We start from the raw sequence: 72089 nt of genomic DNA, 5'->3' as shown, positions 1-72089 counted from the left end.
ACGCTGACAGCTCAGTCACACGAGTCACACTGATAGCTCATTCACACGAGTCACACTGACAGCTCAGTCACACGAGTCATGCTGACAGCTCAGTCACACGAGTCATGCTGATAGCTCAGTCACACGAGTCACACTGACAGCTCTGTCACACTGACAGCTTAGTCACATGAGTCACGCTGACAGCTCAGTCACACAAGTCACACTGATAGCTCAGTCACATGAGTCACACTAACAGCTCAGTCACACGAGTCACGCCGATAGCTCAGTCACACGAGTCACACTAACAGCTCAGTCACACGAGTCACGCTGACAGCTCAGTCACACGAGTCACGCTGATAGCTCAGTCACACGAGTCACGCTAACAGCTCAGTCACACGTGTCACGCTGATAGCTCAGTCACACGAGTCACACTAACAGCTCAGTCACAAGAGTCACACTAACAGCTCAGTCACACGAGTCACGCTGACAGCTCAGTCACATGAGTCACGCTGATAGCTCAGTCACACGAGTCACACTAACAGCTCAGTCACACTGACAGCTCAGTCACACGAGTCACGCTGATAGCTCAGTCACACGAGTCACACTGATAGCTCATTCACACAAGTGACACTGAGAGCTCAGTCACACGAGCCACACTAACAGCTCAGTCACACGAGTCACGCTGACAGCTCAGTAACACGAGTCACGCTGACAGCTCAGTCACACGAGTCACGCTGACAGCTGTCACACTAGTCACACTGACAGCTCAGTCACACTGACAGGTCAGTCGCATGAGTCACACTGACAGCTCAGTCACACAAGTCACACTGACAGCTCAGTCACTCGAGTCACACTAACAGCTCAGTCACAAAAGTCACACTGACAGCTCGGTCTCATGAGTCACACTAACAGCTCAGTCACACAAGTCACACTGACAGCTCAGTCTCATGAGTCACACTGACAGCTCAGTCACACAAGTCACACTGACAGCTCAGTCACACGAGTCACGCTGATAGCTCAGTCACACTTGTCACACTGACAGCTCAGTCACACGAGTCACACTGACAGCTCAGTCACACAAGTCACACTGACAGCTCAGTCACACGAGTCACGCTGACAGCTCAGTCACACGAATCTCGCTGACAGCTCAGACACAAGTCACACTGACAGCTCAGTCACACGAGTCACGCTGTGTTATGAATCCCAATGCCTACTCCATGTGAGACCACTAGAACCCAGCTACTGAGATCTTCACCAATAACAGCCACCCGTTGTTCCCTTAGAAGAGGGAAACGTTCGTCGGTACTTAGGCGGTCGTCTGGATTTATGCTCAGGGTAGTAGAGGCTCACATGGAGGTACAAGGGAATTCAATAGATAAAATGTTCACTTAGAATTGACACCGATGATAATGATAAGAAGAATATCGATGGTGGGGCTATAGTGCCGATGGTTCGTCAATAGCCGTTAGTAAACAGCGTAGGATTAAACAATGGCTTGGGAGCCGATGGTACAGCAATTGTATGGATGGTGCGGCAGTTGAGCCGATGATGTGGCAATAGCCGTTAGTATGCAGTTTGGTTCTGACAATGACTTGGGAGTCGATAGTGCGGCAATTGTGCGGCAATAGTGCCGATGGTGTGGCAATGGGCAGTAGTATACAGTTTAGTTCTGACAATGGGTTGGGATCCGATGGTGCGGCAATTGTGCCGATGGTGCAGCAGTTGAGCTGTATGGACATTTGATGAACAGATGGCAGCACGGGGGCTGCTTGGTGCGGCTGGGAAGCCGTATGGACGTTTGATGAACAGATGGCAGCACGGGGGCTGCTTGGTGCAGCTGGGAAGCCGTATGGAAGAAGTATCACAAAGATAAAACAGGAACAACCTGACTATGCAGCCAAGCCGAGGGAACTCACAGATACTCTATAGTCGGCACAGCTGCACTGGTCCAGTGAGTACAAATCGGTTGATGCCCCAATCAGGTTTGCACTGTGGATAACACATCACTTCCTGAGGCGTGCTGACCACCTAGCAACAGGAAGAACTGAAGTAACCCTGTCCTGTCTGGGCAACCTATCAGAAGGATTCAAGTCGTGTCCACGACTTGTAACATGCTGACAGCTCAGTCACACAAGTCACACTGACAGCTCAGTCACAAAAGTCACACTGACAGCTGAGTCACACAAGTCACACTGACTGCTCAGTCACAAAAGTCACACTGACAGCTCAGTCACACTAGTCACACTGACAGCTCAGTCACACAAGTCACACTGACAGCTCATTCACACAAGTCACACTGACAGCTCAGTCACAAAAGTCACACTGACAGCTCAGTCACAAAAGTCACACTGACAGCTCAGTCACACTAGTCACACTGACAGCTCAGTCACACAAGTCACACTGACAGCTCATTCACACAAGTCACACTGACAGCTCAGTCACACAAGTCACACTGACAGCTCATTCACACAAGTCACACTGACAGCTCAGTCACACAAGTCACACTGACAGCTCATTCACACAAGTCACACTGACAGCTCATTCACACAAGCCACACTCACAGCCCGGTCACACAAATCACACTAACAGCCAAGTCACATAAATCACACTAACAGCTCAGTCACACGAGTCACGCTGACAGCTCAGTCACACGAGTCACGCTGACAGCTCAGTCACACGTGTCACGCTGGTAGCTCAGTCACACGAGTCACACTAACAGCTCCGTCACAAGAGTCACACTAACAGCTCCGTCACACGAGTCACGCTGACAGCTCAGTCACACGAGTCACGCTGATAGCTCAGTCACACGAGTCACACTAACAGCTCAGTCACACGAGTCACGCCGATAGCTCAGTCACACGAGTCACGCTAACAGCTCAGTCACACGAGTCACACTAACAGCTCAGTCACACGAGTCACGCTGACAGCTCAGTCACACGAGTCACGCTGATAGCTCAGTCACATGAGTCACGCTAACAGCTCAGTCACACGTGTCACGCTGATAGCTCAGTCACACGAGTCACACTAACAGCTCAGTCACAAGAGTCACACTAACAGCTCAGTCACAAGAGTCACATTAACAGCTCAGTCACACGAGTCACGCTGACAGCTCAGTCACACTGACAGCTCAGTCACACGAGTCACACTAACAGCTCAGTCACAAGAGTCACTAACAGCTCAGTCACACAAGTCACGCTGACAGCTCAGTCATATGAGTCACGCTGCTAGCTCAGTCACACGAGTCACACTAACAGCTCAGTCACACGAGTCACACTAACAGCTCAGTCACACGAGTCACGCTGATAGCTCAGTCACACGAGTCACATTAACAGCTCAGTCACACGAGTCACGCTGACAGCTCAGTCACACTGACAGCTCAGTCACACGAGTCACACTAACAGCTCAGTCACAAGAGTCACACTAACAGCTCAGTCACACAAGTCACGCTGACAGCTCAGTCATATGAGTCACGCTGATAGCTCAGTCACACGAGTCACACTAACAGCTCAGTCACACGAGTCACACTAACAGCTCAGTCACACGAATCACACTGACAGCTCAGTCACACGAGTTACGCTGATAGATCAGTCACACGAGTCATACTAACAGCTCAGTCACACGAGTCACGCTGATAGCTCAGTCACACGAGTCACGCTGACAGCTCAGTCACACGATTCATGCTGACAGCTCAGTCACACGAGTCATGCTGATAGCTCAGTCACACGAGTCACACTAACAGCTCAGTCACACGTGTCACACTGACAGCTCTGTCACACTGACAGCTTAGTCACAAGAGTCATGCTGACAGCTCAGTCACACAAGTCACACTGATAGCTCAGTCACACGAGTCAAATTAACAGCTCAGTCACAAGAGTCACACTAACAGCTCAGTCACAAGAGTCACACTAACAGCTCAGTCACACGAGTCACGCTGACAGCTCAGTCACACGAGTCACACTAACAGCCCAGTCACACGAGTCACGCTGACAGCTCAGTCACACGAGTCACACTGATAGCTCATTCACACAAGTGACACTGACAGCTCAGTCACACGAGTCACACTGACAGCTCAGTCACAAGAGTCACGCTGACAGCTCAGTCACACGAGTGACGCTGACAGCTCAGTCACATGAGTCACGCTGACAGCTGTCACACTAGTCACACTGACAGCTCAGTCACACTGACAGCTCAGTCACATGAGTCACACTGACAGCTCAGTCACACAAGTCACGCTGACAGCTCAGTCACACAAGTCACACTAACAGCTCAGTCACACAAGTCACACTGACAGCTCAGTCTCATGAGTCACACTGACAGCTCAGTCACACAAGTCACACTGACAGCTCAGTCACACGTGTCACGCAGATAGCTCAGTCACACTAGTCACACTGACAGCTCAGTCACACGAATCACACTGACAGCTCAGTCACACGAGTCACACTGACAGCTCAGTCTCACGAGTCACACTGACAGCACAGTCACACGAGTCACACTGACAGCTCTGTCACACTGACAGCTTAGTCAGACGAGTCACGCTGACAGCTCAGTCACACAAGTCACACTGATAGCTCAGTCACACGAGTCACACTAACAGCTCAGTCACACGAGTCATGCCGATAGCTCAGTCACACGAGTCACACTAACAGCTCAGTCACACGAGTCACGCTGACAGCTCAGTCACACAAGTCACGCTGATAGCTCAGTCACACGAGTCACGCTAACAGCTCAGTCACACGTGTCACGCTGGTAGCTCAGTCACATGAGTCACACTAACAGCTCAGTCACAAGAGTCACACTAACAGCTCAGTCACACGAGTCACGCTGACAGCTCAGTCACACGAGTCACGCTGATAGCTCAGTCACACGAGTCACACTAACAGCTCAGTCACACGAGTCACGCCGATAGCTCAGTCACACGAGTCACACTAACAGCTCAGTCACACGAGTCACGCTGACAGCTCAGTCACACGAGTCACGCTGATAGCTCAGTCACACGAGTCACGCTAACAGCTCAGTCACACGTGTCACGCTTATAGCTCAGTCACACGAGTCACACTAACAGCTCAGTCACAAGAGTCACACTAACAGCTCAGTCACAAGAGTCACATTAACAGCTCAGTCACACGAGTCACACTAACAACTCAGTCACACGAGTCACACTAACAGCTCAGTCACAAGAGTCACGCTGACAGCTCAGTCATATGAGTCACGCTGCTAGCTCAGTCACACGAGTCACACTAACAGCTCACTCACACGAGTCACACTAACAGCTCAGTCACACGAATCACGCTGACAGCTCAGTCACACGAGTCACGCTGATAGCTCAGTCACACGAGTCATACTAACAGCTCAGTCACACGAGTCTCGCTGATAGCTCAGTCACACGAGTCACGCTGACAGCTCAGTCACACGAGTCACACTGATAGCTCATTCACACGAGTCACACTGACAGCTCAGTCACACGAGTCATGCTGACAGCTCAGTCACACGAGTCATGCTGATAGCTCAGTCACACGAGTCACACTGACAGCTCTGTCACACTGACAGCTTAGTCACATGAGTCACGCTGACAGCTCAGTCACACAAGTCACACTGATAGCTCAGTCACATGAGTCACACTAACAGCTCAGTCACACGAGTCACGCCGATAGCTCAGTCACACGAGTCACACTAACAGCTCAGTCACACGAGTCACGCTGACAGCTCAGTCACACGAGTCACGCTGATAGCTCAGTCACACGAGTCACGCTAAGAGCTCAGTCACACGTGTCACGCTGATAGCTCAGTCACACGAGTCACACTAACAGCTCAGTCACACGAGTCACACTAACAGCTCAGTCACACGAGTCACGCTGACAGCTCAGTCACATGAGTCACGCTGATAGCTCAGTCACACGAGTCACACTAACAGCTCAGTCACACTGACAGCTCAGTCACACGAGTCACGCTGATAGCTCAGTCACACGAGTCACACTGATAGCTCATTCACACAAGTGACACTGAGAGCTCAGTCACACGAGCCACACTAACAGCTCAGTCACACGAGTCACGCTGACAGCTCAGTCACACGAGTCACGCTGACAGCTGTCACACTAGTCACACTGACAGCTCAGTCACACTGACAGCTCAGTCACAAGAGTCACACTAACAGCTCAGTCTCATGAGTCACACTGACAGCTCAGTCACACAAGTCACACTGACAGCTCAGTCACACGAGTCACGCTGATAGCTCAGTCACACTTGTCACACTGACAGCTCAGTCACACGAGTCACACTGACAGCTCAGTCACACAAGTCACACTGACAGCTCAGTCACACGAGTCACGCTGACAGCTCAGTCACACGAATCTCGCTGACAGCTCAGTCACACAAGTCACACTGACAGCTCAGTCACACGAGTCACGCTGTGTTACGAATCCCAATGCCTACTCCATGTGAGACCACTAGAACCCAGCTACTGAGATCTTCACCAATAACAGCCACCCGTTGTTCCCTTAGAAGAGGGAAACGTTCGTCGGTACTTAGGCGGTCGTCTGGATTTATGCTCAGGGTAGTAGAGGCTCACATGGAGGTACAAGGGAATTCAATAGATAAAATGTTCACTTAGAATTGACACCGATGATAATGATAAGAAGAATATCGATGGTGGGGCTATAGTGCCGATGGTTCGTCAATAGCCGTTAGTAAACAGCGTAGGTTTAAACAATGGCTTGGGAGCCGATGGTACAGCAATTGTATGGATGGTGCGGCAGTTGAGCCGATGATGTGGCAATAGCCGTTAGTATGCAGTTTGGTTCTGACAATGACTTGGGAGTCGATAGTGCGGCAATTGTGCGGCAATAGTGCCGATGGTGTGGCAATGGGCAGTAGTATACAGTTTAGTTCTGACAATGGGTTGGGATCCGATGGTGCGGCAATTGTGCCGATGGTGCAGCAGTTGAGCTGTATGGACATTTGATGAACAGATGGCAGCACGGGGGCTGCTTGGTGCGGCTGGGAAGCCGTATGGACGTTTGATGAACAGATGGCAGCACGGGGGCTGCTTGGTGCAGCTGGGAAGCCGTATGGAAGAAGTATCACAAAGATAAAACAGGAACAACCTGACTATGCAGCCAAGCCGAGGGAACTCACAGATACTCTATAGTCGGCACAGCTGCACTGGTCCAGTGAGTACAAATCGGTTGATGCCCCAATCAGGTTTGCACTGTGGATAACACATCACTTCCTGAGGCGTGCTGACCACCTAGCAACAGGAAGAACTGAAGTAACCCTGTCCTGTCTGGGCAACCTGTCAGAAGGATTCAAGTCGTGACCACGACTTGTAACATGCTGACAGCTCAGTCACACAAGTCACACTGACAGCTCAGTCACAAAAGTCACACTGACAGCTGAGTCACACAAGTCACACTGACTGCTCAGTCACAAAAGTCACACTGACAGCTCAGTCACACTAGTCACACTGACAGCTCAGTCACACAAGTCACACTGACAGCTCATTCACACAAGTCACACTGACAGCTCAGTCACAAAAGTCACACTGACAGCTCAGTCACAAAAGTCACACTGACAGCTCAGTCACACTAGTCACACTGACAGCTCAGTCACACAAGTCACACTGACAGCTCATTCACACAAGTCACACTGACAGCTCAGTCACACAAGTCACACTGACAGCTCATTCACACAAGTCACACTGACAGCTCAGTCACACAAGTCACACTGACAGCTCATTCACACAAGTCACACTGACAGCTCATTCACACAAGCCACACTCACAGCCCGGTCACACAAATCACACTAACAGCCAAGTCACATAAATCACACTAATAGCCCAGTCACACAAATCACACTGACAGCTGAGTCACACAAGTCACACTAACAGCCCAGTCACTCAAGTCACACTGACAGCTCAGTCACACAAATCGCACTGACAACTCAGTCACACAAGTCACGCTGACAGCTCAGTCACATCAGTCACGCTGATAGCTCAGTCACACGAGTCACACTAACAGCTCAGTCACACGAGTCACGCTGATAGCTCAGTCACACGAGTCACACTGATAGCTCATTCACACGAGTCACACTGATAGCTCATTCACACAAGTCACGCTGACAGCTCAGTCACACGAGTCACGCTGACAGCTCAGTCACACGAGTCACGCTGATAGCTCAGTCACACGAGTCACGCTGACAGCTCAGTCACATGAGTCACACTGACAGCTCAGTCACACGAGTCACACTGACAGCTCAGTCACACGAGTCATACTGACAGCTCAGTCACACATGTCACACTGACAGCTCTGTCACATGAGTCACACTGACAGCTCAGTCACACTAGTCACGCTGACAGCTCAGTCACACGAGTCACGCTGACAGCTCAGTCACACAAGTCACACTGACAGCTCAGTCACACAAGTCACGCTGTGTTACGATGCCTACTCCATGTGAGACCACTAGAACCCAGCTAGTGAGATCTTCACCAATAACAGCCGCCCGTTGTTCCCTTAGAACTGGGAAATGTTCGTCGGTACTTAGGCGGCCGTCTGGATTTCTGCTCAGGGTAGTAGCGGCTCACATGGAGGTACAAGGGAATTCAATAGATAAAATGTTCACTTAGAATTGACACCGATGATGATGATAAGAAGAATATCAATGGTGGGGCTATAGTGCCGATGGTTCGTCAATAGCCATTAGTAAACAGCGTAGGTTTAAACACTGGCTTGGGAGCTGGTGGTACAGCAATTGTATCGATGGTGCGGCAGTTGAGCAGATGATGTGGCAATAGCCGTTAGTATGCAGTTTGGTTCTGACAATGACTTGGGAGTCGATAGTGCGGCAATAGTGCCAATGGTGCGGCAATAGTGCCGATGGTGCGGCAATGGGCATTAGTATACAGTTTAGTTCTGACAATGGGTTGGGATCCGATGGTGCGGCAATTGTGCCGATGGTGCGGCAGTTGAGCTGTATGGACATTTGATGAACAGATGGCAGCACGGGGGCTGCTTGGTGTGGCTGGGAAGCCATATGGACGTTTGATGAACAGATGGCAGCACGGGGGCTGCTTGGTGCAGTTGGGAAGCCGTATGGAAGAAGTATCACGAAGATAAAACAGGAACAACCTGACTATGCAGCCAAGCCGAGGGAACTCACAGATACTCTATAGTCAGCACAGCTGCACTGGTCCAGTGAGTACAAATTGGTTGATGCCCCAATCAGGTTTGCACTGTGGATAACACATCACTTCCTGAGGCGTGCTGACCACCTAGCAACAGGAAGAACTGAAGTAACCCTGTCCTGTCTGGGCAACCTGTCAGAAGGATTCAAGTCGTGACCACGACTTGTAACATGCTGACAGCTCAGTCACACAAGTCACACTGACAGCTCAGTCACAAAAGTCACACTGACAGCTCAGTCACACTAGTCACACTGACAGCTCAGTCACAAAAGTCACACTGACAGCTCAGTCACACTAGTCACACTGACAGCTCAGTCACACAAGTCACACTGACAGCTCAGTCACACAAGTCCCATTAACAGCTCAGTCACACAAGTCACACTGACAGCTCAATCACACTAGTCACACTGACAGCTCAGTCACACTAGTTACACTGACAGTTCAGTCACACAAGTCACACTGACAGCTCAGTCACACAAGTCACACTGACAGCTCAGTCACAAAAGTCACACTGACAGCTCAGTCACACTAGTCACACTGACAGCTCAGTCACAAAAGTCACACTGACAGCTCAGTCACACAAGTCACACTGACAGCTCAGTCACACTAGTTACACTGACAGTTCAGTCACACAAGTCACACTGACAGCTCAGTCACACAAGTCACACTGACAGCTCAGTCACACAAGTCACACTGACAGCTCAGTCACAAAGTCACACTGACAGCGCAGTCACACTAGTCACACTGACAGCTCAGTCACAAAAGTCACACTGACAGCTCAGTCACACTAGTCACACTGACAGCTCGGTCACAAAAGTCACACTGACAGCTCAGTCACACTAGTCACACTGACAGCTCAGTCACACAAGTCACACTGACAGCTCAGTCACACAAGTCCCATTAACAGCTCAGTCACACAAGTCACACTGACAGCTGAATCACACTAGTCACACTGACAGCTCAGTCACACAAGTTACATTGACAGCTCAGTCACACAAGTCCCATTAACAGCTCAGTCACACAAGTCACACTGACAGCTCAGTCACACAAGTCCCATTAATAGCTCAGTCACACAAGTCACACTGACAACTCAGTCACACAAGTCACACTGACAGCTCAGTCACAAAAGTCACACTGGCAGCTCAGTCACACAAGTCACACTGACAGCTCAATCACACTAGTCACACTGACAGCTCAGTCACACAAGTCACACTGACAGCTCAGTCACAAAAGTCACACTGGCAGCTCAGTCACACAAGTCACACTGACAGCTCAATCACACTAGTCACACTGACAGCTCAGTCACACAAGTCACACTGACAGCTCAGTCACACTAGTCACACTGACAGCTCAGTCACAAAAGTCACACTGACAGCTCAGTCACACAAGTCCCATTAACAGCTCAGCCACATGAGTCACACTGACAGCTCAGTCACACAAGTCACACTGACAGCTCAGCCACACGAGTCACACTGACAGCTCAGTCACACAAGTCACACTGACAGCTCAGCCACACGAGTCACACTGACAGCTCAGTCACAAAAGTCACACTGACAGCTCAGTCACACTGACAGCTCAGTCACAAAAGTCACACTGAGAGCCTGATTCAGAGGTGCACTCTAACTGGGAATCGTTATGTAATGTAGGAGGTCGGCATGCCTCCTGTCAAAATACCAACAGCGGCATCTCCGGAAAGTATACTTGACCTCCCCCCTTCTCCCCCTAACCCTCCCCGTTAGGGCCTAAACCTAACCCCTCCCAGTGGTGCCTGATCCTATCCCCCCCACCTCCAATGTTACACTGCACAATTGTATACTGCTAGCATATGCATATGTAATAATCGGGGGTGCCCAGAATGAGGGAGCGGGTACTACTTACCCAGGCCGATTGGAGGGGCCCAGGTCAGCGATCGCCCCCACCTGAAAAATGTCTTCCCTGCCCACTATCGCTGCGTCAGTGCCTATATAGCAGTGCAGCCGCAGCCGCACATTGGGCAGTGAGAGGGAAGAGACTGCTGCCACTCCCTCACTGCTCAATGTGCCACTGCGACAGCGCCGCTATACAGACGTGGCCTCAGCAGTAGTGGCCAAAAAGAAAAATGGTCAGAGGGGAGCCCCTGGACCACCCTTCTCCCCTGGAGTCACTCCGGTGTCGCTCATACTATTTTAATACAGGTTTTTGAGAAGGGTGCGTGACCACGTCTCCCAGATTTGACCATGCCCCCTTCCACCAGTACCATGGCCCGGCGGAGTTCTTGATGGCCCTAGCTGTAATAAGCATTGGGGTGGGGGAGATTATGAGTATAAAATGGGAAATTATGTACGATTGAGCATGGCCAAATGCGAGGGGGAAGGGGTGTTACAATTGCTCGGAAACACACAGGATGGGATGTAGCAATTTTCGCATGAAAATTAAAATACATCACGCCCTCGTTTGAATCCATAATGGCGTTTGTGATCGGCAGTATGCAGGAATACAGTACCTCCCCTCAGGGGCAGCTCTACTGATAAGAGCTGTCCCAGCGATGAGAAGACGTCCGGGTTTATGACCAGGGAATCCTATAGGCCCATAGGCTTCAATACAATGTTATCTATAGATATCGTGTAGAGATATCTGCTGCGAACATGCAGCACAACCAGACGGACAGAATTCTATGGGGCTGCAGTGAGCCCGTGTGCAGCAAGCTTTGGAAAACACAACTAGAATTCTATCTGACTTGCTTTGGGTATGCAGAGGGTATCTCTGATTTCTGCTGGGGACCATTTATAAAGCATATGGCGATTCCTATGTAATACATTTGTTTTTGGAGAATTTACCACATTTTTTGCACTGATCCATTCCGGCCACACATTGGCTCAAATCGTGACCACAATAGCAGTATGTGATAGGATCACTGGTAAAGTGGTCTGTGGCAGGTACATTTGTCCCAGATTCCTGTCTTTTGTGTTTTAAACCCCCAGGAGAAAGTCTGCAGTGTAGCAGGCTTGAGTTTCGGCTTTTTGAAAAGCCGGTTTGGGACCTGGGGGTTGTGGGTGAGAGGAGAGGGAGGACTCCACCCACGGCCACTCCAGGTTTTGGTTCTCGCAGCCTGGTAACAGGATTGTTAGTTTTCCACCTGAGAGTGGCCAATATAAGCCTAGTGTGTTTAGGGCTGAGTGTCTCACCTGGGAGAGCAGGCAGGGAGTTTGCTCAGAGACACTTGGAAACCTAACCGTGAGTGTTGTGCTGTGCTTTTGTTGCTGGCGAGGGCATTAGGCCCTGCCAGGTTCTGGTAGTGAGGGAACTATCTGTGAAGTTAGTGCCCCGACAGGGCTAGGATTTATATTTATGTTTTCTTTATGTTTCTGACATTGTACAATAAAGACTGGCGCCGACCAGCTTGTACTTGCATCCAGACTGGTGTGCTGCTTCCCTGCTGCTGTGTGTGTGTGTAAGGAAGGAGTCCTCTACCCAGGAGAGGGACCCCCTAACCTAACTGTGTCACAATATGGTGGAGAATGCGGGCAACCACACACACTAAAGTTGCAGCAAGAGGAAAACTTTCCATTTAAAAATTAAAGGGACAGACACCCAATTTGTGAGTGTGGAAATAACACTGTGTCCTTGGAGTCCCATAGAGGAGGCGCCAGCCAATGCTCAGAGAGGCAAGGTTCAGCTTCCAACCTACACCCCAGGAAAAAATGGAGGACATTATTAAGGCCTTGCTCCAAGCTACAGCAGCTCAGCAGGAATCTACCAGGGCTCAGCAGGAAGCTACCAGGGCTCAGCAGGAGACTAATAAACTTCAGCAGGAATCCGCCAGGCAACAACAGGTCGCCATTGCGGAAAACAGCCAGGCCATAAGAGAGGTGGTACAGCACCTGGTCGCCCGGCCCAGAGATGTTAATACTGGTCCTCCCACCACCACTCACTCCGTACGAGCCAGTCACTTCCTCCAAAAGATGACTTTGGGCGATGATGTGGAGGCCTATCGCGCCGCATTTGAAAGAACGGCCGAAAAGGGAGAGTTGGCCCAAGGAGCAGTGGGCAAGTCTGGTGGCACCTTTTTTGTCTGGGGAGCCACAAAAAGCATATTTCGACTTATGCCTGGCTGATGCCAAGGACTATAAAAAACTAAAACAGGAGATCCTAACTCGCTTTGGAGTCACCACCTTTGTTCGTGCCCAACGGGTCCACCGCTGGGAGTTCCATAAGGACAAGCCTCCACGTTCACAGATGCATGACCTCGTCCATCTGTCCTCAAAATGGATACAGCCCGAGACGCTGACGGGACCACAGATCGTGGAAAGGGTCGTGATGGACCGTTACCTGCGATCATTACCTGTGACTCTGCGCAAGTGGGTGAGCCATGCAGACCCTAAGTCCGTGGACCAGTTGGTCGAGCTGGTGGAGAGGTACGTGGCGGCTGAGGAGCTGATGAGTATGCCCCACCGAGCCCCGATGGCGCACCGGCGAACTCCCAGAGACACTGTTAAGACTGTTCCAGGGGAGAAGGGTGCTGGGCGGTGGAATGTACCTAAGACTGAGGGTGTAGAACCTGGAGACAGGCCTGCCAGGCCGGGAAGGTTCTTGCCCCGTAAACGACCAGACATTAATATGACTCAGTGTTTCCGATGTGGTGGCTTCGGCCATATTGCCGCTAATTGTGCACTTACAACTGAACCTATGCAATGTAATACTGCTCATGTCTACCGCAGGGGGTCTTTCTTTGCACAGATAGCCTGTACGGCTGACCGGCAGGCTGAGACTGATAATCACATGTGTGTACTCACTGTAGATGGCAACCGAGTAGAGGCACTGTTAGACTCTGGTAGCTTGGTGACACTTATAAAAGCTGAGCTGGTGAACCCCTTGAGGCATACAGGGAAAACTGTTGGTGTGACCTGCATACATGGGGATACTCGATATTATGTTACGGCCGAGGTGAACATCGAGACACCATGTGGCTCTGCTATAGTTTCTGTGGGTTTGGTGCATGGTCTGGTGTACGATGCAATATTGGGGAGAGACTTTGCTCACTTCTGGAAGTTGTGGGAAAGCCGTTTTGTTCCAGAGGTGAACAACCCCGATCCATTTGAGAAGGTTGTCGATGTAGTGGAGGAGGGAGTTTCTTCTGAGTCAGAGTTATTCCCTTTTTCTACTATGGTTGGCGAACTAGAGAATGCGGAACGTGACGGTGGCCCGCCAAGTGATGTGCCTCCCATTGAGGTGGGAAGTGTTGTTGGGCCAGGTGATCATCTGCCTGATTTAGAGGTCAGAAGAGAGGTCTTTGCCGTCGAGCAGTTGAATGACCCTACTTTGGTAAAAGCCAGGGAGAATGTAAAAGTAGTTGATGGTAAACCCGTAGACCCTGATAGTCCTTTGTCCTATCCCCACATGGCAATGTGTCAGGATTTGTTATATCAGGTGACTAAGAAGGGGGAAGATGTTGTGGGACAACTAATAGTTCCCAAAGCCTACAGAAGAACAGTGTTGGATCATCTGGCCCATGGTCATATAATGGCAGGCCATCTAGGGGTAGAGAAAACCACTGAGCGAATAATGCAGAGGTTTTTCTGGCCCGGGCTTCATAAAGAGGTATCTGACTTTTGCGCATCCTGCCCTGAGTGTCAGTATCATGCTCCCAGGCCACATTTTAAGGGTCCACTAGTTCCATTGCCTATCATAGAGGTGCCGTTTGAAAGAATAGCGATGGATTTGGTTGGACCCTTAATGAAGTCTGCCAGGGGACACCAGTATATTCTGGTCATAATGGATTACGCTACCAGGTACCCGGAAGCGATCCTGTTGCGCAATACGTCAACCAAGACCATTGCCAGAGAGCTAGTTCATGTCTTTAGCAGGCTGGGTATACCTAAGGAGTTACTAACTGACCAGGGTACACCGTTTATGTCCAAAGTCATGAAAGAGTTATGCCGCCTGTTCAAAATCGAACAGTTAAGAACTTCGGTTTATCACCCCCAAACCGATGGGCTGGTCGAGAGGTTTAACAAGACGTTAAAACACATGCTTAGGAAAGTGGTCGACAAGGATGGTAGGGATTGGGACTACTTATTGCTGTATTTATTGTTGGCCATAAGAGAAGTTCCCCAGTCCACCGGGTTTTCATGCTTCGACTTGTTGTATGGGAGATACCCAAGGGGGTTACTAGACATTGTCAAAGAGACATGGGAGGGGCAGTCTAGTCCTTACAAAACGGTGATTGAGTATGTTTCTCAAATGCAGGAGAGAATTGCTGCGGTAGTGCCAATAGTGAGAGAGCACCTGGAACAGGCTCAACAGGCACAGCAGAGGGTATACAACCGCAATGCTCGGTTACGCAGCTTTGCTCCTGGGGACAGAGTGTTAGTATTGGTTGCCACTGTGGAAAATAAACTTTTGGCTAAATGGCAAGGGCCCTTTGAAATCTTAGAAAGAGTGGGGCAGGTCAATTACAAAGTTTACCAGCCGGGGAAAAGAAAGCCAGAACAGATATACCATATAAATCTTTTAAAGCCCTGGAAAGATAGAACGGTACTGTCAGCCGTCCGAGACCCTCCAGTAAGTCCAGGGCCCTTAGTTCCCGAAGTGACAGTGGCAAAAACCCTGTCGGCAAATCAACAACAAGAGGTCAAGGAGTTTCTGGTTAGAAATAGGGTGCTGTTCTCTGACGTACCTGGGAAAACCTCGGTCATTAAACATGACATCATCACTGACCCAGGGGTTAAAGTTAATCTAAAGCCCTATAGGTTACCAGAAGCACAAAGAGAATCGGTGTCAAAAGAAATTAAAAATATGCTAGAGTTAGGGGTTATTGAAGAATCACATAGTGAATGGTCAAGTCCCATTGTGTTGATTCCAAAGCCCGACGGGAGTGTGCGTTTCTGCAATGACTTCCGAAAGTTGAACAGTGTTTCAAAATTCGATGCCTACCCGATGCCAAGAGTGGATGAACTGATTGAGAGACTAGGGACGGCAAGGTATTTAACCACTCTTGACCTAACCAAAGGGTATTGGCAAGTACCGTTAACCGAGAGCGCCAAACAAAAGACAGCTTTTTCAGCGCCAGAGGGCTTGTTTCAGTACAAGATGTTGCCCTTCGGGCTACATGGGGCACCTGCTACCTTCCAAAGAATGATGGACAGGATTCTAAGGCCCCATAGACGGTATGCGGCTGCTTATCTGGATGACGTGGTCGTTCATAGTCCTGATTGGCAGTCTCACTTACCCAGGGTGCAAGCAGTGTTGGACTCCATCTATAAGGCAGGTTTGACAGCCAACCCAAAAAAGTGTTGTCTAGGCATGGAGGAAGTAAAATATCTGGGATACACCATTGGCAGAGGCCTGATAAAGCCTCAGCTCAATAAAGTTGATGCCATACAAAACTGGCCACAGCCTCTGAATAAGAAGCAGGTGAGAACCTTCTTGGGAATTACGGGGTACTACAGGAGGTTTATACCCAACTTTGCCACCATGGCAGTCCCACTAACTGACCTGACCAAAGGCAAACAAAAAGTCATGGTAGAATGGAGTCCTGAGGCAGAGAAAGCTTTTCAGGAGTTGAAAGTAGCGTTGTGTTCCCAACCAGTCCTGATGACTCCTAATTTTGAAAGGGAATTCATAGTACAAACCGATGCATCAGAAGTAGGTATAGGAGCGGTCCTGTCCCAGAACAAGGAGGGTGAGGAACACCCTATTTTCTATCTTAGCAGAAAGTTGAATGTACATGAGAGAAACAATGCCACAGTGGAGAAGGAGGCGTTGGCCATAAAGTGGGCGTTAGAGGCTCTCAGGTACTACTTGGTCGGAAGAAAGTTCAAATTGATCACTGACCATGCCCCTCTGAAGTGGATGTCTGAAAATAAGGACAGTAATGCGAGAATTACAAGATGGTTCTTGGTGTTACAAACTTTTACATTTTCAGTGGAACACAGGCCAGGAAGCCAGCTGGCTAATGCTGACGCGTTGTCACGCGTTCATTTTTTGGGGCTTCACTTGTTCCGCCCCACAGGTCGAAACAAAGGGGAGGGATATGTGATAGGATCACTGGTAAAGTGGTCTGTGGCAGGTACATTTGTCCCAGATTCCTGTCTTTTGTGTTTTAAACCCCCAGGAGAAAGTCTGCAGTGTAGCAGGCTTGAGTTTCGGCTTTTTGAAAAGCCGGTTTGGGACCTGGGGGTTGTGGGTGAGAGGAGAGGGAGGACTCCACCCACGGCCACTCCAGGTTTTGTTTCTCGTAGCCTGGTAACAGGATTGTTAGTTTTCCACCTGAGAGTGGCCAATATAAGCCTAGTTTGTTTAGGGCTGATTGTCTCACCTGGGAGAGCAGGCAGGGAGTTTGCTCAGAGACACTTGGAAACCTAACCGTGAGTGTTGTGCTATGCTTTTGTTGCTGGCGAGGGCATTAGGCCCTGCCAGGTTCTGGTAGTGAGGGAACTACCTGTGAAGTTAGTGCCCCGACAGGGCTAGGATTTATATTTATGTTTTCTTTATGTTTCTGACATTGTACAATAAAGACTGGCGCCGACCAGCTTGTACTTGCATCCAGACTGGTGTGCTGCTTCCCTGCTGCTGTGTGTGTGTGTAAGGAAGGAGTCCTCTACCCAGGAGAGGGACCTCCTAATCTGACTGTGTCACAAGTAGTATAGGATAAGATTTTACTATAACCACAACATGCACTATAAGGGACAGAACGGAGCTGCTGCATATGCCCAGTGGCAGCAGCTTCTCCTACCAAGTCTGCTGTGTGTGTGGCTCTGAGCACTAAATTAGTGCCATAGAGAGCAGCTGCCAGCAAGAAGAGACAGGTGTCTTACTATGAGGTGGGAGAATGTGTCCTGAGCTTTCTAAGTTCTGTCACCTACAGCTTATATTATCTATGTATATTTATTATGGGATGTTTCACCTTTTTCTGATCACTTATGTAATTTATACTGTATGAGGTAAATATGTTTCATACAGAAAGTTTGTCTTTTTTAGACTCTCTCTCTACAGCCTATACTACAGACCATCAATATTCTATAGCATACCTCCCAATATTCACATTTTGGTGGGACAGTCTTGCTTTCTGGACCCCAGATAATTAAATATCGAACATGTCGCTGGTTGCGGTGGTGGATACCTAATTACTGGAATAATTCAATATTGCTCCAGGGCGATCCCTTAGTAAGTGTTAGTTACCGGTGACGTGTCGGCCGATTATAAATGAGTGACCTGACTTTACTCATGCACATGGCTACTGGGCACTTTGGGGGGGATTCAGACCCGGACGCTAAACTGCGCTCTCTCGCAGCCGGCAGGGGGTGGATATGCAAATGCCGCGATCGCACAGCCAGGCTAAAGGACGCCCTCTATGTCTTAGAGCGACAGCAGAGTGATCGCACGCCGATGTAATGACGCCCACTTTTCTTTCTTAGCAAACGTCATCTCCAGGAAGTGTATACTGCACGCAGCCCTTAAGGTAGACCCTACCCCACCACAAGCGCTGCAGGCTGAAATACAACCAGGTGACGTGTACAATGACGCTGACATGCTAATTATGCACGCCCAAAGAACGCCGTTTTGACGGTCAGACACACCTGCATTCACATATCCACTCCCCCGTTTTCCCGGACCTTCCCCTGTTACTACCCACAAACGGCACTATCTGTGACTCAAAGGTGCGGCCCGTCTGCGGGCTTCCAGCGAGCACTTCCCCATTGTACAGACTTGTTCGCGCACGCGCCTGGGTCTGAATCGGCCCTTTAGTGAGGAGGCGGCAGAAAGATTCTGCCCAGATCCCTCTTTGTTTTAATACACTTCCTGGAGATGACGTGCGCAAGTGGGCATCTCAACATACGCTTATGGGTGTCTGCATCCACAGAGCGATCGCTCGCACAGCCAAAGTGGGTGTGCTTATGCCTTAGCGAGCGATCGCTTCCCATGTTGTCACTTTGAAAAATTTGCATATGCTGGATGCGAGCGATCGTATCTAGCGAGCGGCTCTGAATCAGGCCCACTGTCTGTCCTCAGGGATGGGGGTAGATATATCTACAAGGAGTCAATGAATCACTACTGTATCTACACTTTTACTGATACAGAACCTCATAATATCAAGCAGAATATTTCTCAGTTCCATGGATGGCCGTGCAAAGTGACTGAGGGGAGGCAAATACGGAGGATGGAGTGGAAATGAGTCGCCTATCCTCCATATTTGTCTTAGGGCCTGATTCAGACCCACTCGCAAGCAGCTGTCCGCTCGCAAGTGGGTCAATGGTGTGCACTGCGCATGCGCACGATGGAGGGAGCTCCGTCGTGCGCATGCGCCAGACGCGACGAGCGAAGGACTTTCCTTCGCTCGTTGTGTCTGATCAAAGGGGGCGTGCTGTCGATGTTGATTGATAGCACGCCCCCTTTGGTGGGCGTGCCAGGGGCGTGCCTCCCAGACGGAGGCGTTCCCAAGGGAACGCCTACCGTCTGAAGCCGGCCCCACTGACATCACTAGTGATGTCAGTGGGAGTGATTTTGGCTCTGATAGAGCCAAAATCACTCCAGGGCTTGTGGTCGAAAACCCCGACCACAGGCTTCTGGTCGCACTGGCGATGGTCGCGATGGTCAAGACCATCGCGACCATCATCCTGCACGCTCGTATGAGCTGTGGGTGGTGACCCACAGCTATACGAGCGTCCAGGAGGACGCTCCATTTTTATGGAGGACGGCCCTCATTCAGAGCGAGCGCTCTGCTCAGAGCGTCCGGCTCTTAATGAGGGCCTTAGTTCTGTACATAGCTCCCATTGTACATTTCTTTGTTCTGCGCTTTTCAACAAAGTATTTATATAATCATTGGTTGAAAACCCATTGTAAAAGGATAGGAGATTCCCAGACAAATCTTAATATCTATAGTGATGTGGTCATGGTACTTGATAGCAGTGGGACTGTGAGCCTCATCAGTCATGTAATCCTCCCCCCCCCCCCCCCTCACTGAAACCTCCAGCTGGTTCCTGCTAAATGCTGCAATGCAGCTGGGGGTTTCTACAGTTCAAGCAGTAGACTGCGCTCATGTAAATGTTTAGAAAGAAAAGTTTAACTCATATTCTGGACAGTTCTATTTTACTGTTTACTTTATAATAAGCAGGCAAGATCATTTATTCACCAAACATATACAGTATGCCTCTACACAAACAATGTTTTCTCATTAATCTATATGAATAAAAGATAATCTAAAGGGAATGAGAGAGCATTTTTGGTATATTAATGGCGCATCTGCCTAAATAAATATTTCACATTGTTATAGTTCTCCCCACCAAATGCTCCGGCGTCTGCGATTAATAATACAAGTAACTGCGTTACACTTGTCTGAGCACAGAAAGGACTGCGCAGTGGGCTCCGGGCCGTGAATTCTGCCTCCGTCCACCATTTGCTTAATAGCCATGATACGTGTCCCCTTACCTAACTAGCAGGGCACAAATTTAAGGGGTGCAGAGAAAAAGTGTTGGACATTGCTGGAAACAAAAACAAAAATCTATATTTTTAAACTACAATACAACAACCAGAAAATTACAGCAAATGTGTAACTCTAAACTTTATTTCCTCCTCACTGGGGGCTCTATTTACTACAATCCGCATATGGAATGCAGATTGTAGTGTGATATTATCGACTGAATTCGCATTGCCAATATCACAGGGATTTACTACAAATCGCCTGCAGGGACAGAGCTTGCGATAGAGCTCTGTCCCTGCGAATCCCCTCCGCACATTAGTCACGGTATTTTTGCCAAAAAATACCGTGACTAGTGCCCGTGCATGCGCCGACCGACCGTCGCTGCTACCCCCCGGCGCTAAGCGCCTCCCCCTGGCACTAAGTCCCGCCCCCCCATGATCACGGACCCCAGCGACCTCCCCCTCTCCCTTAATTACACTTACCTGCATGATCCGGGTCTCCGGTGATGTCCTCCATGCCTCCGATCAAGTGATCTCCCATACTGCACTGGGCCCCGATCACCTGATGACCGGGCCGCAGTGCACTATGGGAGACCAGCTGACCAGAGGGGAGACATCACCGGAGGCCCGATCACCAGTCCCTGGAGTCAGGTAAGGAAAAAAAAATGTTGACAATTTTTTTTTCTTTTTTTTGCAGTAAATCAGCTTGCGGTCTGTTTAGACCACACAGCTGATTACTGGGACCAACTCCCGGCTCTGCTCTGCCCGTTAGAGCAGGGCAGGAGGCCGGTAACCGGGGGACACCCTGGATAACGCCACCTCCAGGTGGCGTTATTATCACAGGGCTTTCCCCGATATTTTTTTACAATTTATTTTTAGTAACTTTGGTCGGATAACATTTCCCATTACAATTATGGGAAATGTAATCTGCTTACTAAAGATAAGTGATACTTAGGGGTTGGAGTAGAATTTTACGAATTCTACTCCAATTGCCCTGTAATAACTATAGGTTATACTAATATAATGTGAAAAGGGTGTGACAACACAAAACAGCCTTTATTACTTTATTTTAGTAAATATAATGTTAATAAATAGAGCCCTAGAGGTTATAAAGATTGAGGGGAGAGTGACCCCTGCTGGTAATGTTGTACATTGACTTGAGGTACTCAGATGTAATGTGGCTCATCGCCTCATGATGACTCTCCCCTGCTCCAGCTAGGGCAGGGATATGACACTTGCGACCAGAAGGGCCCCCGCAGGGCCGGCGAGTGCTGAACGTGGCCTGGGTATGGGGAGCCGTGGCTGTGCCCCCTCTGAAAAATAGCTGAAAATATACAATGCGTGGCCCCTTTAAGTGGCACCGCGCGCTCCAAAAGGGGGACACTTGTCCCCATCAGCAGCTGATTCAGGCCCCTTCAACAAATCTGGGCCTGGGTAGTTTGTACCCACTACTCCTTCAGCACGCCAGGGCCCCCGAATACTCAGGTGCTTGGCACATAGTACATGATTAAGGGGACATACAGTATATTGACAACAGGTACAGTGCAGCTGAATAAATGTTGAGAGCCAGACTATCTCATGGTGAAAGAACAGTTAAACTTTATTTACACTCCACATTCTCCAGCCCAGTAACGGTAATGGTTGCAAGTACAGCTTCGCCAACTTCCTCCTGCACAATACTTTCAGCAGATGTTTTATGTGGTCACAGACTCCTTACTCCACCAGCACATACCCGGCAGTTTTGCGGCATGTCAGTACATCAAATACACCATACAGCATACAGGTGACTCCAGATCTGAAGTTCAATGCACCTCACCTCATCCTTAACATTCAGCACATCCCATAGCAAAGGAACCTTCTTTACCAATGTCCCAAAATGCAGAGACTCTTGGCCTGATTCAGCAAGGATCACAATTGCAAAGCTGCATGCAGGCTATAGATATATGATGTATGCATTGTCAGCTATAGATAATATGATTTATACACGCAGGCTATAGATTAATGATGTATGCACGCAGGCTATAGAAATATGATGTATGCACGCAGGCTATAGATATATGATTTATGCATGCAGGCTATAGATATATGATGTATACATGCAGGCTATAGATATATGATGTATACACGCAGGCTATAGATATATGATTTATGCACGCAGGCTATAGATATATAATTTATGCAAGCAGGCTATAGATAAAGGATTTATACATGCAGGCTATAGATATATGATGTATACACGCAGGCTATAGATATATGATTTATGCACGCAGGCTATAGATATATGATGTATACATGCAGGCTATAGATATGATGTATACACGCACGCTATAGATATATGATTTATGCACGCAGGGTATAGATATATGATTTATGCACGAAGGCAACTTTGCAATTGTGAATTTTGCAATAATGCAAATGCGGCAGGAGGTGTATGACACCCCCTGATTCAGCAAGGATCACAATTGCAAAGCTGCACGCAGACTATAGATATATGATGTATGCATTGTCGGCTATAGATATATGATTTATACATGCAGGCTATAGATATATGATGTATGCACGCAGGCTATAGAAATATGATGTATGCACACAGGCTATAGCTATATGATGTATACATGCAGGCTATAGATATATGATGTATACACGCAGGCTATAGATATATGATTTATGCACGCAGGCTATAGATATATGATGTATACATGCAGGCTATAGATATATGATGTATACACGCAGGCCATAGATATATGATTTATGCACGCAGGCTATAGATATAAAATTTATGCACGCAGGCTATAGATATATGATTTATACATGCAGGCTATAGATATATGATGTATACACGCAGGCCATAGATATATGATTTATGCATGCAGGCTATAGATATATGATTTATGCACGCAGGCTATAGATATATGATGTATACATGCAGGCTATAGATACGATGTATACACGCAGGCTATAGATATATGATTTATGCACGCAGGCTATAGATATATGATTTATGTATGCAGGGTATAGATATATGATTTATGCACGAAGGCAACTTTGCAATTGTGAATTTTGCAATAATGCAAATGCGACAGGAGGTGTATGACACCCCCTGCTGAATTTGCGATCCCAGCACTGCGACGGAGGTCGCAGGCTAGGATCACCATCATTGGTGGTCGATAGTTGCAATGGTGGACGGTGCCGGGCGGCTGGCCAGCTGAGTAAGCCTCAGCTTACCAGGCTGGCCGGCCTGCGAGCCCAGCAGACTGCGTACGTCCATGCAGTTCCAGGGCTGGCCATTCCTGGAACACTCCCCGTTTCCGGCAACGCCGGCCGCACCCAACCCCACTCCTTAAATGCCTCTGCTTGTCAATCAGGCCTTTGGCCTCAGTGGGGATTTAATCCTTGGTATTCAGGCTCTTTATTCCTTCAGATAGGGTCTCCGTGAAAGGTCTTCTGTTGTCCCCCTTTTCTATAACCAATGGCAAAAGTCAGGGGTGCCCTTTAAACGCCTCTGATTTTTGCTTTGGTTATTGAACCCCATGCAGTTCGAATCTGCCTTGACTCCTGTATCGGGGGGGATGTCATTCGGTAAAGCAGAATACAAAGTGTCCCTCTTCACCGATGACGTTCTCCTACCTCTAACTTCTGTCTCTTCCCAAACTCTTTCAGACCTTGTCTGACTATGGTTATATTTTGGGCTATAAGATGATTGTTTCTAAAATTGAGTCTCTCACCCTTAATATCTCACTCATGGCCTTAGGACCTCATTCAGATCCGCTCGCTAGATGCGTTCGCTCACACGATGTGTATGCAAATTTGGTAAGGCAGGCGATCGCACGGCAAGGCATTAACACTCCCACTATGTATTGGCGTGTGATCGCATTGTGTATGCAGATGCCCAACAGCCTGTCTTAAGATGCCCACTTGTGCACGTCATCTCCAGGAAGTGTATGCAACCATCGGTACATCGGGTACCATCGGATGCGATCGCAGCGCTTGTGGTTGACCATAGCCTACCGCAAGCACTGCGAGCACTCCAGTGTAAAATCCAGCCAGTTGACGTTTACTAAGACGCTGCCTCTTAATTATGCACGCCTCTGAAACGGCGTTGAGACGCTCAGCCATGCCTGCGTTCGAACCTCCACTCCCCCATATTTAATGCCCCCCCCCCCTGTCACCACCCACAAACGGCTTCTCCTGTCACTCACTCTGCTGGGCAGTCTATGCACAGCGAGCCAACGCTTCCCGAACTCTTGCAGTGGTTCGCGCACGCGCATTGCGAAGCATATGCATGCACAGAATGCAATCGGCCAGCTACGAGCGAACGCATCCTAGCGAGCGGGTCTGAATCATGTCCCTAGATCTCCTGCGTCACAATTACAATTTTTCCTGGCTCCCCTCAAACTTCAAGTATCTGGGTGTCTATATTACGAATAGGTACGATACCTTATACACGGCAAACTTTCCCCCTTACTTAAAACCATTAAACTAGACCTCCTCCGTTGGCGGGATCTCTATATTTCTTGGATGGGTGTAAGAGGGGTGCGGTGCAGTGCCTGCTGCCGTGCAGGTGTACTTCCGTTCCTTACCTTGCGTCGCACCCTCTCACCTTCAGGCCGTATGTTGAACAGACGGTCCTGGAACCCCCAAACTGAACACGGACACGATGACCTATGAGGAAGGAGACAATGTGAGTGCCATACCTCCTCACGTCGACCGACGCGCCCTACCGAACCGAGGGATAAATTCAGGTTTTAAGTGAAGATCATCATTGGCACTTTTGGCCTCAGATCCCGAATTTTCCCCTATCGGCACTCACGCACCAGGTGAAGATCTATCCTTGCACCGGGTTGCAAGGTTCACCGTCCGCCCAGAAGGAAGGAAAGATAAGTAATGACAAACAAACAGGGAGAGATACTACACACAGATATTCCTCACCGTGTCCACTCTTGCTCTTCGTCCGCTCACTCACCTACAGGTCCCTGTAAGGAGATACACAACACAGCCGTGCAGGGCCTAAACCTATGTCACGCAACTACACCTACTAAAACGACATTGCCCTCAACCTACAGTGTGTGTAGTGTGACAGATATAACAACAACTAAACTTTTGCCCTGCACGGAACACCAAACGCAGACTATAAGTATACAAGTGCAAAACACGGTGCTGTCCCTTTAAATGTCTGTTACCTACCTATCCAGAGCTGGCCAGCTCCTCTTCTCAGTGACTGGGGAAAACACTACCTCATTGGTGGGAGCTGGACAGCTCTCCACCACTGCTCACACCTCTAATCATCTATGCGGGGCTACCTTTCTATAACAGTGGCACACCTAATGGGCTCAGGGCCCTGGGCCTAATGCCCAGGGACTTACCAGCGGCTCAGGGCTTATGCCTGCCTACTGCAGGGTACACGAGGGACTTGGTCCTACTGCCCAGAGTCCCCTTTCCAAAACGTGGCTCAGGCCTATGGGCCTTCCTAATACTGGGGCTTACTATATAGGGCCTAGTTCCCTCCTGTATGGGTACAGTCCTATGCCTGGTTTATGGCCACCTACTTTATTGAATAGTGGCCTGGGCCTAGTATCCAGGCCACTTACACCTACTTAAGGGGAAATCCTTTTATGGGGCCTAATGCCCGCTATTGTGCCCCGGGCCTTGTGCTCGCCTATTTGCGCACGGGCCTAGTGCCCGACTATGCCCCATGGGCCTAGTGCCCGACATTCCTGGTGGTCTAGGGAGGGGGTAAAAGGTAGGCGTCATGGAGGGCCTACCTGCTCCGTTGGAAGAGGCTGCGGGGGGGAACTTCGTGAGGCTCTTTTACTTCCCTCCCCCGCAGTCCTCTCCGGTCCTCAGCCGCATTCTTCAGCGCTGGCCCGCCCCTGCCAGCGGCATCGCCTCTTCTTTTCTTCTTCCAGTCGGCGCCGCCTGTCTTCTCTCTTGACAACGGCGTCTTCTGGCCTCTTTCGCGGCCGCCGCCCCTGTTGATGCGCCGATCTTCTGCTCTTCGGGAGGTCTTCTCTCCTCCCTCTCCGCCGGCGAACTGCCTTTTCCCGCTTGGCGCCGTCTAGTGTAAGACGGCGCGAGTGGGCGGGGCTATGACGCAGCGAGCCGCGATTGGCTCGTCGCGTCCGCATATTGGCTGCTGGCCCGCGAGCCAGGTTTGGCTCGCGGCCAGAGCCAAATACCCGCCGCACGGAACGCCGCGCCCGACACTTGACCGGTGCTGGGAACAGGTACTCTGTCCCAGCGCCGGCTACACGCCGCTTCTTGGAGCCAAGCTTCTCCTGGCGCCACAGTACCGCCGGCACTGGTGAAATGAACCAGGCGGTCCCTTCACCAGGTGCCCGCGGCGTCTGCCCCGACGCTAGGAACATCACTGTCCCAGTGCCTGCAACGGATTTGTCCCACAGAGGACATATCCCCTCTGCCTGTGCCGATGCTGAGATCAGCCACTTGATCCCAGCATGGCTCTCCACATGGGCAGGATAGGGGCAGTTAAGATGAACCTTTCTTCAAGACCCTCCCTGTTGTTATCCCAAAACCGACTCTATCACAACTACACAGGTGGTTTGTCCAATTTGTATGGAAAGCTAAACCTCCACGTATTGGCTTTTTCACTCTTCGCCGTCCCACTACCAATGGTGCCAACGGGTTTCCGGATATTAAGCTCTATTACTATGCCACCCATTTATGTCAGGCAATATATCTTGGTTTACATCTTCCCATATACCTAGGTGGGTGGAAGCGAACTCATGCGATATCTCCTAGGTGTATCCTATTGTAGGTTTGTCTACATTTGATAGACCCAAATCTGCTCGCTTACACCTGGTTATCGCCCTCACGTGCCCTGTTTGGGACCACTATAAATCTCACTACGATATCACTTCCTACCCATTACCCCTTTCGTCTGACTTTATCTACGGTGGGTATAACCCAGATTTTTGAATACTAGTGTATTTACCATACACGGCTTTACACTTTATGCTGTGTTTTCTGTGTCCATTTCCTATATATGTCTGTTACAATTCCTTTTATTTTTTGACTTATTAAAAGTTAGGTTAGGACCAAGGTTGGCCAGCCCTGCTATACATGGTACATGCCACAGAATGTATGACTCCAATAGGTGCTGGATGGTATGTGGCATGGTGAGTACTTATTTATACATTTGGTGGTTTTGCCCTGAGATAGCCCTATTCTGGGATGAGATCACCCTTCTCCTGTCAGAAGTCCTTAAGGTACCACTGAAGAAGTCTCCCTGGTCTTTTCTCCTTAGCTGCCCACTTGAGGGCCTGAGCAAGCATGCCGATAAGCTCTCTCGACATATTCTAAATGCGGCTCGTTGCCTGATAGCAAGACAATGGAAGGGTTTTGAGCCTCCTTCTCACCAGCAACTCATAAATAAGATTTGGCATGTGGCAACCCTGGAAAAAATATTGGCTTACCTTCACAATACCTCCTACAAGTTTCTTCTGGATTGGAGCGACTGGTTTTCATATCATTGCAACACACCACATGGGATCCTGCCCACTGGCTTTTCAGACCTCCTACTGTAATGTTACCATTTATCCATTCTATCATAGCGATTCTTCTTTACATTTTATATCATTTGGGGATCTTTGCTTAAACTCCCCTAACTATAAGATTGACCCAAACAAGGCCTCCTCCTTACTCTTCCTGCCCCCCCCTCTCTCCCTTTCCTCCTTATTCCTTCATCTTCTCTTCTCCCATGCTCTTACGATTCTCATTTATTTTCATCTTAATATATTGTTATTTACAGCTCATTTCAACATGTGCCTCGATATCTAGCGGTACTCATCTCTTTATATTTTCTTGAAGATCAAACAATTGCTAATTTTATACCTACATGTTTCTATGCTAACCCTTGAATCCTAGTATTTTATTTTGTATATATATATATATATATACATATCTCCGATATATATACAACGGCGCAAATCTACTAGCAGATCATACTTGCCTACCCTCCGAAATGGTCGCGAGCCTCCTGAAAATCAGGTGTCACTCCCGACCCCCCGGAAGAGGGGGCAAGTCTCCCGGCCGACGCAGTCCGCCTGCACCCCCTGCTTGCGTCCGCTCCCCCCCCGCCGGCGTCACCACTTACCTGGTCAAAGTGGCTGGGTTGGGGGAGCTGATGATGCGATTCGCACTGAATCGCGTCATCGTGGCCCCGGCTACACAACGCCGATAAAATATGCGTTGTGAAGCTGGGCCGCAATGACAAGGCCACGCCCCCTGTTCCACCCCCAAAAGGGGTCGTCCATTAATTGTGCATGAATCCCCATGCATTACTTGTTCCCATGCATGGTTACAGGACTTTTTTCGGGCTGCACCCACCCTGTGAAATGCCCTCCCACGTACAATAAGACTTTCCACTAGTTTCCAATCATTCAAGCGTTCTCTGAAAACTCACCTCTTCAGACAAGCTTATCAGATTCCAGGACCGCCCACCTAACCTTTTATAGCTCCCTATCTCTTCCTATAGTAAACACCTATCACATCTTCAATTTAACATCCTCCTAACCCTAGGCCAACTTTCCAGTGTTAATGTTGATTCAAATTGTAAAGCGCAACGGAATTTGCTGCGCTATATAAGAAACTGTTAATAAATAATAAATGAATGAATCGGGCACTAAAATTTCAATAACGACAGATTGGCCATGTTCGGGGATGATGGGGGCTGCCTACACTGAGCGACTAATCATTCAGGGTAGGCGCTGCAGGGGATGGGGAACGACGGTACGATTGCAATGTCGTAATCGTACTGTCTTCCCTGGGTGGCGTAGTGGATGTGCCCCTTAACATGTTAACACATAAATAAATAACTGCGCTCCGACAGAAGTGGAAGGGCGAATAAAACTGTTTGAGAGATTCTATACATACAGACATGCAGAAGCTATACCCAGTTTAAAATGTCGACAGCAGAAGGTCAAAATGTTGACATCATTAATGTCGACACATGCAAAATCTTTGTCTTAGTGTTGTCATTTCCATTAGGGATAGTGGGCCTGATTCAGACCCAGTCGCAAATGCTGTGCGCTCGCAACCGGGTCGATGGTAGTGCGCATGCGCGAGACCTGGATAGCGACGGGCACTCCGTCGATCCGTATCTCGTACCAAAGGGGGTGAGCTGTCGATGTTGAGTGACAGCACGCACCCTTTGGTGGGTGGGCTGGGGGCGTGGCTGCCCAGACGGAGGCGTTCCCATGGGAACGCCTACCGTCTGGGGCCGGCCCCACTCACATTACAAGTGATGTCAGTGGGAGAGCTTTCAGCTCTAATTGAACCAAAAGCTCTCTGGGGCTTGCGGCAACAAGACCCTACCACAAGGGTCTCGTCGCAAGCCCGTCAAGACCATCGCGACCATCTTCCTGGCCGCTCGCTATAGCTGTGGGTGGTCACCCACAGCTATGCGAGCGGCCGGGAGGCCGCTCTAAAAAAACAGAAGGACGGCCCTGATTCAGAGCGAGCGCTCTGTCAGAGTGTCCGGCTCTGAATCAGGCCCAGTGTTAGAATGGGATATGGGACAGGATGCCATTGCTTACATTACCGGCGTTGGAATCCTGCCGCCGGTAAGTAGCGGGGTTGGGGAGGGTCTGACGGTATAGCTTCTGCAGGTCTATATATATAGAATCTGTCAAACAGTTTTATTCGTCCTTCCACTTCAGCAGGAGCACAGTTATTTCTTTATTTATTTATTTAATCGGTATATTAACCCTGTTGCGGTGCCGGTATCTGAATTCAGACCACATTCTGAGTGTTGGCATCGCATACCCAACCCTGTTAGAATTAAGGTTAGCTTTAGGTTTAATGTTAGGCTTATGTAGCCCCACCAATTCTAAGGATGGTAGCTATATATATATATATATTTTATCCTTATATTGTGTGCCTCCACCTAGGATATTTTATAAGGGCTATCCTAGGGTTGCCCTAATATATAATTTGTATAATGAAATGTTTTGTTTGGATTCAAATATTTACACAGTACTTATACATCAACATTTATACATTGCACTTAGATCAACACCTGTCTCCTTTCTTCCTTCACAGCTTCCCGATGGAAGACGTCCGTCAGATACCTTAAGGTAAGTAGTTCTATACACGGTTATTGGTTTTATACATATATTGTCATCATATATCAGGCCTCACAAAGTATACACATAAATATACAGGTAATATCACAATACAATTCCCATGAACATTCCCTCCCTATGCAATAAATCCGCTATACTGTAATGAAACTATACTGATGGATTTCTGTAAATAACATTCACAGTTAAAATATATAATAGTTAATTCCGTGAAGAGAATAAATGAAGATGAGCCTATATCAAGAGTCCTGTCTCTTCAACTAAAATGTCTTAGTCCTAAAGAGTAGAATCCAGGATTATCCTAGGTAAAAGAATAAGTTTATAGGATGAGCCCCAGATTTACCCAAGTTTATGCATCCTTTTAGGGCTTATATATATGTACGAAAATCCTCTGACTCTGTAACTTACATAAAGATATACATATAAGTCTCTAGAGTGTAGTAGCCAGGGCTTTATCTACTGCAATATCCCTACTCTGAATTCCAAACATGAGATGAGAATTCACACTATACTATAGACATGTAAAGTCTGCTACAATTGTATCCTTCTTCTATTTGATACTTTTCTCCTGTGTTGGCTATACAGGTGCATATACCAGTATTATATCCCTTAATTCATAGTGCCTTGCTGACAAGAAAGGGATTCTCTCTGATATATCCCCTGCTGTATACTTATAAATGATGCCAGTCTGCTTTACTAATGATGCTTGTAAGTGTGGTGTGGGCTTTTATAGTACTCACAACCACTCTGGATAGCTGTCAGGGACTGAAAGGGTTACACTGTATCAACTTCTAAAGCGCTGGCTACACTCCGTAGCTCTCAGGCTGTCAGCGTATCTCCAGCTCCTGCTCACACATCAGGCTCCACCTCTCCTTCTCTCCGCCTCCTGCGTGACCTCAGATCAGGGGATGCCCCTTCCGATGATGCCGCTTCCTGTTGCCGCTTACCGCCGGAGCCAAGCCAGAACACACAGCTCTGTCTCCGGCAAACACAAAGGTAATGCCCACTCTGGCTTCAGTGCTGGAGCTCCCGGCCGCTGCCGCTACTAGCGCTCACTCCTAAAGTAGCGCCAGAGAGACTCCCAGCATGAGCACTGTTGGGGGAACTGCAGACTGGACTCTGTGCTGCGCCAGCACCCCTATATCCCCCGCAGCACGAGCATCCCTACCGCACCCAACTGCCACTGGCCACCTAACTGCCACTGGTCAGAGCTCATGCCATTTCTGGCACTTTCTAAACTACCTCGTGCCGCTGCACTGGCTAATACCCCTGACCTATATGTTCACAATAGGAAAATGTAATTACATACATTTATATTATTTACATTCATTTCTCTATAATGATTATAGTATAAACCTATTATTAAACATTCAGATAATTTATATATTAACCCTTGTGTGTGTCCTGTACCACTGGCCTATATTCATGTATTTTTTTTAGCCATAAATTCATATGGCTACACTTAGGCATACAATTAAACTAAAAGCACATTGTCGAAAATTCTAAATCGACATTACATCAGTGTTGTCGTGATAAATGTCAGCAACATGAACATGTTGACATGTTCAATGTCGTCATCACAACCATGTTTAAGAAAAGCACCCCAACATATCGGAAACCTGCAGTGATATCAATGAACAGCGTAAGCATCACATATATATACAGTATATATATATATATATATATATATAATATATATATATACCACATTTGGTTATCTCTCCCATCCCCCAATCAGTCAGAGGATAATATTTACACTATCACGGCAGACCGGGGACCATCTGACAAGATGGAGGATGAAACGATCAGCTCGATAACAAAGAAATTAGGGATGAGGAGTAAGAGGACTTCATTTATGGTCACCTAGAACTAAACCAAACTCAGTTTAGGAGGATTATCCAAGAAAAAGGATGACGGCAACCTACAGTGACATAAATCTCAGGGGCTACAGCAGAAATCACAGCATCCATCATAGGTCTATCACCCAAGGCTACAACCTGACAATGCTCTCACACAAGCACAAGTAGAATACATAAAGCCTTGGCAAAGATGTATTGAGAGTCACTCCTGAAAATGTTAAATCAGATTATCTGAAGATATATACAGTACAAATATACTGTATACAGCATTATTAAAGGGCTGGGACCCAGTTTGCCTGATGCAGAGGTGAGTGTAAATTGTCCGTATCTGCATTATTCGCCGACAGTATATTCCGAGTCGTACGCATCTCGCCAGCATCTGAACCATATCAGTAGGCTTTGCGTTATACTAGTGGCCATGATGAGTGCGCACTTGCACCAGCCTGTAACGTGGTGCGTATTTACGCTTCCATCCAGCCCCCCGCAGGCCGCGGTTGCATAAAGATGCTCTCGGTGAACATTGCCGATATGAGAGCGTCCATGGTTGCAAATGTAGATGCGTTTGAAATGCGTATGTCGCTGAATCCCTTGTGCTTCTGCGCGCTCGCCAGCGGAGCATGTGCTATGTGAGAGCACGCAAGAGACGCTACGCCAACAAGCATACGTCCAACATTGCATAAGCCCCAGCCAGTCTGCCTAAACATATAAAGGGAAAATCCCTCCAGCTTCACTGGATCTAGAATGCAAATGAATGAAACTGTTCATAGAAAACTGCGGTGAGCGTTAAATGTCCTCATTCTGTAACCAAATGCTCATTTCTGGGGACGATTCGATGTCAGATGTATTTTGTTCTGTACTGACCCGTCCTGCTGACTGCAGCCAGCTGATCGCCATCTATCACTAAAACTGCCGCAGTATATTGTTTAAGTTTGCGTAATGGTGCGATAACCTCAGTAGCAGCTACTTAGGGTCTGATTCCGAGATTTACGCCATACTTGCCGACAATCAGCTCCAGCCTTCCGGGAGGGAGCTGATTGTCGGCTAATAGCAGGGGGCGGGGCTGGCCATTGGGGGCAGAGCCGGGGGCGGGGTGGCCATTTTGGGTCATACTGGGGGCGGAGCCACATGATCGCCTCATCGTGACTCCGCCCCCTCTTCACAATGCTGTGATTTTTGGCATTGTGAAGCAGGGGGCGGGGCCACGATGACGCGATTCTGCGCGAATCGCGTCACCGGGCCCCCCGCTGCGGGGATTTCTGTTTTTTTCAGGGGGGAGGTGGGGAGGGTGTGAGACTTCCGGGAGGCTTGCCTGCCTTTCCGGGGGGCTGGGAGTGGTACCCGAAAATCGGGAGGCTCCCGGCCAAATCGGGAGGGTAGGCAAGCCTGATTTACGCTAATGCAATCATAACTGACATCTCTCATGGAACACAATTGCTATAATATACTAATGCCTTCCAAAGCTTACCTGAGCATAGGGACGCCCACTGCGGCATTCTCATATCCGTCCGACCAGGTGCATCAGCGTAAATATAGGAAACATCGACGCGCGTTGGGCAGTCACACAGCCTCTAAGTCAAGTCTGACCTTTCTCAAAATCAGTTCTGATACGCTGAGAGCACTCATACTGCGAAGGAGATTGCGATAGCTAGTTTATGCACGTTCAAAAAACTGCATTTAAACGGCCAGACAAGCCTGAATTTTTGCAACCCCCACCTTACCTCCCCCAAATACTTACTACCAGTCACTCAACTTGTAAGTGAATCCTCTGGGCGAGCGTATGCAGTCGCTGTGCATGTACCGTGTGGCTTTCGCAGATATGCAATGGCCAATCTCTCAATCTCTGTAAATATCATGCCTATAGCGCATAGTACTAAGCAGATTATTTGTTGCCATTTATTGCTGATATATTGACAGATTTGCAAGCCATGCTTATGTACTCACACAATAATGACAATGTATAGTTGTGTACTGCCCCACCAGAATCAGACCGTCCCGCGCTCTCCTACCTGTCCTTGCAGCTTGTGTATAAAGCTCAGTTGCTGCTAGTCTGGATCATGAGATGTTGGGGTCCTGCTTGAAAAAGTTATAAGTATATGCGATATGGAAAGTCTAGCACTGAGGGGCCTATTCATCATACCTAAAAATTCTCTGGAGGTAATTAGGTTTGGAACTCGCATGGAGTTCTGCCTAATTACCGGAGGAATTAATCATCCTCTCCATAAGTATCTATTCCGAAAAGCTGTCATTTTTGCGATGACAGCTTTTCGGGAAAGAGATACTTTTCCCTGCCTACACTAACTTATCGCATCTGTAGGCAGTGATGCGCATGCACAGTTACATCCGTAAAACCAGCGCATTCGCAGCACTACCTACAGCTGGGGTAAGTCTGTGTGTAATGCAAATACCGCGGTCGCACTGTCTGGTGTTTGGACGCCCTCTATGTCTTAGAGAGTGACGGCAGAGCGAACGCACGCCGTTATGAAGACGCCCACTTTTCTCTCTTAGCACAAGTCATCTCCAGGAAGTATATGAACAATCGGAACCATGGAGAGCCATCGGAGCTGCACGCAGCGCTTGAGGTAGACCCTACCCCGCCGCAATCACTGCGATGACTGCAGGCTGAAATACAACCAGGTGACGTGTACAATGACGCTTCCATGCTAATTATGCACACCCATAAAACGCCGGCGTTCGCAGCACCACTCCCCCGTTCACAAGCACCTTCCCCTGTTACCACCCACAAACGGCGTTAGCTGTCGCTCAAAATAGCGTCCAGACTGTGTACTATGAGCGCACGATTCCCGAGTGATGCACGCATGCGCATATTGACGCATCCGCTTGCGAAAACGGGCGACTATTGCCCAAAGCTTGCGTCCGCAGCTTAGCGAGCGGGTCTGAATTAGGCCCACAGTACAATACATTATTATTCATTGTATTATTCAAACAATGAATAATAATGTATTTACAGGTTTTTAAATGGAGAAATATGGCCGGTGAAGATCGGTCACTTTTCATGCCACTTTCTCTGAAAAGCAAAAAATTGGTTCAATTATTTTTTTCTGTTCCCCCTCCAGGATCAGCCATGTCTGAGGAAGGAAAGGGGGCGGGGAAGGGGCGTGGCTGTCCCGCCTCCGGCTGTTCAAAGCCTCTGTCAGCAGCCTCTTACAGCGGGGGCAAAGCCACACATCAGTGTGACGCTCAATTCTCCCTTCCCACCTGCTGTACAGTGTTGCGATTTCTGCCATTTTACAGTGGGGGAAGAGGCTGCAATGGCACAATTCAATGCAACCCTTGTGCCACCAGCTTCATTCTGGGACGTGTGCGGGGGATGGGCCAACTCTGACAGGACGCCCGTAGAGCCCCCCTATGTTTGGGAATCGGTATGATACCCGGTGGTTCAAATCCCGACAGCGGCAGCCCGACAAGGATGAAAATCCCGATCGTCCCCAGGTAAGTATTCACTAACCTATTCTACTCCCTAACCCTAAAATTCCCCCCCAGTGCCTAACCCTAATACCCCCTCTAAAAGCCTAAATCTAACTCCCCCTTCCCCGCCGCCTAAACCTAAGTCCCCCTGGGGGGGTGCCTAACCCTAAGTCCCCCCGGGGGTGCCTAACACTAACCCTCCCCCTAGTCTAACCCTAACCTCTAGGGGGGGTGCCTAACCCTAAGTTCCCCCGGGAACCCTAAACCTAACCCCCCCCCTCGGCTATCTGCGCTCAGCGCCCGGCGTCCCTTCGATCAGAATGCCGGGCGCCAGTCTCCCGGCATCGGTAAAATAACAGGCGTCTACATTTAGACGCCTGTCATATAACCCTCGCCGGGATTAAGCAGTCGGGAAGCCAGCTGTCGGGATTAGGTCCGCAGACTTCCCGACTGCTTACCGTATGTTTGGGACTCTCCTGGACGTCGCAACAGAGTTGGCAAGTGTGAAATTCTGTGGGTGTAGGATGTATTGATGGGAAAGTGATTTTTGAACTTGTAGATGGGAGTTGCAAGTGTTTTTTCCCAACATTTTACAATCTTTTCTATACACATTTAAAAATCACTATAGAGACATTTTAATGTCTCCCAAAATAATCCTGACGCCTTTATTTGCTGAAATACATTTGCTGGCTGTCATTTTCCGTCATTTATAAAAGCTGAAATCCTGTGACACCATGTTACTGTCTCCAATGCTTTCCTTCTGGCCACTACCAGCCTCCTACACTGTCCTGCTGTCTTATTTAGCCCACCGGCGTAATGCCGTCTTTGATTATACTGCAAGAGAACCAGGAGCGCGCTTCAGGAAAATATCCTGCAACATGCACGTTAATTAACGTAAGACGGGAATTCACACTATGGAGATCTCGGCTAATTTAATCTGCTCCTAAATCATTCGTATTAACTATTTAATAATGACCCCATTCTACCCCCAACTAGTACAGACATTAAATCATTAGTATTCGCATTAAACAAATAGTCTTCCTTCTAGCAGAATTCAGCCCAGCATTACAATAATAACACCCCACCTAATCTAAATAACTACTATCACCCTACTAATAAATTTAATTGCCACCACCATCAAATAAAAAGACCCACAAATAAAGGATTACCGCCCCTCCACCATTAAATAAGTAATCCTCACACCACCATTAAATTATTAGCCCAAGCACCCACCTACGTATAGACACACAGTTAAACACACACACTTATACCATACTTTGTGTTTCCCCCTTCCATGCGAAGCCCAGAAAGAAAATGCAGCTGGCCACTGTGGGGGCAGGGTCGGACTCTTCACGTTAGGACCTGCCCCTGTTGCAGTAAAACGCATCAAATCGCGGGTCCGAGGGGAAGGGTCTGGGGTAAAACGTCTCAATTCGCATCAATTAGCCCCGCCCCCTCCATATGGACCTGCAACTCCTCCTCTCTACTTCCTGTCCACCTCACTAGGAAGTGGGTGGGATGCAGTAGATACATCCACTCTTCCGGGGGTTTTGGACAACTACCCGAAAAATCTGGAGTCCCCCACGCATTTCAGAGATTTACATGATCAAAGCGTGATCCTGCTGAATCTTTAAAATTCAAACAAACTCCAATCATCCCTAAACTCCTATGGGCTGATCGGGCATTGACAATGATAATATTACAAATTAGTTGTATTATGACCAATGCATACTTCCCTACTCTTCAGAAAGTTGCGGGAGGCTCACGATTTTTCAGGTAGCCCCCACGCACCCCTAGAAGAGTGGCCGAATATCCCGCATCCCGACCATTTCCTGATGATGTTGGCAGAATGGGGGAGATAAAAATGGGAATAAGCGATCCATATGGAGGGGGGGTTTGGCTAAAATTATGCGAAAACATAATTTAGCCCTGGCACCCTCGAATTGCAGATTTTTGCCACGATGGTGGTGGGGCTTAATGGTGTCAGAGCCAGCCCCACCATTCGAAGACCCAAGCAGCATATTCTCTCCAGGCTTCTCCCAGAGAGGAGATGGAAAAAGTAGGAAAGTATGGACCAAAGTGTAAAGAAAAGTTATCACAACCAGTGGTGGATTTTACCTAGCGGCTGCGAGGCAGCACATCCCCCCTCCCCCCAGTAAAACCAGCCACTTCAGTGAGCCTGCACTGGCTACACTGTGACTGGAGGTGGCTTCCCATTGGAAGTGCTAGCTGCCAATCACACACAGGACAGGCAGCCCCAGGGGGAGGGCCAGTCCGGGCTGCAATTAGCAGAGAGCGCCGTCCAGGGGAAGCGCTGCTCTGCTTTTCGGCAGCCCAACACGGCTTCTCTTACGGCCAAGTAACAAAAACTAATAGCTACTCAGGGGCGAGGAGCGGGTACTAATTATCTGGCCCGTACTTGCAGGAGGGGCCCGGCTGCATCCCCTCCCTCCCTCTTACAATACAGCAGCCCAGAATATGGGCTCTGTATTATACTGTGGTCACCAGAATATGGGCTCTGTATTATACTATGGACACCAGAATATGGGCTCTGCATTATACTATGGTCACCAGAATATGGGCTCTGCATTGTACTATGGTCACCAGAATATGGGCTCTGCATTATACTATGGTCACCAGAATATGGGCTCTGCATTGTACTATGGTCACCAGAATATGGGCTCTGCATTGTACTATGGTCACCAGAATATGGGCTCTGGATTATACTATGGTCAGCAGAATATGGGCTCTGCATTATAATATGGACACCAGAATATGGGCTCTGCATTATACTGTTCTCACCAGAATATGGGCTCTGTATTATACTATGGTCACCAGAATATGGGCTCTGTATTGTACTATGGTCACCAGAATATGGGTTCTATGTTATACTATGGTCACCAGAATATGGGCTCTGCATTGTACTATGGTCACCAGAATATGTGCTCTTTGTTATACTATGGACACCAGAATATGGGCTCTGCATTTTACTATGGTCACCGGAATATGGGCTCTGTATTATACTATGGTCACCAGAATATGGGCTCTGCATTATACTATGGTCACCAGAATATGGGCTCTGCATTGTACTATGATCACCAGAATATGGGCTCTGTGTTATACTATGGTCACCAGAATATGGGCTCTGCATTGTACTATGGTCACCAGAATATGGGCTCTGCATTATACTATGGTCACCAGAATATGGGCTCTGTGTTATACTATGGTCACCAGAATATGGGCTCTGCATTGTACTATGGTCACCAGAATATGGGCTCTGTGTTAAACTATGGTCACCAGAATATGAGCTCTGCATTATACAATAGTCACCAGAATATGGGCTCTGCATTATACTATGGTCAACAGAATATGGGCTCTGCATTATACTATTCTCACCAGAATATGGGCTCTGCATTATACTATTCTCACCAGAATATGGTATCTGCATTATACTATGGTCACCAGAATATGGGCTCTGCATTATACTATGGTCACCAGAATATGGGCTCTGTATTATACTATGGTTACCAGAATATGGGCTCTGTATTATACTATGGACACCAGAATATAGGGTCTGCATTATACTATTCTCACCAGAATACGGGCTCTGCATTATACTATGGTCACCAGAATATGGGCTCTGCATTATACTATGGTCACCAGAATATGGGCTCTGCATTATACTATGGTCACCAGAATCTGGGCTCTGCATTATACTATGGACACCAGAATATGGGCTCTGCATTATACTATGGTCACCAGAATATCGGCTCTGCATTATACTATGGACACCAGAAAATGGGATCTGCATTGTACTGTGGTACCAAGAATATGGGCTCTGCATTGTACTGTGCTCACCAGAATATGGGCTCTGCATTGTACTGTGGTCACCAGAATATGGGCTCTGCATTAAACTATGGTCACCAGAATATGAGCTCTGCATTATACTAAGGACACCAGAATATGGGCTCTGCATTATACTATTCTCACCAGAATATGGGCTCTGCATTATACTATTCTCACCAGAATATGGGCTCTATATTATACTTTGGTCACCAGAATTTGGGCTCTGTATTATACTATGGTCACAGAATTTGGGCTCTGTATTATACTATGGTCACAGAATATGGGCTCTGTATTATACTATTCTCACCAGAATATGGGTTCTGTATTATACTTTGGTCACCAGAATATGGGCTCTGTATTGTACTACGGTCACCAGAATATGGGCTCTGTATTGTACTATTCTCACCAGAATATGGGCTCTGTATTGTACTATGGTCACCAGAATATGGGCTCTGCATTATACTATATGGGCTCTATATTACACTATGGTCACCAGAATATGGGCTCTGCATTATACTATTCTCACCAGAATATGGGCTCTGTATTGTACTACAATCACCAGAATATGGGCTCTGCATTGTACTATGGTCACCAGAATATGGGCTCTGCATTATACTATTCTCACCAGAATATGGCCTCTGTATTATACTATGGACACTAGAATATGGGCTCTGCATTGTACTATGGTCACCAGAATATGGGCTCTGCATTGTACTATGGTCACCAGAATATGGGCTCTGCATTGTACTATGGTCACTAGAATATGGGCTCTGTATTGTACTATGGTCACGAGAATATGAGCTCTGCATTATACTATGGTCACCAGAATATGGAACCTGCATTATACTATTCTCACCAGAATATGGGCTCAGTATTATACTATGGTCACCAGACTATGACCTCTGTATTATACTATAGTCGCCATAATATAGGTTCTGCATTATACTATTCTCACCAGAATATGGGCTCTATATTATACTATGGTCACCAGAATATGGGCTCTGCATTATACTATGGACACCAGAATATGGGCTCTGTATTATACTAAGGTCACCAGAATATGGGCTCTGCATTGTACTATGGTCACAAGAATATGTGCTCTTTGTTATACTATGGACACCAGAATATGGGCTCTGCATTCTACTATGGTCACCGGAATATGGGCTCTGTATTATACTATGGTCACCAGAATATGGGCTCTGCATTATACTATGGTCACCAGAATATGGGCTCTGCATTGTACTATGATCACCAGAATATGGGCTCTGTGTTATACTATGGTCACCAGAATATGGGCTCTGTGTTATACTATGGTCACCAGAATATGAGCTCTGCGTTATACAATGGTCACCAGAATATGGGCTCTGCATTATACTATGGTCAACAGAATATGGGCTCTGCATTATACTATTCTCACCAGAATATGGGCTCTGCATTATACTATTCTCACCAGAATATGGTATCTGCATTATACTATGGTCACCAGAATATGGGCTCTGCATTATACTATGGTCACCAGAATATGGGCTCTGTATTATACTATGGACACCAGAATATAGGGTCTGCATTATACTATTCTCAACAGAATATGGGCTCTGCATTATACTATGGTCACCAGAATATGGGCTCTGCATTATACTATGGTCACCAGAATATGGGCTCTGCATTATACTATGGACACCAGAATATGGGCTCTGCATTATACTATGGTCACCAGAAAATCGGCTCTGCATTATACTATGGACACCAGAATATGGGATCTGCATTGTACTGTGGTCACCAGAATATGGGCTCTGCATTGTACTGTGGTCACCAGAATGTGGGCTCTGCATTGTCCTGTGGTCACCAGAATATGGGCTCTGCATTAAACTATGGTCACCAGAATATGAGCTCTGCATTATACTAAGGACACCAGAATATGGGCTCTGCATTGTACTATTCGCACCAGAATATGGGCTCTATATTATACTTTGGTCACCAGAATTTGGGCTCTGTATTATACTATGGTCACAGAATATGGGCTCTGTATTATACTATTCTCACCAGAATATGGGTTCTGTATTGTACTATGGTCACCAGAATATGGGCTCTGCATTATACTATATGGGCTCTGTATTACACTATGGTCACCAGAATATGGGCTCTGCATTATACTATTCTCACCAGAATATGGGCTCTGCATTGTACTACAATCACCAGAATATGGGCTCTGCATTGTACTATGGTCACCAGAATATGGGCTCTGCATTATACTATTCTCACCAGAATATGGCCTCTGTATTATACTATGGTCTCTAGAATATGGGCTCTGCATTGTACTATGGTCACCAGAATATGGGCTCTGTATTGTACTATGGTCACGAGAATATGAGCTCTGCATTATACTATGGTCACCAGAATATGGAACCTGCATTATACTATTCTCACCAGAATATGGGCTCAGTATTATACTATGGTCACCAGAATATGACCTCTGTATTATACTATAGTCGCCATAATATAGATTCTGCATTATACTATTCTCACCAGAATATGGGCTCTATATTATACTATGGTCACCAGAATATGAGCTCTGCATTATACTATGGTCACCAGAATATGGGCTCTGCATTATACTGTTCTCACCAGAATATGGGCTCTGTATTATACTATGGACACCAGAATATGGGCTCTGTATTATACTATGGACACCAGAATATGGGCTCTGCATTATACTATGGTCACCAGAATATGGGCTCTGCATTGTACTATGGTCACCAGAATATGGAACCTGCATTATACTATTCTCACCAGAATATGGGCTCAGTATTATACTATGGTCACCAGAATATGACCTCTGTATTATACTATAGTCGCCATAATATAGATTCTGCATTATACTATTCTCACCAGAATATGGGCTCTATATTATACTATGGTCACCAGAATATGAGCTCTGCATTATACTATGGTCACCAGAATATGGGCTCTGCATTATACTGTTCTCACCAGAATATGGGCTCTGTATTATACTATGGACACCAGAATATGGGCTCTGTATTATACTATGGACACCAGAATATGGGCTCTGCATTATACTATGGTCACCAGAATATGGGCTCTGCATTGTACTATGGTCACCAGAATATGGGCTCTGCATTACACTATGGTCACCAGAATATGGGCTTTGCATTATACTGTTCTCACCAGAATATGGGCTCTGTATTATACTATGGACACCAGAATATGGGCTCTGCATTATACTATGGTCACCAGAATATGGGCTCTGCATTGTACTATGGTCACCAGAATATGGGCTCTCCATTATACTATGGTCACCAGAATATGGGCTCTGCATTGAACTATGGTCACCAGAATATGGGCTCTGCATTGTACTATGGTCACCAGAATATGGGCTCTGCATTGTACTATTCTCACCAGAAAATGGGCTCTGCATTATACTATGGACACCAGAATATGGGCTCTGTATTTTACTATGGTCACCAGAATATGGGCTCTGTATTGTACTATGGTCACCAGAATATGGGTTCTATGTTATACTATGGTCACCAGAATATGGGCTCTGCACTGTACTATGGTCTCCAGAATATGTGCTCTTTGTTATACTATGGACACCAGAATATGGGCTCTGCATTGTACTATGGTCACCGGAATATGGGCTCTGTATTATACTATGGTCACCAGAATATGGGCTCTGAATTATACTATGGTCTCCAGAATATGGGCTCTGCATTGTACTATGATCACCAGAATATGGGCTCTGTGTTATACTATGGTCACCAGAATATGGGCTCTGCATTGTACTATGGTCACCAGAATATGGGCTCTGCATTATACTATGGTCACCAGAATATGGGCTCTGTGTTATACTATGGTCACCAGAATATGGGCTCTGCATTGTACTATGGTCACCAGAATATGGGCTCTGTGTTATACTATGGTCACCAGAATATGAGCTCTGCATTATACAATGGTCACCAGAATATGGGCTCTGCATTATACTATGGTCAACAGAATATGGGCTCTGCATTATACTATTCTCACCAGAATATGGGCTCTGCATTATACTATTCACACCAGAATATGGTATCTGCATTATACTATGGTCACCAGAATATGAGCTCTGCATTATACAATAGTCACCAGAATATAGGCTCTGCATTGTACTATGGTCACCAGAATATGGGCTCTGCATTATACTATTCTCACCAGAATATGGGCTCTGCATTATACTATGGTCACCAGAATATGGGCTCTGCATTGTACTATGGTCACCAGAATATGGGCTCTGCATTGTACTATGGTCACCAGTATATGGGCTCTGCATTGTACTATGGTCACCAGAATATGGGCTCTGCATTGTACTATGGTCACTAGAATATGGGCTCTGTATTATACTATGGTCACGAGAATATGAGCTCTGCATTATACTATGGTCACCAGAATATGGGGTCTGCATTATACTATTCTCACCAGAATATGGACTCTGTATTATACTGTGGTCACCAGAATAAGGGCTCTGTATTATACTATGATCATCAGAATATGGGCTCTGTATTATACTATGGTCACCAGAATATGAGCTCTGCATTATACTATGGTCACCAGAATATGAGCTCTGCATTATACTATAGTCACCATAATATGGGTTCTGCATTATACTATTCTCACCAGAATATGGGGCCTGATTCAGACCCACTCGCGAGCGGCTGTCCGCTCGCAAGTGGGTCGATGTTATGGACTGAGCATGCGCACAACGGAGGGAGCTCCGTCGTGCGCATGCGCCAGACGCGACGAGCGAAGGAAAGTCCTTCGCTCGTTGTGTCCGATCAAAGGGGGCGTGCTGTCAATGTTGATTGACAGCACGCCCCCTTTGGTAGGCGTGCCTCCCTGACGGGGGCGTTCCCACGGGAACGCCTCCCGTCAGAAGCCGGCCCACTGACATCACTAGTGATGTCAGTGGGAGTGATTTTGGCTCTGATAGAGCCAAAATCACTCCGGAGCTTGCGGTTGAAAACCTCAACCACAGGCTCCGGCTCGCAATTTCGATGGTCGCGATGGTCACGACCATCGCGGCCATCACAATGCACGCTCGTATAGCCTGTGGGTGGTGACCCACAGCTATACGAGCGTCCAGGAGGACGCTCCATTTTCATGGAGCCCGGCCCTCATTCAGAGCGTGCGCTCTGCTCAGAGCGTACGGCTCTGAATGAGGGCCTTGGTCTCTATATTATACTATGGTCACCAGAATATGGGCTCTGTATTATACTATGGTCACCAGAATATGAGCTCTGTATTATACTATGGTCACCAGAGTATGGGCTCTGTATTATACTATTGTCAGAATATGGGCTCTGCATTATACTATTCTCACCAGAATATGGGCTCTGTATTATACTATGGTCACCAGAATATGGGCTTTGTATTATACTATGGTCACCAGAATATGGGCTCTGCATTATACTATTCTCACCAGAATATGGGCTCTGTATTATACTATTGTCACCAGAATATGAGCTCTGCATTATTATATTATGGTCTCCAGAATATGGGCTCTGTATTATACTATTCTCACCAGAATATGGGTTCTGCATTGTACTATGGATAGCAGAATATGGGCTCTGTATTATACCGTGGTCACCAGAACATGGGCTCTGCATTGTACTGTGGTCACCAGAATATGGGCTCTGCATTGTACTGTGGTCACCAGAATTTGGGCTCTGCATTGTACTATGGTCACCAGAATATGGGCTCTGCATTGTACTATGGTCACCAGAATGTGGCCTCTGCATTGTACTATGGTCACCAGAATGTGGGATCTGCATTGTACTATGGTCACCAGAATGTGGGCTCTGCATTGTACTATGGTCACCAGAATGTGGGCACTGTATTGTACTATGGTCACCAGAATATGGGCTCTGTATTGTACTATGGTCACCAGAATATGGGCTCTGTATTGTACTATGGTTACCAGAATATGGGCTCTGTATTGTACTATGGTCACCAGAATATGGGCTCTGCATTGTACTATGGACATCAGAATATGGTCTCTGAATTATACTATGGTCACCAGAATATGAGCTCTGCATTATATTATGGTCACCAGAATATGGGCTCTGTATTGTACTATGGTCACCAGAATATGGGCTCTGTATTGTACTATTCTCACCAGAATATTAGGGGTCTGCATTGTACCATGTATACCAGAATATGGGCTCTGCATTGTACCATGGTCACCAGAATATGGGCTCTGCATTATACCGTGGTCACCAGAATATGAGCTCTGCATTATACTGTGGTCACCAGAATATGGGCTTTGCATTGTACTGTGGTCACAAGAATATGGGCTCTGCATTGTACTATTCTCACATAATATGGGCTCTGCATTATACTATTCTCACCAGAATATTGGTTCTGCATTTTACTATGGTCACCAGAATATGGGCTCTGCATTGTACTATGGTCACCAGAATATGGGCTCTGCATTGTACTATGGTCACCAGAATATGGGCTCTGCATTGTACTATGGTCACCAGAATATGGGCTCTGCATTGTACTATGGTCACCAGAATGTGGGCTCTGCATTGTACTATGGTCACCAGAATATGAGCTCTGCATTGTACTATGGACACCAGAACATTGGCTCTGCATTGTACTATGGACAGAAGAATATGGGCTCTGCATTATACTATTCTCACCAGAATATGGGCTCTGCATTGTAGTATGCTCACCTGTGCTATGGTCACCAGAATATAGGCTATGCATTATACTCTGGTCATCAGAATATGGGCTCTGTATTATACTATGGTCACCAGAATATGGGCTCTGTATTATACTATGGTCACCAGAATATGGGGTCTGCATTATACTATGGTCACCAAAATATGGGCTCTGCATTATACTATGGTCACCAGAATATGATCCCTGTATTGTAATATAGACACCAGAATATAAATAAGGTTCTTAGCATGTTTGGCCAATAATGTATGCCCACCTACCACGTCAAGGTGAACTCCATCCAAGACTTACCAAAAATAGAGCCCATTCTCATGTGCAAGCTGCAATGCAAGGACCTATACTAATTAAAATTACCTAAGGCCATTTGCCTTCTCACTAGACCAGTATTCCTCAGTACCCCAAACAGTGCATGTTTTCCAGGTTTTCTCACAGAATCACATGTGAAATAATTAGCTCCTGCTGTGTATCTTTTACAATGTGTGAGTGGGGGCGATTCAATTGTTGCGTGGGCGGCAATAATATTGAGCACCCAATTTTGCAGTTCAATTGTTTTGGGTGCTCATTAATTATTGCCCTCTTCACCCCCTACTAGACTGGTTTTAGCCGTCTAACAAGGCTAAGTCCGTTTAAAGTCCTAGTTAGGGCGCTCTAACCACAGGTTTCTCGCACATTTTTGCTTGCACTCTCCTGAGGGTGCGAGAACAAAATGCCGGCGCCAGCGGCTATTGCGCTCAGACGGAGCAATTCAATTGAATTGCTCCGTAGGGAGCCTTAAAAAAATAGGCGCCAGCTAAACAAATTAATCTCCCCAGTGAGTAATGAAGACACCTGTGCACCTGCTAGGTGACCTGAAAACGTGAACTGAGTGGGGCCCTGAGGACCGAGTTTGAGAACCATTGCTCTAGACTATGCTATGTGTCACGAAATGGGCATGGATGGCTGGCGGACGTGGTGCCAGCGGCCAGATCGACAGCGGCATCCCGATCTCCAAAATCCCGACAGGGGCTGGGAAGTATGCTTACCATCCCTCTGTCCCCCCCTATAACCCTAACCCTCCCCCAGTGGTGCCTAAACCCTAACCTCCCCCCGGGGGTGCCTAACCCTAACTTCTCCTTTCCGCACTCTAAACCTCCCGGGGTGCTGCCTAAACCTAACACCCTCCCTCCCGGTGGTGCCTAATCCTAACCCCCCCTCTCCGTAGCATAACCCTAACCTCCTCCCGTGGGTGCCTAACTCTAATCTCTCACTGGGGGGCATAACCCTAATCCTTTCATCCCCGCTAAGATTAAGCCGCATACAAGACGTCGGTATCTTCATCCTGTTTGGGATAGCAGCATCGGCATCTATATCCTCTTCAGGGTTCCAGCGTCAGTATATATCTAAGGCCGGCGTCCCATCCTCCGGCATCGTGACTATATCCCATGTGTCACATGTAATAGGTACGCTTTTTCCATAGAATGGCGCAGAATCCAAATCTTATGTTCTGCATCTGCGGCATTGCCGAAAAATAGTTTGAGAATTTGGGGGGAAAAAGTACCTATTTGAGCCTAATAAGACTGACATACCTGCTTCTGCTTTTCACATTTGTTTTCCAACTCTAATTCCATGGACTAAATTAGCATTTTTAATATCAGTTAGAATTAAATTCTACATGATTGCAAATCAGACACATTATTAACTCACCAAAGATAAGCAGATATATAGACTGTTCTGTGTAAACCTCCCACAAAGCGCAACTAACCATAACAAAACAACTATATATTTTGTATCCCCAGTTCCATAAATGACACAGTTTAATTGTACATAGTAGGTTGATATGGTTACTTTTTGTTTCTGTCTCTTGAGATATTTTAAATTAGCTACAGAATCACTACAGTAGTTTTGGCATAAATGTATCTTCGGGAAAATGGCGGCGGGCTGATAGAGATTTGCGCTCATAAACGGAAGCACTGGAAACACCAGTTAATACCTCCAGTGTTCGGAGACAACCTGGTGCGCATGCGTATTGATGTACCGGGCAATAAATCGCAGAGGCCTCTGTAATCACTAGAGGGCGCCCTCATGTTTATTATGTTCGTCTCCTTAATCGTCGTCCAATGCCTGCAGGTCACCCTGGGCAACCGAGAGAAGCGTCGGTCCGAGGATAGCAACGGAAGGCATACTGAGCAGGGCAAGAGATGGAGGACGGCAGGCAGTCTCCAACACTGCACCTGGACCTCAATAACTTCCTGGAGTGTGCTGGCAGCCGCTATGTACTGACCAGCCCCCGGTCCCTGGAAGCCTGTGCCAGGCTAGGAGTAAGGCCCGTGGACCTGCTGCACAAGTCCTATGCGGAGGTGAGAGAGGAGAACCCGGGTGCTGGGGGCCTGGAGGTCAGTGACCTGTACGAGGCCCAGGAGAGGCAGCGCCTCAGGAAGCTGAGGCTGTGCAGGGAGCTGAGGCACCAAATGCTGGAGAATGACCTTCCGAGAGGCCGCCCTCTGCCCACCGCCAGCGCCTCACATCGTTGGGCCCCTCAGAACTCCACAGGCAAGAGCCACAGGAGCGGAGGTGAGACCCTTAGAAGAAGCCTGAGTCAAGGTGACCTGCATCGCCCAGAGGTGGAGGTCAACCGGCTAGCCCGGAAGGTGGAGAGAGACACCGGGTTGTCCGTTCCCGACAAGGATAAGAAAATTGCAGCCCTGATGTTACTCAAACACCAGGAGGAAGAGATGTCCAAGCAGAGGATGCTGCAAGCCGAGCAGGCCTGGGAAGAGCTCCGGAGCAAGGAACGGGCCCTCAGGGTGGCCATGGACAAGAAGGGCTCCATGGACAAATTGCAAATCCGCAGGAGAAAACCTGGCAGCTCCACACTGAACCCAGTCCATCACATGGCCACCCAGAATATCAAGAACGCATTAATGAAAGAACAAAGGAAAGTGCCAAATGGTGGCTTGGAGAAAGCCAGACGGGATCTACAGTGGAAGAACCGATCCCAAGAGGAGATGGAAGCTTTGGATATAAACACCGGAGAAACGAGTAGCTATCTTCTGGAGGAACGGATGATGCAGGCCATCAGGGCCAAGATGGTCAAAGACTTCCAGAATAAGAAGAACATCCAAGTAAAAAATGAGTACGAGAAGCTAAGACATTCCAGGTTGAAGGAGGAGGTGGACAGCCAGGTGAGAGCGGAGGAGCTCTCCAAGAGGATGACCATTCAGCAGAAGGAGCAGAGGTTCCAAGAGCTCTATGAGCAGATTGTGGAGGAAAGGAACAAGGAGTTACAAGAGCGAGCGACCAGGGAAGAGGAGCTGACACTCATGGCCAAGATCAGGGCCGAGCAGCAGGAGAAAGACCAGATGAAGCAAAAGAAGGTGCTGCTTCAGCTCACTGTCCAAAAAATGAAACAGGCAAAGGATTCTTTAGGGAAATGTATTCAGAGTAAGGCGGAAAGGGCCCGAGAGCTGAACTTCATCAAGGAGAGGGCGCACCACCACTTAATGCAAAAAATCCAGCAAGAGGAAGACAGCCACAGAAGAGAGGTCGCCCACCTTATCCGGATTAAAGACCAAAAAAGTGACCAGCTCCTCAAGGAGAAAGAAGCCACCATCGAGCAAGGCAGGAGGGTAGCCAGGGCTGCTTTCCATATTCGGGATAAGATTAGAGAACAGACCAAAAGCAGAACCTTTGATCAAATGGCTCTGCAGGCGCAATTAAATGCAAGTCTTATGAAATCCCTCCCGTGATGCAAGGGATGCAGCAGAATCAGGGCCCTGGCCACAGGCATCCCAGCACGTTTACAGGGAAGTGTGATTTATAGGTAGTTTTATGTAGCCACAATCTGGAAATGTCAATAGAGGTGCTACATCATTTCTTCATATCCACTGGCGTGTATTCTGTGCGCAGTACTGGCGTGCATTCTGTGCGCTCTACTGGCGTTTTAACACAAATACATCAAATGAAAAAGAGCCTGAAAATGGAAACTATTGCAACGGCAACCTGTGACTTTCCAGCTTGTGTGGAACTAAACGTGGAACTAAGCTCCCCAGCAAACAGAAATGGCCAATATGTAATATGAGTCATATTTAGTAAATTGACTTCATCTAGAATCTATGTGACAATGCAACAATCAGCCTTTTGTATTAGCAAGAGGCTTTATACCTTTTAAGGTTACATGTTTACAAGTCATCATTTATTATATCTATAGGGAGATTTATTCTTAGAACATTTTGTTATTGTCCCTGTCATCCCCACAATGGCTCTTTAACATTCTTTTGTTTCTGCTCTTTTAATCTTCGAATAGTTCCTCCGTCAGTTCAAAGTAAACTAGTGTGAGTACTCCCTAAACGTGGCAGTCCGTGGCATGGAACCCCCACTGTCCTGCTTATTCAGGACAGATTAAGGGTGGACATTTTTTTTTTTTTTAAGTGTGCTATGTGAAATTAAAAATATTTGAACTGTGCTATTTAATTAGATCTTTTTTGATTATATTATTTTACATCTCAGTATGTTTTTAGTGGAGTGTATTACCTTCCTTTACCTGCAGGTGTTGCTGTTGCTATCACTGTTCGTGCAAAGCATTTGGCTGCTGTTAGTAGAGAAATCCCTATCACCTGCAGGTTATAGATCTAAACAAAAACATTACGGCATTAACAGATGTGTTGCTGGTTTTAAATAGTGTATTGCAAATCAGTGTTCAGTCTAGTTTTAGTCACTGTGAATTGATTATAAAAAATATCTCTTTATTTTTTCATATATATATATATTTTAAATATGGTTATACAACCACTTTCATATGTAGTATTCATATAGAGAGAATTATATATACAGTTCTAGGAACAGGCGGTTGTAGAAATACTGGTAGCCAAGGTTACTTATAGTGTTTCCTTGGGATAATTTCTATAGATCTCTGTAAGTGCAGCTCTTGGAGGATCCGTATCATCAGAATAGTGAATAATTTATTTTTGTGTTCAAGCAAAGATTTGTAATTGCTAATTTTTATATAGATGACCCTTTGCACAGAAATCTACTTATAACTGTTCTATTGTCGTCCATGCTCCTGTTATCTCTGTAATTATAATAATATCACTCAGGATCGATGACTTGTTAATTCTCTATAATGTGCAGTTTGTATTGGATATTATTTCTAAAGCTGGGCGTACACTATACAATTATCTATCTATCACTAATGCTGGGCATACACTATACAATTATCTGTCTATCACTAATGCTGGGCATACACTATACAATTATCTATCTATCACTAATGCTGGGCATACACTATACAATTATCTGTCTATCACTAATGCTGGGCATACACTATACAATTATCTATCTATCACTAATGCTGGGCATACACTATACAATTATCTATCTATCACTAATGCTGGGCATACACTATACAATTATCTATCTATCACTAATGCTGGGCATACACTATACAATTATCTGTCTATCACTAATGCTGGGCATACACTATACAATTATCTGTCTATCACTAATGCTGGGCATACACTATACACTGATCTGTCTATCACTAATGCTGGGCATACACTATACAAAGATCTGTCTATCACTAATGCTGGGCATACACTATACACTTATCTGTCTATCACTAATGCTGGGCATACACTATACAATTATCTGTCAATCACTAATGCTGGGCATACACTATACAATTATCTATCTATCACTATTGCTGGGCATACACTATACAATTATCTGTCTATCACTAAAGCTGGGCATACACTATACAATTATCTGTCAATCACTAATGCTGGGCATACACTATACAATTATCTGTCAATCACTAAAGCTGGGCATACACTATACAATTATCTATCTATCACTAATGCTGGGCATACACTATACAATTATCTGTCACTAAAGCTGGGCATACACTATACAATTATCTGTCACTAAAGCTGGGCATACACTATACACTTATCTGTCTATCACTAATGCTGGGCATACACTATACAATTATCTGTCACTAAAGCTGGGCATACACTATACAATTATCTGTCTATCACTAATGCTGGGCATACACTATACAATTATCTATCTATCACTAATGTTGGGCATACACTATACAATGATCTAGCTATCACTAATGCTGGGCATACACTATACAATTATCTGTCAATCACTAATGTTGGGCATAAACTATACACTTATCTATCTATCACTAAAGCTGGGCATCCACTATACAATTATCTATCTATCACTAATGTTGGGCATACACTATACAATTATCTATCTATCACTAATGCTGGGCATACACTATACAATTATCTGTCAATCACTAATGCTGGGCATAAACTATACACTTATCTATCTATCACTAAAGCTGGGCATGCACTATACAATTATCTATCTATCACTAATGCTGGGCATACACTATACAATTATCTGTCTGTCACTAATGCTGGGCATACACTATACAATTATCTATCTATCACTAATGCTGGGCATACACTATACAATGATCTAGCTATCACTAATGCTGGGCATACACTATACAATGATCTAGCTATCACTAATGTTGGGCATACACTATACAATTATCTGTCTATCACTAATGCTGGGCATACACTATACACTGATCTGTCTATCACTAATGCTGGGCATACACTATACACTTATCTGTCTATCACTAATGCTGGGCATACACTATACACTTATCTGTCTATCACTAATGCTGGGCATACACTATACAAAGATCTGTCTATCACTAATGCTGGGCATACACTATACACTTATCTGTCTATCACTAATGCTGGGCATACACTATACAATTATCTGTCAATCACTAATGCTGGGAATACACTATACACTTATCTGTCTATCACTAATGCTGGGCATACACTATACAATTATCTGTCTATCACTAAAGCTGGGCATACACTATACAATTATCTATCTATCACTAATGCTGGGCATACACTATACAATTATCACTAATGCTGGGCATACACTATACAATTATCTATCTATCACTAATGTTGGGCATACACTATACAATTATCTGTCACATATCTGTCTGTCACTAATGCTGAGCATACACTATACAATTATCTATCTATCACTAATGCTGGGCATACACTATACAATTATCTGTCTATCACTAATGCTGGGCATACACTATACACTGATCTGTCTATCACTAATGCTGGGCATACACTATACAATTATCTATCTATCACTAATGCTGGGCATACACTATACACTGATCTGTCTATCACTAATGCTGGGCATACACTATACGATTATCAATCACTAATGCTGGGCATACACTATACACTGATCTGTCTATCACTAATGCTGGGCATACACTATACAATTATCTGTCAGATATCTGTCCAATCTGGCTGGTTGCAATGAAAATCTAGTAATGTATGGGAGCCAATGATAATCGACCATTTGCTCACAAACACTGAAAAACAGACAAAAATTGTCATCCAGACAAATAGGTTAAATCAAATGAATTTAACCAATTTGACCAATTATTTTTGCCCATTTTCCAGTGTTTAAGACCATATGGTCGAATGCCTATACATTACCAGGTTTTCATTCCAACCAGCCAGATTGGACAGATATCTGACAGATAATTGTATAGTATAGTGCACTGGTTCCCAAACTGTGCTTCGGGGCACCCTGGGGTGCCTCAGGACACTTGCAGGGGTGCCTCAAGTTGGTGGTCCAGCACAAAATAAAATTATTTATGGTCAATGTAATGTAAATATGTGGATAAACAGAAGCGTAAACCTGTCACCACCACATAACTGACCCTAAGGATGACTGGTAGCGCAATTTACTGCACTTTACTACATGTTTCTGAATTTCTCAATAACAAACTTTTGGCATAGGGGTGCCGTGAAAACAGTGCTGTTACTCTAGGGTGTCGTGCTTCAAAAAAGTTTGGGAACCACTGGTATAGTGTATGCCCAGCATTAAGGGTGTTGGAGGCACTGCAACACTTCAGATAGACCCTTTAAGGTGCTTAAAATGTCCCTTCATTCCATGGTATTATAAGCACACACCTAGTATTTTGATTAAAAAAAAGCAGTATTTTTACAAATCAACAACTGTACATAGCCAAAGAGACTGTGGACCTGATTCAGACCCGAACGCTATGCTGCGCTCGCTCGCATTGAGCGATTTTTCACAATCTGCGCACGCGTATGAGTCGCAATGCGCGTGCGCGAACCAGTCATTCCTATGGGAAAGTGCTCGCCTGTAGCCCGCAGTCGGGCCGCTATTTTGAGTGACAGATATTGCCGTTTGTGGGTGGTACCCGGGGAAGGTGCTTGTAAACGGTGTGGATGTGCGAACGCAGGCGTGCCCGACTGTCAGAACTGCATTTAATGGGCGTGCATAATTAGCAAAGTAGCGTCATTACACACGTGACTGGGTTGTATTTTAGCCTGAACTGCTCGCAATGTTGTGGTGGGAAAAGGCTACCACAAGCGCTGCGAGCAGCTCCGATGGCTCTCGATGTTCCCGATTAATCCTACAACTGCCGGAGATGGCGTGTGTGGCGAGTGGCAAAGGATCGTCTTTATACGGTTGCGAGCGCATAGTGCGGCCACTCGCTATTACTTAGTGGGCGGCTTTACGCGACAGTGCGAGCGCATGACTTAAATAGCTAGCCCCTTTTAGCCAGTGAGCGGACGCAAATAGCGTCAGGTCTGAATCAGGCCCTGTGTCTGGTCCTTTGATAGAGCAGAGCAGCAGATTCAGCAGGTGAGGATGATAGAGCAGAGCAGCAGATTCAGCAGGTGAGGATGATAGAGCAGAGCAGCAGATTCAGCAGGTGAGGATGATAGAGCAGATGCAGCAGGTGAGGATGATAGAGCAGAGCAGCAGATTCAGCAGGTGAGGATGATAGAGCAGAGCAGCAGATTCAGCAGGTGAGGATGATAGAGCAGAGCAGCAGATTCAGCAGGTGAGGATGATAGAGCAGAGCAGCAGGTGAGGATGATAGAGCAGAGCAGCAGATGCAGCAGGTGAAGATGATAGAGCAGAGCAGCAGATTCAGCAGGTGAGGATGAGCTGTTGTGCAGGGCTCTTACAGAGACACAGTGGGGACTGAGCACACAGCGCCTGATCCTGAGCAGGACGCGTCTGCGTCTTTATGCTAATAGCGCTACAAGTTCCTTCCCCTGTGTAAAAGTGCATGGACTGAGACCCCAACTGTCTGCGTCTATAGACGCCGCATTGCCGCCTGCTGTGTCTTTAGGCGCCACTATCGATTGCAACATCGAAATCTCACCAGCGCTATGACAGAGGCAGATTCTTCATCTCATAAGTCCTCCAATGTGAGCGGTTCGTATCTGAACGCAGCCTCTTTTAGCGGCACGTTCGCGTCACTCCAAAACAGATGAAACATTAGCGCAACTCCGTTTTGTCAACTTTCTAATACCTCCCGGGAACCCCCACTAAACTTCTCAAACCGTGCGTCCAGTCTGTACTGCGCCTTTGTGTGCAGAGAATCGGGACACGTGCTGTAGTAAAACATTCGGCCGCTTGCGTCCATATCAGCCATGCGTCCGTCTAGGAATGAGCCCGCAGTGATGCTAAATGATTAGAACAGCAAGAAAAAAACATCACTGTTTTAGTTCAATTCTATTTTAGACACATTATTGTAAATTTGTTTTTGTGTTCCGTATGAATATTACAATATTGCAATAGCTGATTGTAACATGGAGATTATTTGCTGTAATACTGATGCCTAGAAATCTATTTTTGTAAGTTTTATATCTAACAAAATAAATCTTAACGTACTGTACACCTACGAAATTGTGTTATTTTATAGAAGCAAAGAAATAACAACACAAGAAAGGATCGCAATATATGTCACAGTATACAGTGTCCGTGGTATATACTGTTGTGTAATACGCTACAACAGAGTTAGGAGTTCAGTAATCACTATGCTAACGCATGTTCCCACCACCCCTGTCATACCCCAACTTCATCTGGTCACCGGATAGCGAAAGTCAGCGGCGGAGGTTCCCCCTGGTCACACTCGAATGTCTGCACTACATATTGGTGACATGAGGCTCTGCATGGTATCCTGGGTCATCAGATGGGGCACTGCATATTGGTGACATGAGGCTCTGCATGGTATCCTGGGTCATCAGATGGGGCACTGCATATTGGTGACATGAGGCTCTGTACGGTATCCTGGGTCATCAGATGGGGCACTGCCTATTGGTGACATGAGGCTCTGCATGGTATCCTGGGTCATCAGATGGGGCACTGCATATTGGTGACATGAGGCTCTGTACGGTATCCTGGGTCATCAGATGGGGCACTGTATATTGGTGACATGAGGCTCTGTACGGTATCCTGGGTCATCAGATGGGGCACTGCCTATTGGTGACATGAGGCTCTGTACGGTATCCTGGGTCATCAAATGGGGCACTGCATACTGGTGACATGAGGCTCTGCATGGTATCCTGGGTCATTAGATGGGGCACTGCATATTGGTGACATGAGGCTCTGTACGGTATCCTGGGTCATCACATGGGGCACTGCATATTGGTGACATGAGGCTCTGTACGGTATCCTGGGTCATCAGATGGGGCACTGCCTATTGGTGACATGAGGCTCTGTACGGTATCCTGGGTCATCAGATGGGGCACTGCATATTGGTGACATGAGGCTCTGTACGGTATCCTGGGTCATCACATGGGGCACTGCATATTGTTGACATGAGGCTCTGTACGGTATCCTGGGTCATCAGATGGGGCACTGCATATTGGTGACATGAGGCTCTGCATGGTATCCTGGGTCATCAGTTGGGCACTGCATATTGGTGACATGAGGCTCTACATTGTATACTGGGTCATCAGTTGGGGCACTGCATATTGGTGACATGAGGCTCTGTACGGTATCCTGGGTCATCACATGGGGCACTGTATATTGGTGACATGAGGCTCTGTACGGTATCCTGGGTCATCAGATGGGGCACTGCCTATTGGTGACATGAGGCTCTGTATGGTATCCTGGGTCATCAGATGGGGCACTGCATACTGGTGACATGAGGCTCTGCATGGTATCCTGGGTCATTAGATGGGGCACTGCATATTGGTGACATGGGACTCTGTACGGTATCCTGGGTCATCACATGGGGCACTGCATATTGGTGACATGAGGCTCTGTACGGTATCCTGGGTCATCAGATGGGGCACTGCCTATTGGTGACATGAGGCTCTGTACGGTATCCTGGGTCATCAGATGGGGCACTGCATATTGGTGACATGAGGCTCTGTACGGTATCCTGGGTCATCACATGGGGCACTGCATATTGTTGACATGAGGCTCTGTACGGTATCCTGGGTCATCAGATGGGGCACTGCATATTGGTGACATGAGGCTCTGTACGGTATCCTGGGTCATCACATGGGGCACTGCATATTGTGACATGAGGCTCTGTATGGTATCCTGGGTCATCAGATGGGGCAATGCCTATTGGTGACATGAGGCTCTGTACGGTATCCTGGGTCATCAGATGGGGCACTGCCTATTGGTGACATGAGGCTCTGTACGGTATCCTGGGTCATCAAATGGGGCACTGCATATTGGTGACATGAGGCTCTGCATGGTATCCTGGGTCATTAGATGGGGCACTGCATATTGGTGACATGAGGCTCTGTACGGTATCCTGGGTCATCACATGGGGCACTGCATATTGGTGAGATGAGGCTCTGTACGGTATCCTGGGTCATCACATGGGGCACTGCCTATTGGTGAGATGAGGCTCTGTACGGTATCCTGGGTCATCAGATGGGGCACTGCATATTGGTGACATGAGGCTCTGTACGGTATCCTGGGTCATCAGATGGGGCACTGCATATTGGTGACATGAGGCTCTGCACGGTATCCTGGGTCACCAGATGGGGCACTGTATATTGGTGACATGATGCTCTGCATGGTATCCTGGGTAATTAGATGGGGCACTGCATATTGGTGACATGAGGCTCTGTATGGTATCCTGGGTCATCAGTTGGGGCACTGCATATTGGTGACATGAGGCTCTGCACGGTATCCTGGGTCATCACATGGGGCACTGCATATTGGTGACATGAGGCTCTGCACAGTATCCTTGGTCATTAGATGGGGCACTACATATTGGAGACATGAGGCTCTGCACGGTATCCTGGGTCATCAGTTGGGCACTGCATATTGGTGACATGAGGCTCTGCATTGTATACTGGGTCATCAGTTGGGGCACTGCCTATTGGTGACATGAGACTCTGCACGGTATCCTGGGTCATCAGATGGGGCACTGCATATTGTTGACATGAGGCTCTGCATGGTATCCTTGGTCAATAGAAGGGGCACAACATATTGGTGACATGAGGCTCTGGATTGTATACTGGGTCATCAGTTGGGGCACTGCATATTGGTGACATGAGGCTCTGCACAGTATCCTGGGTCATTAGATGGGGCACTGCATATTGGTGACATGAGGCTCTGCACGGTATCATGGGTCATCAGTTGGGGCACTGTATATTGGTGACATGATGCTCTGCATGGTATCCTGGGTAATTAGATGGGGCACTGCATATTGGTGACATGAGGCTCTGTATGGTATCCTGGGTCATCAGTTGGGGCACTGCATATTGGTGACTTGAGGCTCTGCACGGTATCCTGGGTCATCACATGGGGCACTGCATATTGGTGACATGAGGCTCTGTACAGTATCCTGGGTCATCAGATGGGGCACTGCCTATTGGTGACATGAGGCTCTGTATGGTATCCTGGGTCATCAGTTGGGGCACTGCATATTGGAGACATGAGGCTCTGTACGGTATCCTGGGTCATCAGATGGGGCACTGTATATTGGTGACATGAGGCTCTGTACGGTATCCTGGGTCATCAGATGGGGCACTGCCTATTGGTGACATGAGGCTCTGTATGGTATCCTGGGTCATCAGATGGGGCACTGCATACTGGTGACATGAGGCTCTGCATGGTATCCTGGGTCATTAGATGGGGCACTGCATATTGGTAACATGAGGCTCTGTACGGTATCCTGGGTCATCACATGGGGCACTGCATATTGGTGACATGAGGCTCTGTATGGTATCCTGGGTCATCAGATGGGGCACTGCCTATTGGTGACATGAGGCTCTGTATGGTATCCTGGGTCATCAGATGGGGCACTGCTTATTGGTGACATGAGGCTCTGTACGGTATCCTGGGTCATCAGATGGGGCACTGCCTATTGGTGACATGAGGCTCTGTACGGTATCCTGGGTCATCAGATGGGGCACTGCATATTGGTGACATGAGGCTCTGCATGGTATCCTGGGTCATTAGATGGGGCACTGCATATTGGTGACATGAGGCTCTGTACGGTATCCTGGGTCATCACATGGGGCACTGCATATTGGTGACATGAGGCTCTGCATGGTATCCTGGGTCATCAGTTGGGCACTGCATATTGGTGACATGAGGCTCTACATTGTATACTGGGTCATCAGTTGGGGCACTGCATATTGGTGACATGAGGCTCTGTACGGTATCCTGGGTCATCACATGGGGCACTGTATATTGGTGACATGAGGCTCTGTACGGTATCCTGGGTCATCAGATGGGGCACTGCCTATTGGTGACATGAGGCTCTGTACGGTATCCTGGGTCATCAGATGGGGCACTGCATACTGGTGACATGAGGCTCTGCATGGTATCCTGGGTCATTAGATGGGGCACTGCATATTGGTGACATGAGACTCTGTACGGTATCCTGGGTCATCACATGGGGCACTGCATATTGGTGACATGAGGCTCTGTACGGTATCTTGGGTCATCAGATGGGGCACTGCCTATTGGTGACATGAGGCTCTGTACGGTATCCTGGGTCATCAGATGGGGCACTGCATATTGGTGACATGAGGCTCTGTACGGTATCCTGGGTCATCACATGGGGCACTGCATATTGTTGACATGAGGCTCTGTACGGTATCCTGGGTCATCAGATGGGGCACTGCATATTGGTGACATGAGGCTCTGTACGGTATCCTGGGTCATCACATGGGGCACTGCATATTGTGACATGAGGCTCTGTATGGTATCCTGGGTCATCAGATGGGGCAATGCCTATTGGTGACATGAGGCTCTGTACGGTATCCTGGGTCATCAGATGGGGCACTGCCTATTGGTGACATGAGGCTCTGTACGGTATCCTGGGTCATCAAATGGGGCACTGCATATTGGTGACATGAGGCTCTGCATGGTATCCTGGGTCATTAGATGGGGCACTGCATATTGGTGACATGAGGCTCTGTACGGTATCCTGGGTCATCACATGGGGCACTGCATATTGGTGAGATGAGGCTCTGTACGGTATCCTGGGTCATCACATGGGGCACTGCCTATTGGTGAGATGAGGCTCTGTACGGTATCCTGGGTCATCAGATGGGGCACTGCATATTGGTGACATGAGGCTCTGTACGGTATCCTGGGTCATCAGATGGGGCACTGCATATTGGTGACATGAGGCTCTGCACGGTATCCTGGGTCACCAGATGGGGCACTGTATATTGGTGACATGATGCTCTGCATGGTATCCTGGGTAATTAGATGGGGTACTGCATATTGGTGACATGAGGCTCTGTATGGTATCCTGGGTCATCAGTTGGGGCACTGCATATTGGTGACATGAGGCTCTGCACGGTGTCCTGGGTCATCACATGGGGCACTGCATATTGGTGACATGAGGCTCTGCACAGTATCCTTGGTCATTAGATGGGGCACTACATATTGGAGACATGAGGCTCTGCACGGTATCCTGGGTCATCAGTTGGGCACTGCATATTGGTGACATGAGGCTCTGCATTGTATACTGGGTCATCAGTTGGGGCACTGCCTATTGGTGACATGAGACTCTGCACGGTATCCTGGGTCATCAGATGGGGCACTGCATATTGTTGACATGAGGCTCTGCATGGTATCCTTGGTCAATAGAAGGGGCACAACATATTGGTGACATGAGGCTCTGCATTGTATACTGGGTCATCAGTTGGGGCACTGCATATTGGTGACATGAGGCTCTGCACGGTATCCTGGGTCATTAGATGGGGCACTGCATATTGGTGACATGAGGCTCTGCACGGTATCATGGGTCATCAGTTGGGGCACTGTATATTGGTGACATGATGCTCTGCATGGTATCCTGGGTAATTAGATGGGGCACTGCATATTGGTGACATGAGGCTCTGTATGGTATCCTGGGTCATCAGTTGGGGCACTGCATATTGGTGACTTGAGGCTCTGCACGGTATCCTGGGTCATCAGATGGGGCACTGCATATTGGTGACATGAGGCTCTGCACGGTATCCTTGGTCATTAGATGGGGCACTACATATTGGTCACATGAGGCTATGTACGGTATCCTGGGTCATCACATGGGGCACTGCATATTGGTGACATGAGGCTCTGTACGGTATCCTGGGTCATCAGATGGGGCACTGCCTATTGGTGACATGAGGCTCTGTATGGTATCCTGGGTCATCAGTTGGGGCACTGCATATTGGAGACATGAGGCTCTGTACGGTATCCTGGGTCATCAGATGGGGCACTGTATATTGGTGACATGAGGCTCTGTACGGTATCCTGGGTCATCAGATGGGGCACTGCCTATTGGTGACATGAGGCTCTGTATGGTATCCTGGGTCATCAGATGGGGCACTGCATACTGGTGACATGAGGCTCTGCATGGTATCCTGGGTCATTAGATGGGGCACTGCATATTGGTAACATGAGGCTCTGTACGGTATCCTGGGTCATCACATGGGGCACTGCATATTGGTGACATGAGGCTCTGTATGGTATCCTGGGTCATCAGATGGGGCACTGCCTATTGGTGACATGAGGCTCTGTATGGTATCCTGGGTCATCAGATGGGGCACTGCTTATTGGTGACATGAGGCTCTGTACGGTATCCTGGGTCATCAGATGGGGCACTGCCTATTGGTGACATGAGGCTCTGTACGGTATCCTGGGTCATCAGATGGGGCACTGCATATTGGTGACATGAGGCTCTGCATGGTATCCTGGGTCATTAGATGGGGCACTGCATATTGGTGACATGAGGCTCTGTACGGTATCCTGGGTCATCACATGGGGCACTGCATATTGGTGACATGAGGCTCTGTACGGTATCCTGGGTCATCACATGGGGCACTGCCTATTGGTGAGATGAGGCTCTGTACGGTATCCTGGGTCATCAGATGGGGCACTGCATATTGGTGACATGAGGCTCTGTACGGTATCCTGGGTCATCAGATGGGGCACTGCATATTGGTGACATGAGGCTCTGCACGTTATCCTGGGTCATCAGATGGGGCACTGTATATTGGTGACATGATGCTCTGCATGGTAACCTGGGTAATTAGATGGGGCACTGCATATTGGTGACATGAGGCTCTGTATGGTATCCTGGGTCATCAGTTGGGGCACTGCATATTGGTGACATGAGGCTCTGCACGGTATCCTGGGTCATCACATGGGGCACTGCATATTGGTGACATGAGGCTCTGCACGGTATCCTTGGTCATTAGATGGGGCACTACATATTGGTGACATGAGGCTCTGTACGGTATCCTGGGTCATCAGATGGGGCACTGCATACTGGTGACATGAGGCTCTGCATGGTATCCTGGGTCATTAGATGGGGCACTGCATATTGGTAACATGAGGCTCTGTACGGTATCCTGGGTCATCACATGGGGCACTGCATATTGGTGACATGAGGCTCTGTATGGTATCCTGGGTCATCAGATGGGGCACTGCCTATTGGTGACATGAGGCTCTGTATGGTATCCTGGGTCATCAGATGGGGCACTACATATTGGTGACATGAGGCTCTGTACGGTATCCTGGGTCATCACATGGGGCACTGCATATTGTTGACATGAGGCTCTGTACGGTATCCTGGGTCATCAGATGGGGCACTGCATATTGGTGACATGAGGCTCTGTACGGTATCCTGGGTCATAACATGGGGCACTGCATATTGTGACATGAGGCTCTGTACGGTATCCTTGGTCATCAGATGGGGCACTGCCTATTGGTGACATGAGGCTCTGTACGGTATCCTGGGTCATCACATGGGGCACTGCCTATTGGTGAGATGAGGCTCTGTACGGTATCCTGGGTCATCAGATGGGGCACTGTATATTGGTGACATGATGCTCTGCATGGTAACCTGGGTAATTAGATGGGGCACTGCATATTGGTGACATGAGGCTCTGTATGGTATCCTGGGTCATCAGTTGGGGCACTGCATATTGGTGACATGAGGCTCTGCACGGTATCCTGGGTCATCACATGGGGCACTGCATATTGGTGACATGAGGCTCTGCACGGTATCCTTGGTCATTAGATGGGGCACTACATATTGGTGACATGAGGCTCTGCACGGTATCCTGGGTCATCAGTTGGGCACTGCATATTGGTGACATGAGGCTCTGCATTGTATACTGGGTCATCAGTTGGGGCACTGCCTATTGGTGACATGAGACTCTGTACGGTATCCTGGGTCATCAGATGGGGCACTGCATATTGGTGACATGAGGCTCTGTACGGTATCCTGGGTCATCACATGGGGCACTGCATATTGGTGACATGAGGCTCTGTACGGTATACTGGGTCATTAGATGGGGCACTGCATATTGGTGACATGAGGCTCTGCATGGTATCCTGGGTCATTAGATGGGGCACTGCATATTGGTGACATGAGGCTCTGTACGGTATCCTGGGTCATCACATGGGGCACTGCATATTGGTGACATGAGGCTCTGTACGGTATCCTGGGTCATCACATGGGGCACTGCCTATTGGTGAGATGAGGCTCTGTACGGTATCCTGGGTCATCAGATGGGGCACTGCATATTGGTGACATGAGGCTCTGTACGGTATCCTGGGTCATCAGATGGGGCACTGCATATTGGTGACATGAGGCTCTGCACGTTATCCTGGGTCATCAGATGGGGCACTGTATATTGGTGACATGATGCTCTGCATGGTAACCTGGGTAATTAGATGGGGCACTGCATATTGGTGACATGAGGCTCTGTATGGTATCCTGGGTCATCAGTTGGGGCACTGCATATTGGTGACATGAGGCTCTGCACGGTATCCTGGGTCATCACATGGGGCACTGCATATTGGTGACATGAGGCTCTGCACGGTATCCTTGGTCATTAGATGGGGCACTACATATTGGTGACATGAGGCTCTGTACGGTATCCTGGGTCATCAGATGGGGCACTGCATACTGGTGACATGAGGCTCTGCATGGTATCCTGGGTCATTAGATGGGGCACTGCATATTGGTAACATGAGGCTCTGTACGGTATCCTGGGTCATCACATGGGGCACTGCATATTGGTGACATGAGGCTCTGTATGGTATCCTGGGTCATCAGATGGGGCACTGCCTATTGGTGACATGAGGCTCTGTATGGTATCCTGGGTCATCAGATGGGGCACTACATATTGGTGACATGAGGCTCTGTACGGTATCCTGGGTCATCACATGGGGCACTGCATATTGTTGACATGAGGCTCTGTACGGTATCCTGGGTCATCAGATGGGGCACTGCATATTGGTGACATGAGGCTCTGTACGGTATCCTGGGTCATAACATGGGGCACTGCATATTGTGACATGAGGCTCTGTACGGTATCCTTGGTCATCAGATGGGGCACTGCCTATTGGTGACATGAGGCTCTGTACGGTATCCTGGGTCATCACATGGGGCACTGCCTATTGGTGAGATGAGGCTCTGTACGGTATCCTGGGTCATCAGATGGGGCACTGTATATTGGTGACATGATGCTCTGCATGGTAACCTGGGTAATTAGATGGGGCACTGCATATTGGTGACATGAGGCTCTGTATGGTATCCTGGGTCATCAGTTGGGGCACTGCATATTGGTGACATGAGGCTCTGCACGGTATCCTGGGTCATCACATGGGGCACTGCATATTGGTGACATGAGGCTCTGCACGGTATCCTTGGTCATTAGATGGGGCACTACATATTGGTGACATGAGGCTCTGCACGGTATCCTGGGTCATCAGTTGGGCACTGCATATTGGTGACATGAGGCTCTGCATTGTATACTGGGTCATCAGTTGGGGCACTGCCTATTGGTGACATGAGACTCTGTACGGTATCCTGGGTCATCAGATGGGGCACTGCATATTGGTGACATGAGGCTCTGTACGGTATCCTGGGTCATCACATGGGGCACTGCATATTGGTGACATGAGGCTCTGTACGGTATACTGGGTCATTAGATGGGGCACTGCATATTGGTGACATGAGGCTCTGTACGGTATCCTGGGTCATCACATGGGGCTCTGCATATTGGTGACATGAGGCTCTGTACGGTATCCTGGGTCATCACATGGGGCGCTGCATATTGGTGAGATGAGGCTCTGTACGGTATCCTGGGTCATCAGATGGGGCACTGCATATCGGTGACATGAGGCTCTGTACGGTATCCTGGGTCATCAGATGGGGCACTGCATATTGGTGACATGAGGCTCTGCACGGTATCCTGGGTCATCAGATGGGGCACTGTATATTGGTGACATGATGCTCTGCATGGTATCCTGGGTAATTAGATGGGGCACTGCATATTGGTGACATGAGGCTCTGTATGGTATCCTGGGTCATCAGTTGGGGCACTGCATATTGTTGACATGAGGCTCTGCATGGTATCTTTTGTCATTAGTTGGGGCACTACATATTGGTGACATGAGGCTCTGCACGGTATCATGGGTCATCAGTTGGGACACTGCATATTGGTGACATGAGGCTCTGCATTGTGTACTGGGTCATCAGTTGGGGCACTGCATATTGGTGACATGAGGCTCTGCATTGTGTACTGGGTCATCAGTTGGGGCACTGCCTATTGGTGACATGAGACTCTGCACGGTATCCTGGGTCATCAGATGGGGCACTGCATATTGTTGACATGAGGCTCTGCATGGTATCCTTGGTCATTAGATGGGGCACTACATATTGGTGACATGAGGCTCTGCATTGTATACTGGGTCATCAGTAGGGGCACTGCATATTGGTGACATGAGGCTCTGCACGGTATCCTGGGTCATCAGATGGGGCACTGCATATTGGTGACATGAGGCTCTGCACGGTATCATGGGTCATCAGTTGGGGCACTGCATATTGGTGACATGAGGCTCTGCATTGTATACTGGGTCATCAGTTGGGGCACTGCATATTGGAGATATGAGGCTCTGCACGGTATCCTGGGTCATCAGATGGGGCACTGCATATTGGTGACATGAGGCTCTGCACGGTATCCTGGGTCATCACATGGGGCACTGCATATTGTGACATGAGGCTCTGTATGGTATCCTGGGTCATCAGTTGGGGCACTGCATATTGTTGACATGAGGCTCTGCATGGTATCTTTTGTCATTAGTTGGGGCACTACATATTGGTGACATGAGGCTCTGCACGGTATCATGGGTCATCAGTTGGGGCACTGCATATTGGTGACATGAGGCTCTGCATTGTGTACTGGGTCATCAGTTGGGGCACTGCATATTGGTGACATGAGGCTCTGCATTGTGTACTGGGTCATCAGTTGGGGCACTGCCTATTGGTGACATGAGACTCTGCACGGCATCCTGGGTCATCAGATGGGGCACTGCATATTGTTGACATGAGGCTCTGCATGGTATCCTTGGTCATTAGATGGGGCACTACATATTGGTGACATGAGGCTCTGTATTGTATACTGGGTCATCAGTAGGGGCACTGCATATTGGTGACATGAGGCTCTGCACGGTATCCTGGGTCATCAGATGGGGCACTGCATATTGGTGACATGAGGCTCTGCACGGTATCCTGGGTCATCAGTTGGGCACTGCATATTGGTGACATGAGGCTCTGCACGGTATCCTTGGTCATCAGATGGGGCACTGCATATTGTTGACATGAGGCTCTGCATGGTATCCTTGGTCATTAGATGGGGCACTACATATTGGTGACATGAGGCTCTTCATGGTATCCTGGGTCATTAGATGGGGCACTGCATATTGGTGACATGAGGCTCTGCATAGTATCCTGTGTCATTAGATGGGGCACTGCATATCAATTAAAGGTCTGCATAAAAAACTGGTCTGTATTACTGTATATACCTGCTCATGGGATTGGTTCAAATCCCGACAGGAGGTGATACCGACGTTGGCTGGTAATTACCCTAACCTACCCTTAGGGGTGCCTAACCCTAAAACTTCTGGGGTGTTGCCTAACCCTGTCCCCCCCCGGTCTTACCTAAACCTAACCCCCCCTTCCCGCACCCTAAACCTAACCCTCCCAGGGAGGTGCCTAACCCTAACCTACTCCCGGGAGAGCCTAAACCCCCCTGCCCCGCCCATGGCTCACGCTAAGGACGCACCGGACTTCATTCGGGCTGGCGTCGTTCAGCGTTCCAGTATCGGGATTAAGATAAAATAGGTGAAATACCGACGCCTAAGTCCCCCGTCGGGCTTCTCCTTTCGGGATATAGCCCTGCGGCATTTAGTCCGCCGGTGTATAAACTGCATCCCCTGCTCATTATCTCACGTTGGATATATTGGGCACTTCTCTTATACCTCGCGCCATGGCTTTTAAATTAAATATGCAGCTACCTAGGAAATGATGTTGAATACAATTCCGCACTGTAAGTGCTGCAAGCAATGGAAGATCTGAGCCAGCAGATGGCGCTGTCCCCACAGAGATCAGCACCCATTCTTACAGAAGTCCTGTTTTGTGCTAAGGAGCAGTGGCCCTGATTCAGAGCCGGATGCTATGACAGAGCGCTCGCTCTGAATCAGGGCCGGGCTATTTTTTTTTTAGAACGGCCTCCTGGCCGCTCGCATAGCTCGCATCCTCACCATCAACATCCTCATGATCCTTGTTGTTATCGCCAAATAGATAAATATCCTCCTCGTGCAATTCCACAGAAGCATCCTCGATTTCTACGTCAGAAGGCACACAAATGGTGGAAGAAGGATCCTCTCCAAGTAAAGTATTAGAAAGGTCAGGCTCACACATGGCGACAGCGGACACACTTGGACTCTCCTCGGGGATTTGTGATTTTTTAGAGCACACTGGGCCTGATTCAGACCCGGTCGCAAGCGCTGAGCGCTTGCAACCGGGTCGATGGTGGCCCAGAGCACATACGCACAACGGAGCCGTCGCTCCGGGTCTCGCACCAAAGGGGGTGTGCTGTCGATGTTGCGTGACAGCACGCCCCCTTTGGTGGGCGGGCCGGGGGCATGGCTGCCCAGACGGAGGCGTTCCCATGAGAACGCCTACCGTTTTGGGGCGGTCCCACTGACAGCCGAAAAGCTCTCTGGGGCTTGCGGCAACGAGACCCTACCAAAAGGGTCTCGTCGCAAGCCCGATGGTCGCAATGGTCTTGACCATCGCGACCATCATCCTGGCCGCTCGCATTAGCTGTGGGTGGCCGCTCCATAAAAAAAAAAAAAGACGCCCTGATTCAGAGCGAGTGTTCTGTCACAGCGTCCGGCTCTGAATCAGGGCCACAGTTGTCATACTCGTCTTAACAATTTTAATTTCTTTTGTACCTCTCCTACAAGCAGAGGGACTTAAATTATCATTAGAACCACCAGTCATCATAAATACAGGCCAATGCCTTATCCTTTCCTTGCCATTTCGTGTAGTGAATGGCATATTGCCAATTTTTTGGCTCTCTAAAGCTGACTTAGGGCCTGATTCAGACCCACTCGCGAGCGGCTGTCCGCTCGCAAGTGGGTCGATGTTATGGACTGAGCATGCGCACGACGGAGGGAGCTCCGTCGTGCGCATGCGCCAGACGCGACGAGCGAAGGAAAGTCCTTCGCTCGTTGTGTCCGTTCAAAGGGGGCGTGCTGTCAATGTTGATTGACAGCACGCCCCCTTTGGTGGGCGTGCCGGGGGCGTGCCTCCCTGACGGGGGCGTTCCCACGGGAACGCCTCCCGTCAGAGGCCGGCCCACTGACATCACTAGTGATGTCAGTGGGAGTGATTTGGGCTCTGATAGAGCCAAAATCACTCCGGAGCTTGCGGTTGAAAACCTCAACCGCAGGCTCCGGCTCGCAATTTTGATGGTCGCGATGGTCTCGACCATCGCGGCCATCACAATGCATGCTCGTATAGCCTGTGGGTGGTGACCCACAGCTATACGAGCGTCCAGGAGGACGCTCCATGAAAATGGAGCCCGGCCCTCATTCAGAGCGTGCGCTCTGCTCAGAGCGTATGGCTCTGAATGAGGGCCTTAGTTTACATTTTTTTTTGCTTTAACAGGGTAAAAGTTGATTTTTATAGTCTGAATTTTTGGCCTGACTTATGCCCTGGTACATCGGCCATAGATGACGTTGACGGCCTTGCCTCGTCATCATGACTGCTGCCGGCAGCTACAAGATGGAAGCGGTATGAAATACCGCTGGCTGCATGGCCGGGAGTTCGAATCCCGACAGCGTCAGGCAGACAAATTAAGAGATATCGGCAGCCCGACAGTGTTGGAAATCCTGATCGTCTGTGGGTGAGTACTTACTAACCTAACCCCCCTAACCCTAACCTCCCACCCTGTGCCTAACCCTAATCCCCCCTCTAAGTGCCTAACCCTAACCCCCCCCTTCCCCGCTGCCTAAACCTAAGTCCCTTGGGGGGGTGCCTAACCCTAACCTCCCCCCGGGGGTGCCTAACCCTCCCTAGCCTAACCCTAACTCTCCCGGGGGGGTGCCTAACCCTAAGTCCCCCCCGGGAGCCTTAACCTAACCCTCCCCCCCACGGCTGTCCACTCTCGGCGCCCGGCATCCCTTCGATCGGGATGCCGGGCGCCGGTCTCCGAGCAACGGAAATATGACAGGTGTCTAGATTTAAACGCCAGTCATTTAACCCTCGCCGGAATAAAGCAGTTGGGAAGCCGGCTGTTGGGCTTACATCAGCCGGCTTCCCGATTGCATCCCCTACAAGACTGGTATGTGGATCCCTCTCTTCGGTCTTGTGACTGTCCTCCATACTCACACAACCACACACAAAATAAATTATTATTTTATTTGAACACTGGGGTGAACCCCTGAAAGAGGCAGCAGCCCCTTGATACGCACACACAAATTTATTTAATTTTTTTTACACACAGGGGTGCTCTTCACCCACCCCTGAAGGACAAAGCACCCCCTTGACAACACAGCACTACAGCCAGCCAGCCCTTATGGACAGGACAACAGCCAGCCCCTATGCACAGCGTCAGCATACAACAGCACAGCTCCCTCCCTCTACACTCTCCACAGCCGAAATGACAAAATGGCGGCGATCACGGGACCTTTATAGCATCCAAAACCCGTGAGAATCCGACAGCGGGATGATGACGCTTTGCCTCGTTTTCAGATCCGAGTCAGGCGGGAAAACCCGAACCGACTTGGATCTGCCTTGGATCCCCGTAGTTCGGGCGGGTTCGGATCTCTGAGATCCGAACACGCTCAATCCTTATATATATATATATATTCCTGACGGAAGACAATATAGTCTGAAACGTTGAAGTATATATATGGTCGTGTGACCAGTTTGTGCAAAATGCCGTCTACACTGCAGTGGCGCTGCCTCTCTTTGGTTCCATATGCATAATTTGCTGCAGAGGGCACCCGATGAAACGCTCTATTGGACTTTGCATGCCGAGCCAATGCAGGTTATATATATATATATATAAAATATATATATAAAGCTTTATTTAGAAACATTTTGTCCCCCTGGACACCCCCGGCCCCTGTGTTTCAGCGAGTGGAGATGTCCGTGTTGGAACTGCAAATAGCGCAGTTGATTGCAAGCTTAAAAGGTTTGACCAAAATATCAACTGAGCCCCCATATTTGTTTGATGCTAGACGTATACAGATGGGCAGCGGTGAGGGACGGTGATGTTTGTGGTGTTATGTAACTTTAACAAACAACATGTGAAGAAACGTTCCCTCCCCGCATGTTATCTTCTTGGAGATGGTTTGTGGACATGATGAGAAGTACATGAGGCTTGGAGAGACTGGTACGGATCTTATTATAAGCATAGCACAATGCCCCATATTCACCAGGGAAATACAGCTAGCGCTCTCATGGGGCCTCCCTAATCTGAATTTCATTATCATCCCCGTTACCATGTCACAAGATGTAGAGGCCTCGGCTGTGCCATTAGAGGGATGGCCTGCTAAATATATATATATATAATACTGGCCCAGTATATCCCATTATAAAGTATTGCGTGCTTTTATTTATACTTCATGATGTTTCTGCTGGGCTCATCCGTGTTTACGGATTGAAGCTGCATTAATAAAACATTACACAGAAGCAACATAACCAATAGATGAAGACAATGATTTTTTTTCTCTTTGATGAAATACAGAGCGGCACAAATTGTATTTCATTATACAGGGTACTAGCGACTCGCCCCGGCTTCGCACGGGAGCAATATTGAATAGGGAAACATTTCAAGTTTGTATCAGTAAACAGGTCTTACATCAGTTTTTCTGGAGAGGCCGGATAATACATATCAAACTCTATAC

General features: G+C 47.9%; 1 protein-coding gene across 1 annotated transcript; it reads left to right on the top strand.

Moving 5' to 3' along the window:
- Positions 1 to 48631: 48631 nt before the first annotated feature.
- On the top strand, positions 48632 to 51141 carry LOC148453482 (coiled-coil domain-containing protein 185-like). Its single transcript, XM_088462070.1, has one exon. It carries the CDS (start codon positions 48698 to 48700, stop codon positions 50243 to 50245), a length of 1548 nt encoding a protein of 515 aa, XP_088318196.1. The 5' UTR covers positions 48632 to 48697; the 3' UTR covers positions 50246 to 51141.
- Positions 51142 to 72089: the final 20948 nt, after the last annotated feature.

The sequence above is a fragment of the Taudactylus pleione genome, unplaced genomic scaffold (assembly GCF_031769625.1).
Source record: "Taudactylus pleione unplaced genomic scaffold, aTauple2 ptg001144l, whole genome shotgun sequence".
NCBI classification, from domain to species: Eukaryota; Metazoa; Chordata; class Amphibia; order Anura; family Myobatrachidae; genus Taudactylus; species Taudactylus pleione.
Note: the sequence above shows the minus strand (reverse complement) of the source record. Positions and strands in the feature narration are given on the sequence as shown.

Excerpts from the sequence above, each read along its gene's own strand:
- LOC148453482 (XM_088462070.1), top strand. The coding sequence starts at position 48,698 with ATGGAGGACGGCAGGCAGTCTCCAACACTGCACCTGGACCTCAATAAC.